This window comes from Peromyscus leucopus, chromosome 19 (assembly GCF_004664715.2).
Source record: "Peromyscus leucopus breed LL Stock chromosome 19, UCI_PerLeu_2.1, whole genome shotgun sequence".
Lineage (NCBI taxonomy): Eukaryota > Metazoa > Chordata > Mammalia > Rodentia > Cricetidae > Peromyscus > Peromyscus leucopus.
Genome location: NC_051079.1, coordinates 61783724 through 61844671, shown reverse-complemented (window position 1 = coordinate 61844671; position 60948 = coordinate 61783724). Strand labels below are relative to the sequence as shown.

The window sequence follows — 60948 nt, the reverse complement described above, 5'->3', positions numbered from 1 at the left end:
CCATACACATACACACACACACACACACACACACACACACACACACACACACACACACACACACACACGATCACAGTTAATGCTGACAGGATACCACTGTACCAAGACAAGGGCCTGAGTACAGATCATTGGAATCTCCTCAAATAGGTCACACTCTCACAGCATAAGGGAACACAAGAGGAGTCAGCTGGAAATCCCGGCCTGCACACTTACCACAGCCCCTCCTGAGGACAGATATGCCACCTCTATCTTGTCAGGGGTTGGGACCACAACTGAAAATGGAAGGATGAAGACTCTCAAGAGATACCCTTATTGGTTGTTGAAAATTTTATTAACAAAACCCATTTGTTTACGGAGAGGGTACAGGCAAGGGTGAGTAAACCCCACGGTCTCACCCCAGCCCTGAGTATGGAGAGGAACAATGGAGAGGGACAGACCGTGACAACGGGAAATCAGAGGCCCTTTAATAAGGGCAAATGGAAGCCGAAAAGTAGATGGGCAGAGGGATAAAACTAAGGAGCGGTGGAAGAAACGGATGAATGGAGGAACAGAAAGCGGGCGATGCAGGGCCGCTCCCCTGACTGGAATGCAGGGCTGAGGGGCTCTGGGCCGGCGGAGCTCAGCGGTCGGCACTGGATCGAAGATCGGTGGTGAGTGGGTCGTGCTGGATGGTCTGGTGCAGCATCAGGGCGAGTAAGCCTGCTCGGTTGGTCATGGCTGTGCGAACATTTCGTTCCTGCTCAAACAGCTCGTCCAGCTTGTACCACTGCCAAGGAGGTGGAAGGAGGCATGAGAAGCGGCCCCCGGAGCCCGGGCTGCCCGGTCACACCCGGGATTCAAACCTACCACCCGAACACGCTCCAAGTCCACTTCTGCACGCCGGAGCTTCTCCCAGCAATAATGGCGATTGCACTGGCGCTTGGGCAGGCGGCAGAAGTCACCTGTGAGCTCAAAGACATCCCGCACAAGTGGACACCCGCAGACCTCATCAGCTGGTACCTGCAGGGACACCAAGGGCAGAGGCCCATGAGCTAAGAGGAGGAACGGAGAACTGAAGGAGTGTGAAAAGGAGGAGGCAAAAGGGGAGAAACCGGAGATGATTAATAGGGAAGAGAGGAAGTGGAAGCTGATGGGAAAAAAGAAGGGAGGGAGAGAGAAAGGAACAAATGGATGTGAGACATGAGGCGGGGCAGGATGCAGGGGATTGAAGGAAAGCCTTACTTTGGGGTCCCGTGAGTGCTCAGGACATAACACCTGGAGCCGCTTACAGTACGTTTTGCTCTGGGGATTGTAGACATCGCAGAAGAGCCGGGTAGCCCTGGTAGAGGTGAGCAGGAGAGCGGCCTTGAGTAGCTCCTTGACCACTTCAGAGGCCCATACCCACATACCCATTTCCAGCCCCACTTCTTCCACACATAACCCCAGTTCTAACCCCAGCCTTAACTACCCTTCTCGTAACGCCACGCGGCACCCTTACTCACCCTTCAATGCGTGTGGGGTACATGGACCCAAAGGATGTCTGGCTCTCATACTGGAAGGATGAGCACAAATAAAAGGACTTTGGGTGCCCTCTCAAGATACCACCCACACAACAGATCTGGGGGCCCCGTGGGCCCACTGACATCCCCACCCCCTCCCCTCCCTTAGAACGGCCCCTGACCTTGGCATAGCAACGCTCCATGTGGCGCAAGGCAACGCGTGGGTTGATGGGATGCCCACAGGAGACGCAGAAGATCTGCAGATCTGTATCATCGCTGTCGTTCTCGTTGTTCTGGAGAGGGTGAAAAGAAAGGTGAGACCAGGCAGGACAAGGGACGGGCTCCTGCCCGGCCATACTGTTTCTTTACCTCCTCGTCCTCACGCACAGCCTGCTGCTTAGCTCGCAGAATGATGGCCTCGAGCTCGTGGAATCTGCGCTCCATTTCCTGGAGACGGGTGCGGGCACTCTGCTGCTCACGGCGGATGCGTTCCAGAAGCTTCTTGCCGTGCTCTTCGGCAATGCAGGGGCTCTGCTGCCACTGCTGGATGCGCTGGGGGAGGATCTCATAGATTCGGCTGCCGGGGGACAGTGAAGCGCAGGCAGAGGAACACCAAAAGCAGTGAGTGGGGTGATCAAGGGACAGTGAAGGGACAGACGTGACTGAAGGGGAGGGGGAGGTGGTGACCGAACAGTGGGTTCCTGCGGCCAGGTGGGGGTTTGACTGACAGTACACAGACAACTAACTGTAGATGTCTGGAGGGGAAGCTCTGGTCATGCCTACTCTTGACTTTCTGACTCCCTTCGGTGCCCCAGGAAAGACTCACTTGGCTGCCAGCTTCATGCCACAGTCATCTGAACAGTACTTGGAGGCAGGCTGGGCGGCCCGCACACAGCCAGGCCCCAGGCACTGCGGCAGGGAGGCGGGGTCCTTGGGGTCAGCCCTCTCTGGGTGTTTCCATTTGTCTTTGTGTTTCTGCTTCTGTCGATGCCGTTTGTACCGCTCCTCCTTCTACTGGGCAAGACACGCCATGTCAAGGTGCAGCAGAGGTCAGCCTGGGACCTCCTCTGCCTCTGCACGCCAGCTCTCTGGCCCTTTCCCCATCGGGCCCTTGCCTTCTCCCTCCCGGCCCCAGCCTCTCCCTGTAACGCCCATTTTACCCTCTCCATCACCTTCTTCTCAGACTTCTTCTCTCGACGCTTCACATGTTTCACTTTCACTGCCCGTTTCCTCAGGGCCGGATCCAGGAACGGGGACTCTTCTGCGTCGCTCATCCAGGGCTGCAAGCAGGGCATGCATGCGCTGACCACCTGACCGACTCGCGACACCACCACCTACCTCCTCCTTTCCCAAAGCAGCCTCGTGTGCCCTCTGCCTCCTCTTCCCCATCCTGTAACTTCACCCTCTCCCCTTGCTCCCCCGACCGCAGGACGCCCCTGCTACTCACTAGGCCGTGATCATCGAAGGCTCCAGCACAGAAGTCCTGGTACAGATCCGGGTCCAGCGCTAGGTCCTCATCTGAAAGCGGTTCAGGTGTTGCTGTAGCCTCCGGTAGCTCCTTAGCCACGGATGACAACACTGTCCCCTCATCTTCACGGATACGCCCCAGCTTCTGGGATGGCTGTGGCTGCTGTTGAGTGGGTGGTGGCCGGCGGGGCCTTGGCAGGGCCTCTGAGGGCGTCACCGGCGACAGCTGCGGGGCAGAATCTCAGGACTGGCCCTGACCGCCCTGCCCGCATGCCCTGCCCCGCCCTGGGGGGCTGGACTCACCGAGGAAGGGAAGTACTTGTACGATTCCTGTGCGCAGGAGGAAGGCCTAGGTCAGCCCCAGGAAAATGGGAGGGTCACCCTGTCCTAGCCCCGACTACTTACTCATCCTTGCCTGGTCTCACCAAAAGTAGTTCTATCCCTCCCCCCTCACCACAAAGATATGCTTGGTTCCACCTGTTGTGACCTGGCATGCCTGACCACTTAAAAACATACAGTCCCTGCCAGCTGGTGACGGCATGTGGCATTCACCTGCACATGCTGGGCCCCCTCCCGCTCGCTCGCTCGTCTGTCCGGACATAGTCAGCCCCCCCCACCCGCGCCCCTGTACTCTCTCATTTGCAGCTCCGGCAGCCCTACTTGGGCCTCCCAGGCATGCTCTCCCTCCCACCCGACCCTGCCCAGCCCCGGCCATGCTCACCCGTGCCCGCAGCTGGCACTGGCGAAGCCGGCACTTCTGCCGGATCTTGTTGGGGCCCCCGAACTTCTTCATGTCGCGGCAGAAGTCACAGTGGCCACAGTCTTCGGTGCGCCGGCATGCCTCGCACTCGCCGCACATTCGGGCCGACCGTTTGATCTGTTGTTGCTGCTGCTGTTGCTGCTGCTGCTGCTGTTGCTGCTGCTGCTGCTGTTGCTGGTGATGCTAGGGGGACGATGCCCAGGGTAGAGATCAGGCACCCAAAGGGGGCCCAAAGCGGAACTTCACCCTCCCCAGCCACCGCAGTCACTCACCTGGCTGGGTGTAGCCACCAGAGGCTGTGGAGAAGATTTGTGGGGCGAAGCGGAGCCCCGAGCAAGCACGGTCCCAACCCCTGTCCCTGACCCTGCCCGGCGCTGCAGTTCTGGATCTGAAGCAGGCCTCTTGCGCCCTCCTCCCTCATCCCGGGGCTCACTGCCGTCCCGCTCACTGCCATCCCGCTCCCGGGACTTTTTGTGCCGGTAACGAATCTCCAGCTTCGGGTCCTTCTCTGTGAGGCAAAGAGTGGGACCAAAGTGGGTTTGCAGGAAGGATCTGAAGGATCCCAGAAGCTCTTTCTCTGTTCCCACCCCACCTACTTGTCTGGCTCATGCTATAGGAGAAAGTTCCCCCTTCCTTTAGGATCCTCCATTACTGCTCACAGCGGGGCTGGCATTCCAATCCACCAGAGACCCAACAATCACTCTGTCCACAGAGGACACCAAGATTACCCAGGATCCCTCCCATTATGGCTCCTCTTCAACTCGTGGAGCCCACCTGCCTTCCCTGCCCGTGCACAGGCCTCACCTCGGCACTCCCGACAGTACCATTCCCGGATGGCCTTGGCCATCTTCTCCGTGATCCGATGCAGTCCCCATGGAACCACTCATTGCAGTTGTCACATCCACTGCATGTAATGGAGCAAGCGGTAGAGCCATGAGGGGTCTGCTCCCTCAGCGTTCCCCACCCCCGCCAGGCGGCAGCCCACCTGCCTCTCCCTAGCGCTCACATCATGAAGCAATTGATGTCCGGCTTGCGGCAGATGCAGTAGATGGGAGCGTTCTCCCCATTCTCAGACTTGCTGTCCTCCCCGGCATCTGGAGGTTCCAGGTCTGAACCGTCTCCTTCCTGCGAGACCCACCCCCCCAAAATGAGGACTCCTTAATTCCCCCTTACGCTCACCACGTCACACAGATTCCTCCTGGGTCTTTGGACTTCCTTCACCCTCACAGCTTCCAATTCGCCTCTCCATCATAGTTCCCCCCCTCCCAGACCCTCATCACTCAACCCGGGGCCTCACGACTTACACTTCTCTCCATCCCTCTGCCCCAGACCTCGCTCGCTCCCATCACACCCCCCCCCCACTGACAAGCATCCTGTCACTCTAACTGCTCGTCACACGCACTTGCCACACTGTCTCCTTCGAGAGTTCGGCCCGGATAGCACTTCATTTATTCCGCTGTCGTCCCATCCCGGCTTCCCACAAGTCTCCATAACTTCTTAGCTCACAGTCCCCACCCACCCACCCACCCACCCCCGCGATGACGGCTCTACTCCTGGCCAAGTCCTTCCTATCTCCCTGACCAAGGGACCTCAGGTGAAGCTTTCCTACAAAACTGCCGCCCCGGGGTCTCGACTCCAGTGCCCTTACGAACGGTCCATCAAAGAACTCACAGATGGCTCCCCCTCCACCCCATCTCACCCCTTTCCCCGTCCGCTCCCCCAGCCCCGGCACCCCAGCCCGCCTGCCAACAGGCAGCCGCCGCCAACCCCGCCGCCCGCCCTGGGCCTCGGAGCCCCCCGCTCCGAGCCGGGTACTCACCATGTCTCCGCTCACCGCGCACCCGCTCCGGATCCCTGGCAGCGACCCCGCCAAGCTGAACCAGCCCCTCGGTGGCGGCGGCGGCGTCCGCAAAGGCGCCCACAGCCACTTCCGCTCCTGGCCCCGCCTCCGCGGCCCCGCACTCTCACTCCGCACGCCCCGCCGGACGGGCGCTTAGCAGCCAACAAATAGGTCGCCCACCTAGAGCCGCCAATGTCGCCCAGGCGCCGCCATCTTAACCATCGAGTCCGTAAGGCAGCCGCCGCCGTACGTTCCGGGGAGCTATGGCCGCGCCTACCAGGGCCGCTCCTCCCAAGCGCGCCGCCACCTTGTCAGTCAAGTCCGTACGGTGGCCGCCAGAGGGCAATATGGCCGCGCTTGCTTCGCGATTGCGGCGCAGAGGTCGTCCTCTGTTGACGCCTCATCGGGGCGGACTCCGTTCGTTCCTAGGCAACACACGGTAGCTTCCGGTTCACGGCTTCCAAAGGGCGTGGCCATCTTGATTGTTGACTCCGTACACTGACTGCTGCTGCCACTGACTGGATAATCCTGTTACTGCCTGGATCATGTCTCATTCATTCCTTCGTCCAATCACGTCACCCTTCGACGTTTATCAATGAGATGCCAGAGTTCCACAGAAGAGATGAATGTGTCGTACCTGCCCAGTTGTTTATCTGCTTTTTACCCGCCTCGCCCCTCACGTTTTTCAGCCAGATCTGGCTCCGTTTTCCTTTTGTTTTGTTTTGTTTTGTTTTGTGTTTTGTTTTGTATACAAGATCTCTCCAGCCCTGGCAATCCTTCAACTCACTAGGTAGACCAGGCTCGCCTCGAACTCACTCAGGTGCTGGGATTAGAGTCATCACACCTGGCTATGTATTTTGGTTTTAAAACTTCACAGGTGTGGTGGCACATGCTGGAAATCTCAGCGGGACGGGGAAAGGGAGCAGGGGTTAGAGGGTGCAAATCCACACTAAAGCTATTGCTGGTGTGTGCCTGTGCCTGTGTGTGACACACACATGTTGTGCCCAAGTCGAGAGACACCCCCCCCCAAGAGACCAACAGAGACACGAACTCACTGAAATGCAAAAGCAAGGTTTATTGGAGCAATGCAGGGACGTTGTCGTCGTCGTCGTCCTCAAGCACACCTATGCAGCAGAGGCTAGAGGAGGTGCCCTTCCCTGAGCATGCATGGTTTTTAAAGGCAAAAACCACAAGGTTACCACATTAGGGGGGTTTCAGTATGAAAGACCATAACTCTTCAGGCTTATACACACTCCCCCAAGCCCCAGGAGAATGAGGAACTAAAAAGCTAGTTCCAAGGGCAAACTGACTCAGCCATTACTCAACCACTCCTGCCACAATGTAACAATGTAAAGAGATTCCTATTAAGAGATGCACTCAACTGTGACTGGGATAATTCCAAGTGTTCCAGGAAAGATTGTAGCATGAATCTGACCCCAGATAAGTTTATTAGCATGCACAATATTTGGGGGAATACAATACCACATTTCCTCTCTTTTTGTCTAAAATTTTAAAAAAGCTTATAACTAATACAAGAAAAATTATATCCAATAAGTATATACAATATACACAGTCAAGATTATATTAACGATGTCTAGTTCATTAACATTTGACAGATTCAGATAAAAGCTCCATTATGTATATTAACAATGTCCAGTCCAGTAACATCTGATAAACTCAGACCAAAAAAATTTCATTACTTATCTTATTTAAAACAAGTAGTTCCTTTTTAAAAGTAGATTCCATAATCTCCCTTTTTATCATATCCATATTATCTCTTTTTTTCATAATACATTCAGTAGTCTACCTTTTGTCATTTTTATATCTTCCCCCTTTTCTCTTCAGTGTAGATTCAGTGATCTAACTATTTATCCTATTATTTCTTTATCTTTTTTCTCAGAGTAGATTCAATGATCTATCTCATATCTTATTCTCTTTTTCTTTTTGCTTTCTAGGAGCGAAGATATATTTAGTGAATCTTGAAAAGAAAATTTTTGGGTTAATTGTCAAGTCCTGTATCATTTGTTCAGTCTCTGCATAAAAAGAAAGTTCAGGGCTTGTCATCAGTCCTTGCTCGAGCAGTCTGTCAGGCTGGATCATCTCAGCTAGTCATCTCAAAATTGTCCTGACCAGTTTGTAGTCCAAAGTTGATTTTTCCATGGTGTTAATTGGCTTAATGGCTTTATCATAGTCCATGTGGAACCATCGTTGTAGGATCCTGTCATCTTTTTGACGATTTCAAAGTCACTGTTAGGCATGGTCATGGTCATGGTTCCCTGCAGACTTTGTGTGTGTGTGTGTGTGTGTGTGTGTGTGTGTGTGTGTGTGTGTGGTTTGGAGCAATCACAGTCTGATAAATGTCTGTCTCTCAGAACCATGAACATTCTTCCCTAGAACAGAAAATCTTCACAGCAATTTCTCCCCACCATTTGTCTTGCCAAACTTTTCCAAACTGACCTTTGCCGATGCTTTCTTGTAACACGATGGTCCTGGCAATTCTTCTCTGAACCAGCAGCAGTAAACCCTTCGTCCCAGGTAGCAGCATCACCGCAGTCACCAACACGATGAGAAGGAGCCGGCAACATGGAGCAGTAGCCACTGCTTCCATGGTCCCACCACTGTTTGTGGCTCAGTCCAGGCCGAAGCTTCTCCCAAGCCTCCTAGGCCAGCCTCAAACTTGGGATCCTCCTACTGGCCGTTGGGCACCAGATGTAGCATGAATCTTAAAAGTTCTTATTAATAAAATCAAACCCGGGGCCAGTTATTGGGGTGAATACTGGAAGACCAGAGAGACAGAACGAACGAGCCACAGCTAACCTCACCTGGCCAACTTCTCAGCTGGTCTTGTTTCCTTAGACTGGATGCTTCTGTGTCCTCATCCCAATGGCTCTCAGATGAAATGCTGCTCAAAAGCCTGAAAGCTTAACCAGCCCAATGCTTCTAGTTTCTGGTCCTCACGCCTTATATACCTTTCTGCTTTCTACCACCACTCCCTGGGGATTAAAGGCTCGCTTTCTGGGATTAAAGGCGTGAGTCACCATGCTTGGCTGTATCCTTGAACACATGGATTTCTGCCTCTGGAATGCTAGGATTAAAGGTGTGTGCTACCACTGCCTATCCTTTATGGTTAATATTGTGGCTGCTCTGTCTCTGACCCCAGATAAGTTGATTAGCATGCACAATATTTGGGGGAATACAATACCACAAAAGACCACTGTAACCTTTGTGTAACCTTCACTCCCACCCTGATACTCCCCTTGAGGTTTCGGGAAGAATGTGCATGTGGACATGACTGTACCCACCCTGTGATCAGGCCATGATCTTGTGAAATTAGCCTCTAGACATAAATCAATCGAAACAAAATTGTTTGGGAATTGTAATCTTATGGATTTTGTGGGGTTTTCCTTTAAAAGTACCCATGTCGCTGCAGTAGGTGCAACTCTTGCTCTTGGGAGGAGAGTAGCCCGACTGTACAGCGCATCAATAAACCTCTTGCTGTTTGCATCAACTGGACCGGAGTCTGGGTTCTTGGGGCGCCCACCCGAGAAGGTAGTACCCTGGGCCTGGGGTCTATCAAGTACGGGTACAATCCTGATTGGCTCCTGCTTAGGGACTTTCCAGAATTCGGCTGATAGCTCATGTTCAGTTTAGCCTTGGTTATTTGTTAAACCCTTTTCCCGAGCTGTCTCCAGGTTGGGACATTCTGTGGTCAATCAGTTGCTACCAGATGGCCAGGTGGCCGTTCCTGACATCCTGATTTTGTACTTTCTGGTTCCCGGATCTATGTCAGCAATACCAAGAGCTCGAAACCTAAGGCTTGTTGCAAAATGGAGAAGCTTTACAAGATGCAGGGGCGTTGGTTCTTCATTTCCCTCTTATGTGCCTTGTGGAAAACCAATCATGGGTTCCTGATGGCCAGCTCATAGGTAACCCTTGTCTCTGCGGGCATATACTCTTGTGTTTTCTGTACCATGAGCTGGATTGTACCCAGCCTCTGTCTCATGTATTGGAGCAACCGGTTGAGGACACAGGGCCCAAGGGTTAGTACCAGAAGCAGCACTATCAATGGGCCTATTAAGGTGGAAATTAAAGTAGTTAAGTGGGGTAAGCTGTTGAACCAGGACTCAACCACCCTGGCTGGTTTCTTCGGTCACGCTTTCCTTTCTCAAGTCCCTCTCTAATAATAGCTGAGTTATCTTTTACTTCTCCTGAATGATCCCTGAAGAAGCAACATTCTTCCTTGAGTGCCATACAAAACCCCCCTTGCTGCAAGAACAGGAGGTCCAGGCCACTTCTGTTCTGCGGCACTAATTCTGCTGAAGAGCTAGGAGAATCCTGCATGTGAGTGATGGGTTTTTCTATCTGTTGTAAATCCTGATCTGTATTTTTTTTCTAAGGGCTGAATACTGTGGTGTTAGGAGATGAGTGCCGCTGAGCCTGTTTCCACACCCGCAGCTATACCGACTCCAATTAAGACACTGAGCATAAGGGAGATGGGTTCTCTTTGGAACCTAAGGGGAGGATGCACCGGCCTCCAGTAAACCTAAAAAAAAAAAAACTCATTAGCATGGTACATTATTCTCGGACAAGTTGCATATGCGATACCCCTGTACCTGACTAAGCACTTGGAAGTGTATGCAAGGAGTGAGTCCTGTAGAACAAGCCCACCAAGTGTTCCCATGTGGGACTAAGTAGCTAACAGGAGAAATGCCCCTCCAGTTCCGTGGAATTACAAAGAAACTGCTTTTCTTTTGGGACCTTCCCCACACTTATACCTGGGCAAGACCTGTTCCAGGGTAAGCCCTACTCCTTAGGATTACCTACTCTGCCATCTGCAGTATGCTGGGTCGCCAGAGTGACCTCGGCTGAACCACAATCCCCTCATAGAATCAGGGAGTGGATTTGTAGCAGAGCCAGCAGGCAGAAGCCTTTATGTAGTCTGTCTCATTCAAGACCTGATAAGTTTGGTCAAGCAGTTGCTGCAAAAAGTAATCAGATGTTCTTTGGGGCAACCTGGGTGCCTGTGTTACTGTATCATTCAGGGGAGTCTGAGCCTCTGTGAGAGGGGTGGCCTTCTTTGAGGCTGGGGCTGTCCTAGTTGGGGTTTTAGGGCCAGAGTGGGGGTTGTCTCTTGCAGCCGGATGGTGAATGTCAGCTGGGGGTATGCCCTGGACACGTATAATCTCAAACCCCAGGTTTTGCCCCTAGTCCAGTCCTGTTCTGTTCTCTTTCCCTCTTCAGTAAACCTAATAACCAGTTGAGATAGATCATCGAATCTACTCTGAGAAAAAAGATAAAGAAATAATAGGATAAATAGGTAGATCATTGAATCTACACTGAAGAAAAAGGGGAAGATATAAAAATGACAAAAGGTAGACTACTGAATCTATTATGAAAAGAAAAAAGAGAGAATATGGATATGATAAGATAAAAAGGGAGATTATGGAATCTACTTTTAAAAAGGAACTACTTGTTTTAAATAAGATAAGTAATGAAAATTTTTTGGTCTGAGTTTATCAGATGTTACTGGACTGGACATTGTTAATATATATAATGGAGTTTTTTGTCTGGATCTGTCAAATGTTAATGGACTAGACATTGTTAATGTAATCTTGACTGTATATTGCATATACTTATTGAAGATAGTTTTTCTTGTATTAGTTATAAGCTTTTTTAATTTTAGACAAAAAGAGAGGAAATGTGGTGGTATTGTGTTCCCCAAAATATTGTGTACTCTAATAAATTTATCTGGGGTCAGAGAACAGACAGCCACTAGATATAAAGGCTAGAAAATGGTGGCACTCACACCTTTAACCCTAGCATTCCAGAGATAGAAATCCCTCTGGATCTCTGTGAGTTCAAGGCCACATTGGAAATAGCCAGCATGGTGACTCACGCCTTTAATCCAGAAAGCCAGCCTTAATCCAGGATGGTGGTAGAAAGCAAAAAGATATATAAGCGTGAGGACCAGAAACTAGAAGCATTTGCTGGTTAGCATTTGCTGGTTAAGCATTTGGCCTGGTTAGCATTTGGCTGGTTAAGCTTTCAGGCTATGGAGCAATACAGTTCAGCTGAGATTCATTCGGATGAGACTCAGAGCCTCCAGTCTGAGGAGACAAGACCAGATGAGGATCGCGAGGTGAGATAGCTGTGGCTTGTTCTGTCTCTCTGATCTACCAACATGGACCCCAGTAACTCTCCTAAGGTTTGATTTTATTAATAAGAACTTTTAAGATTCCTGCTACAACCAGTGGCTTGCACTGCCCTCCAGGAGTAGCCAGGGGATGGTATGGGAAGCATTCCCTGTCATAACATGACTCACATGGTTGGGCAGAGGCCGGGGGGGGGCCCACAGAATCTTTTTCCCCTAATCCGTATATCCCCTGCCCACTGTACTGTGATTAGGTCTCCTTTCACCGCAGGTGTCCAGTCTGTCCACCGGGTGGACTCACATCCCCAGTTACCACAATATGCTACATCCGAACCCCAACATTTGTCGCTCTGTGTCTTTGTCCAGGAGTGGCTCCGGGGAAACATAGAATCCCTTGCTCCTTGTCTTGGTTCGCCCTCCACCCCCACCCGGGGTACTGCAGCCTCAGCCGAGACTTTTTCCACCTCAATCAGCCCCTCCCAAGTCACAGAGGTCCACATACAGATCGGGGAACTGAGTGTCCCTGAGTGCCACGGACAAGGTGCTATTAATTAGGTTACCCGTTTCGGTGTTGATGATGAGCCAGGTGAGGTGCATGGGTCGATGGGAGTTCCAAGGTAGATGGACACCAGCTGTCTCAACTCCCAGTATCATAGAAATCAGGGGCAGCAACAGCACCAGAAATACGGGATTCATGGGCTGGGTCGTTCTTTTCCGCGTAGCTTGAGCTTCAGTGGGTTGGAAGGATGCTTGGAGGCTTCCCAGGCTTTTCCCCAGTACTAGTCTGGAAGGGTGAATGGGTCCGCCAGTCGAGCATGGGAGTAGTGAACCCAGGTTGCGATGCTGTCCACTCTGAGGGCGGTGGGTGTTGTTAGTGTTAGTTATTTAGTGGCACTCTTACCCTGTGAGGAAATGTCACGAAACACGACAGAATCCACTAACAAGAGTTTTATTAAGATAAAGGAGAGGGACAGATGTGCTCAGGCCTATGAAAAGACATGTGAATAAAGATGGAGTTGGAAACATGGAGCCGGCTTATAAAGGCTGGTCTGCGCCTGCGCACACAGACCCATGTGGCTATTCCACACATGCGCGTAGATCACATGGTTGCGCTGCGCACTTTACGCAACCACGCAAAGCCACGGGGTCCTGGTCATGCGAGACCTTTTGACCCGGAAATGGCCAGGCGGAAGTGTCTAGGTCTGCTGGGCATGCGCAATCATGCCCAACCATGGGGGCGTATTGTGAATCCCTATCAGTTAGGATGACAATGTAAGGCCCCTTCCGTCGTGGCTCCAGGAATTTGCAGTGATGCCTCCAGATCAGGACTTAGTCTCCGGGTCTAAACCTATGGGGAGGGGGGTAGGGTGGAAGCAGCCTCTTAAATGGCCCGAAGCTTGGGCCAGATATCCAGGTGAGTAAGCTAGAGTCTGTGGATGGCAACCAGAGGTCCTTGTCACCCATTGAGGCAATTCATTCAGTCTGTAGACTTGGTATCATAGGTGGGGGATTGCCATACATGATCTCAAAGGGGGTAAGTCCCATCTGATAGGGCGAGTTTCTCACCCTAAACAGGGCAAAGGGAAGGAGAGTCACCTAGTCTGTGCCGTCTCCAGGACTAATTTGGCTAGGGTCTCTTTTAGTGTTTTATTCATTTTTTTTCTACCTGTCCTGAGCTCTGGGGTCTCTGTTGCACAATGAAGCTTCTAATCTGTCCCCAGTGAAGTGGCTGTTCCCTGGCTTACCTGGGAGATGAAGGCTGGGCTGTTGTCTGACCGTATTACTGCTGGAAATCCATACCCGGGTAGAATTTTCTCTATCAGTTTCTTTGCCACCACATTTGCCCTCTCATGTTTGGTAGGATATGCTTCAGTCCACTCAGAGAAGGTCTTTGTAAACACTAATAGATATTTATATTTAATTTTTTTGACTTTATTTTAGTGAAGTCTACCCCCCATTACACACCTGGTTCCTCTCTATCTGGCGCCAGGGTTGGAGACAGCTGAGATGGCATTAGCCATTTTATAGGCTTGGCACTTGGAAACTATTTCTTCAATCGCCTGACTACCGTTCTGTATTTTCACATTGACCTGTCTCAGTAGGTCATGCATCCTCCAGATTCCCAGGTGGGGGATCAATGGATTTTCCTGAGCATTGTCCGTCCCATTCCTCATGGCAGAATATCCATCCATCTGCCGTCCTCCACCAGTCCTCTTTATTTGTTCCATGGGCAAGCCATGAATCCAAGCAAGATCTGCGGGGGAGTACTGGTGGACCTGTAACAGACTTCTCGCTCTGGGGTCTACCAGGACTGATGCTATTTTGGGGGCTGATGCTACTTCCCTAGCTGTTTGGTCAGCTAGGTTATTTCCTCTTTGGATCAACCTGATCCCTTTTTGATACCTCGGGCAGTGTATGATTGCCAGCTTTGTGGGTCCCCAAATGGCTTGCAGGAGGTCCAGGATTTATTGTTTGTTTTTGATTTCCCTCTGCTGTGAGCAAGCCCCTTTCTCTGGAGATTGCCCCATGAACATGTACTGTGGCAAAGGCATATCTATTGTCCATGTACATTTTAATTTTTTTTCCTTTTCCCAGTCTCAAGGCTTTTATCAGGGCAAATTAATTCCACTCTCTGTGTGGAAGTTGCAACTGGTAACGGTTCTGCCCATACAATGTCTGAGGATATGGTCACCACCACCCCAGCATACCTCTGACCATCTCGAATGTAACTGCGCCTGTCTGTAAACCAGGTGCCTCAGCATTTGGTAGGGGTGTATCTCATAGATCTGGATGGATACAGTGTACCTGGGCCAGGATTCCAGTACAGTCATGTAGTGGTGCTTTGAGATTTGGGTTGGGCAGCAAGGTGGCTGGGTTAAGGGCAGTTGGTGGGGTTGAGGAGCAAAGCTTGGTAATGGGTTAGTCTGGCATTGCTCAGTCATTGGTTGGGTGGCTGTTTGAGAACCCCTTCCAGGGCGTGTGGGGTGGTGATCACCAAGTTCTGCCCCAAGGTATATTTATCGGCATCTCTGACCAGTAGTGCCATCGCTGAGTGGATGTATCTGGTGGCCATCCTGCTGCCACCGGATCTAGTTTGTTTGAAAAATGGGCTCCTGGCCCCTTCCACGGTCCTGTTGTTTGGGTCAGCGCTCCTTCTGCCACCCCCTTATTTTCATCTATGAGCAGACAAAAGGACTTATTTATATCTGGCAGGCCAAGAGCTGGAGCCTCTAGGAGTTTTTGTTTCAAGGCATTGAATGCCTTCTGCCTGTCCTCTGTCCAAACAAAGTCCAAGGTGTTCTTAGTTGCTTCATACAAAGGTTTGGCCAGCTCTGCAAATCCAGGGATCCACAGGCAGCAGCATCCTGTTGTACCCAGGAACTCCCTCACTTGTTCTGTAGTTTTGGGAGTGAGTATTTTTAGCACTGTCTCTTTATGGGAGTCTGACAGCCATCTCTGACCCCCTTCAAGGATGTACCCCAGATACATTACCCGGGGTTGACAGATCTGGGCCTTCTTTGCAGAGATCCAGTACCCCAGATCTCCTAAGGCAGATCTTCAATTCCCTTTAGACAGGTCTCTCTGTCAACATCCACAATCAGCAAGTCATCTACATACTGCAACAGGCTTATATCAGAGTTCTGGGCTCTATACTCACTCAGATCCTCATGTAGAGCTTTGTCAAAGATGTTTGGAGAATTCTTGAATCCTTGGGGTAATCTAGTCCAGGTTAGCTGACTGCTGATTCTGATCTCTGGGTCGTGCCACTTGAAGGTGAAGTACTGCTGACTCCTGGGGCCAGGGGCAGGCTGAAGAAGGCATCTTTCAAGTCCAAGACTGAGTACCATTGCTGGGTATAGGGATTGGGCGCCATGGTTGTATATCCATTACCCTTTTATTTACTTTTCTTGGGTCCCGTACTGGCCTATAGTCATTGGTGTGGGGCTTTCTAACTGGTAGCAGTGGGGTGTTCCATGCAGACTGGACTGGCCTTAGGACCCTTAAACATCAACAATCTTCTTATGCTTCCAGGGGCATGGGATATTTGTAGACTTTAATTGAGTCTTTGCCTGCCTGAATTTCCACATATATAGGGGATCTGTGTTTTGCTAGCCCCATGCCCCAAGTTTCTGCCCATGTTCGTGGATCATGCACACCATCACAGCGGAGGCTAGAGAAGGTGCCCCTCCCTGAGCATGCATGTTTGGTTTTTTTTTTTTTTTTTTTTTTTTTTTTTGAGACAGGGTTTCTCTGTGTAGCTTTGTGCCTTTCCTGGAACCAGCACTCGGGAGGCAGAGGCAGGTGGATCTCTGTGAGTTTGAGGCCAGCCTGGTCTACAAAGCATGCATGATTTTTTTTGTTTGTTTTTTTGTTTTTCAAGAAAGGGTTTCTCTGTGTAGCTTTGTGCCTTTCCTGGAACTCGCTTTGGAGACCAGGCTGGCCTCGAACTCACAGAGATCCGCCTGCCTCTGCCTCCCGAGTGCTGGGAATAAAGGCGTGTGCAACCACTGCCCGGCTCATGCATGATTTTTAAAGGCAAAAAACACAAGGTAAACAAGGTTACCACATTAGGGGGTTTCAGTACAAGTACAATCCTGATTGGCTCGTGCTTAGGGACTTTCCAGAATTCTGCTGATAGCTCATGTTCAGTTTAACCTCGGTTATTTGTTAAACCCTTTTCCTGAGCTGTCTCCAGGTTGGGACCTTCTGTGGTCAATCAGCTGCTACCAGAAGGCCAGGTGGCCGTTCCTGACATCCTGACTTTGTACTTTCTGGTTCCTGGATCTATGTCAGCAATACTGAGGCTTACAAGATGGAGGGTCCTTGGTTGTTCAACACACACACACACACACACACACACACACACATGGGGGGGGAGGGGTGGCAGCAAATAAGAAGCTCTAGAGATAGCTCAGTGTCTGAGCACTCTTGCAGAGCCCATGAGTTCAAGTCTCAGCACCCACATCAGGCAGCTCACAACATTCTAACTCCAGCTCCAGGGGAGTCCCACACCCTCTTCTGGCCTCCAAGGACACTGCACACACATGAACATGCCTATATATACACTTAGTGAAAGAGATAAATTAAAAAATAATAATTCTTAAGCTAACTTCAAATTTTACTTCAGTTCTACAAGTTGCACAATAGCTTAACAGTATGCCACCCTTTATCCATTTCTTTGTCTGTTTCATTAGGCTTTTTGAGATAAGAGTATTTAGCCCAGGCTGACATTAAACTTCCACCTCTGTTGTGTAGTAACTCCACCAGAGAACATACACAGACATTCTTAAAGAATAGAAAGTCTTTATTTACTGCTGGTAGCTGCATGAGGAACTTGCCCAGATCATGTAGCCCCAAACCTTACTGTTCTTAATCTTTTAAGCACAAAAACTACATCCTGGGTTGATACACTTTAGTTAGCAAGAATAGTTAGCATGAAGCAGATCTACAGAGGCCAAAAAGCAAGTTATCACGTTTTGGGACTGGAGGTCTGTACAAACAGACAGGAAGTGATATGGCTGGGCAGAGAAAGGAATAGAAGGTGTGCGGGGACAGGAATTCATCCCCTTTTTTTTGGTCTGAGGATTCGGTAGAAGCAAGAAGTCTCTCTAGTGGCTGCTCCTTTACTTCTCTGATCTTTCAGCATTTACCCCAATATCTGACTCTGGGTTTTTATTATTAAGACTAATTGGAATTTACACTACAGTCTCCCTGACATCTCTTGCTCACCTAGATTCCTTCTCCTCTTCCTCTCTCTCCCCAGAAATCCCATCTATCCTCTCCTGCCTAGCTATTGGCAATTCAGCTCTTTATTACACCAATCACAGCAATACATCTTTACACAGTGTATCAAATATCCCACAACAGATAGATAGATAGATAGATAGATAGATAGATAGATAGATAGATATAGATGGATGGATGGATGGATGGATGGATGGATGGATGGATAGATAGATAGATAGATAGATAGATAGATAGATAGATAGATAGATAGATGTCTTTCTACATAGCTCTGGCTGCCCTGGAACTTACTATGTAGACCAAGCTGGTTTCAAGCTCACAAACTCTACTTCCTGAGTGCTGAGATTAAAGATGTGCACTCCAATGCCTGGCCTAAGCAATGCATTTTGGTGTAGATAATCTCCAATGTGTGGATTACAATGACAATGGTTGCTCAGTTGTTTTTCCAGTCTATGGAGGGCAGCATCATCCATCGTAAACCAGAAGAGGCTTCAAAGAGATGACTCAGACAATAAAAGCAGTTACTGCACAAGCTTGATGACTGTAGCAAATCCATCCCCAAATCCAGGTAAAATTTAAGCCCAAGTAACACACTCTTATGAAGAGTCAACTAGAGATGACTGCTCAAACACAGACTACAGAGAAATAATAATTTTTATTCCAGCTGGCTGTTATTGCACTCCAGTATTCCAGACCCAAGTGTATCACCAAGTGTTTAGAGTAAGAGGCTTTTCAGAGCAAAACCACTTCTTGTTATTTCACTTGGCAGCTGTAGGGGGAAGATTTTGTGCAAGCAAGCAGTCTAACAGAAGCTAAGCTAAGCAGTTAGCAGGAGGGGGAGGTTTGCACAAGCAGGCAGTTTAACAGAAATCAAGATAAGTTTGCTAGGGCATCTTTACCTCAGGTCCTAGAAATAGAGTGGGGTAATTTCCATGGGGTTTCCATCAAGGATATCAAATTCTAGTCAAATATAAATGGCCTCAGAAAGAATACAAGATGGAGAAACTCGCACTGGTCTTGCCCTATCTATCACAACACATTGTTTTTTAATTTAAAACATTTTGCATATGATGTATTTTGATCATATTTCCCTTCCCCCAACTCCAAGCAGAACCTCCCTACCCAACTTTATGATCTCCCTCCATCCCTTGCTCTCTCTGTATATCTCAAACCCCACTTCTCTCAAAAAAAGTAAGATACTCTCTGGTCTAAAGAAGGCCCTTAATGCGAGTGCTGGTGACAATGTCCTAAACAGAAGGATTCCAGTGGGTAAATGGATTGTTACTGGGCAAAGAAAAAAATCTAAACTCAGCATTCCTCAGGAATCTTGAAAGGCAGGTATTCTATGTATCAGAAAAGCCACTACTTCCCCTATCCACTCTCAGAGTCACCCACCACCATCAAGGACATCTAGTTCCTGATTAATCCAAATAGCTTGCTTCAACTCAATGACCTTATCTTAATTAAGGTTTCTATTTGCTGTGAAGAGACACCATGACCATGGCAACTCTTATAAAAGAAAAACATTTAATTGGGGCGGCTTACATTTTCAGAAGTTTAGTCCATTATCATCATGGTAGGGAGCATAGTGGCATTCAGGCAGACCTGGTGCTGGAGAAGGAGCTGCTACATGTTGATATGCAGGCAACAGGAAGTAGACTGAGACACTGGGCATGGATTGAACATATGTGAGACCTCAAAGCCCACCTCCATGGTGACACACTTCCTACAAAAAGACCACACATACTCCAACAGAGCCAAAACTCCTAATAGTGCCACTCCTTTTTGGGGACATTTTTTCAAACTGCCACATTCCCTTCTCTGGCCCCCAAAGGCCTGTACCCATATCATAATGCAAGAATGCATTCAATCCAACTTCAAAAGTCCCCATAGTCTATTTCATTCTCAAACTTATTTAAAAGTCCAACATTCAAAGTCTCTTCTGAGATTCATGCAATCTCTTAACTGAAATCCCCTAGAAAATCAAAATTAAAAAAAAAAAAACAGATCACAGACTACTTTCAACATATAATGGCAAAGGATATACATCGCTATTCCAAGCATAGGGAAGGGAGCATAGTGAGGTGCAACAGGTATTTCTTTGGACCTCCAGCTCCTGAAAAATGACAGAGTTTAGGTGGTCTTTTTGGTCTAGACTGCAGATCAGATCTGTCCTGCCAGCTGCCCCCCAAATAACTGACATGAAGACTTATTATTGTTGGCATTCAGACTCACTTCTTGGAATCCTGGCCAATAAGCAGATAATACTCTGGCCTTTCCAGTGTCCTGATGCCATCTTACATAAAGCCTATTTTAAGAGAAAACTTCTCCTCCCCCTTCTTTTTCTCTCTATTCCATGAGGTGTGCACCCCCTCTCTCCTTTTTCCTTTCTTCCATTCCCTCTCCCTCCCCAAAAATAAACTTTCCACATGATTATTAACTATAAATGTTTGGCCAATAGCTCAGGCTTATTATTAACTAGCGCTTACAACTTAAACTAACCCAGTTCTATTCATCTATGGCATTACTTCTCTTTCATCTTGCATCTTCTGTTTCCTCTCCCTGTCTCCCTGGCAACTCTTCTTTCTCTGCCCTTCTTCTTCCCAGTGTCCTTAGTCTGGTTCTCCCACCTAACTTTATTCTGTCCAGCTATTGACCAGTCAGCTTCTTTATTAAACAAATCACAGTGACATATATTCACACAGGGTAAAGGAATATTCCACAGTGGAGACTTTTTATTAATTATGAAAGCTTGGCCTTACCATAGCCTTGTTCCCAACCAGCTCTTAAAACTTCAATTAACCCATGTATATTAATTTATGTTCTGCCACATGGCTCAATACATCTTTTCAGTACTATATATCCAACTTCCTCTGTGTCTAGTCATGAATACCCTGCCTGTCTGATTCTCTCCCTGAATTCCTCTTTCTACCTGGAAGTCTCCTGCCTCAGTCTTGGCCATTCAGCTCTTTATTAAACCAATCAGAAGGTGCCTTAAACAGGTGAGGAAGAACAGACACATCTTCACATAATGTGATTAAATATCCCACAACAGTGAGGAAATACTGAACCAAAGGAATATCAAAAATCAGCTGGGCAAACCAAACACTTTATTTTTTAATTCCTTTTCACAAGTTGGAAACGTAGCTGGGTTTTTAGCTAGCTCTTATGACTTAAATTAACCCATTTCTATTAATCTATGTGCTGCCCTAAGGCTCATTTACCTCATGTATGTACTTCCCATTCTGCTCGATCTGAGTCTCATGGTGTCTCCAGAGACTCCAGCCTTCTCCCCAGCATTCTCTTAGTCTGGTTCTCCTGCCTAACCTTATCCCGCCTAGCCTTTGGCCAGTCAGCTTTCTATTAACAATGAGAGCAACATATCTTCACAGTTTACAGAAGGATTATTGCACAGCATAACATCTTCACACAGTGTACAAATACCCCACAACAGGTGACTTCAGTGAAAAATTGCTATCATTACCTCAAGATGAAGTATGACAAGCAGAAAGCAAGGTAATTTTCTAAAAGGAAAGATAATCTTTGACAGAAATATAAAAAGAAAAGTGCTCCTTTTTTTCTGTGAAAAGGATATGAAACATTTATTTGAAACACTTAACGGGCTAGATAATCCAACTCCACTGCAATGGTTTTGTTGTTATTGTTGTTTTGTTTTAAATGCCCCTTCAGCACAGTATGTGGTTTCGATGTGCAGCCTATTACCCCACATAAGGCCTAGTAAGATTTCAGCTGCTCTGCTAAATACTTTCAGTCTCTCTCTAGGTCAGTCAAAATAGTAGTAGCCCCAATAATTTTATTGAAATCATTTTGAAACAAAACATTTAAAAAGGGCAAATTAAAATGCTTCAGTGACCATATGTCTGATTCAAATGCAATCAATTTAAGTGAGTTCTATCTAATAAACATTTATTTCAATCTTGAGAACTGTTAAGTTGTCTAGACCTATCATCCTTGTCCAGTAATTCAAAGGCAAATTTCAAAAGGATAAGTAAAGAAAAATGTAAAAATTAACACCCTTTAAATTAGTTTTAAATATGTTGAAAGTTGAAAAGCTATTTAAAATTTTAATGTAAGTAGACATTTCCTGTCCCAACTGCCTGTTTCCAAATACCTTTGGAAGCTGCTTCCCAAATTACCACACAGAAGCTTTTATTAATTATAAATGCTTGGCCAATAGCTCAGGCTTGCTACTAGCTAATTCTTACACTTACATTAACCAATATCTATTAATCTATGTATTTCCACATGGCTTGTGGCTTTAAGTGTCCTCTAGAATGTCTTGCTTCCTGGGTGACTTACTGGAGTCTCTCCTGACTCTGCCTTCCTTCTTCCTATCATTTTCAGTTTGGCTTTCCCACCTAACTTCCTGCCCAGCTACCAGCCTGTCAGCTTTTTATTAACCAATGAGAGTAATGCATATTCATAGTGCAGAACAGGACTGTTTCACAGCAGTTCAATTCCAAGTAAGAAAACTTCTAAATGACTATTGTAATGGCAAGTAAAATGCTGGATTACCTGTGAGGCATCCCAGCTCTTCTGCTTAGAAGGTAACTTTTGTTTGTTTGTTTGTTTCTTTCTTTCTTGATTCTCTTTTACACATTTAATTGTGGGAGAGGTGGCTCAGCAGTTATGAGTACTTCTTGTTCTTGCAGAGGACTCCAGTCATATTTCTAGCACCTGTTAGGTCACAAAACCAGCCCCTAAGATGGCACCTTAGAATGGCTACCAATGCTTAGCCAAGGCTGATGGCCATGAGGAAACAGAAACCTAGCACCCAGCATTTCTCAGAGCCCCTATGTCTTAACTAGTTGGGGTTTCTATTGCTGCAACAAAACACTAAGGCCAAACGGCAAGTTGAGGAGGATAGGGTTTATTGGGCTTTCACTTCAATATTGTAGTCCGTCACTGAAGGAATTCAAGGCAGGAGCTGATGCAGAGGCCATGGAGGGATGTTGCTTAGTAGCATGGTCCTCATGACTTGCTCAGCAAGACGGCCAGCCCAGGGAAAGCACTGGCTACCACGGAATGGGCCCTCCCCCATCAATAATTAATTAAGAAAATGCCTTGTTTTGTCTTCAGCACAGTGGCTGTACCTTAATCTATTGCTATTTCAGCCAGCAATGGCAACTCTGCAGTTATCAGCCTGCTTCTTTGTCAGCAGCCTGGCCACACAGGCCACAGTCTGGTGGGAATTCTGTTCCCACAGGCACCAGCTCTGCTACTGCCACTAAAGGTAGCTTTAACTAAATCTTAATCCTTCTGTTTATTGATAAGACTTGATATTCAATGGCTGGTGTGAAAACCTACTAGCTAGAGAGGTTGAGCAGCAGCTAGCTAACCTTTACTCTGAAAGGATGATAAATGGCACTGGTTGCAGCACTGATTACCACGTGGAAAGGTCACAGTCATGACAGAACCCAATGTTAGTTTCTAGAGCTTTATTAGGAGGGAAAGGCGGGGAGGAGAAAAAAGAGATCCAGGTCTGGAGAAAGAGAAAGATGGTGGGGAGGGGGAGGGAACAGAGCAAGGACTAGAGAGAGAGCAGAGAGAGAGCATGGGGCCTGCATCCGGCTTTTTAAGGTGTGTATGTGGTCGCCAGCACCCCTGGTGATGTAAGATGTAAGACCCCAAGCTGTGTCTGTGCAGGAGTGAGGATAGGATCCTAACATTCCAGACTTTTTGCTTATTATAAAAAAGGGAGTGATTAGGAATAGGGACATCGTTTCTCCTGGAAGAACTGCTTCCAGCTGAGTTGGTGGGCATCAGTTGGCTCTTGGGGGGGGGGTAGGGAAGGGGGCCTTCCAAGGTAGACAGGTGTCCTGGGATGGTGGGCTGTCCTGCTGCTCTGGAGCCGTCCATCTCCCTTGGCTTGGCACTCTGGCCACTTTTGTGTCTGACAGGATGTTGGTGAGACAGAAAAAGCCTGAAGTACATGCGACCTGTCCAGATGGATTTAAGCTGGTTTCTGGAGCTTGGGGAAAATTATGAACATGTTAAAAAGCAGCCATGAGAAAATTAGTGACTATTGTAGTGTTTAGTACTCTGCTTGTATTGGTTAGTGTTAATGAGAGAGACAGAGAGATTGGAACATGTTTTTAATTTTTATAACCTGAGATAAGCTTTATCAGTGACAGATTATTTTAAGGCACCTGTATCCTTTACTAGTTTAGCATCCAAGAGACACAGGTAATCAATTGTTGAAAACATTTAGCAATAATAGATGGTTATATTAAAGTCTGTTTTTGTAGAACCCAGATGCTTTTGGGTCTGGGAGTGTAAATACCTTTTAGCTGTTACAGTTTCTTACTTGATGATCTCTGGACTCCAGTTCTGTGGTGATCCAAAGCAGACATTAGCTGACCAGTTAATTAGAGGAGGGAACTGGGAAGACAAAAGCTTGTGGTGCATGAGAATTTATTTCTGTGGAATTAGGGACAGGGCAGAGATCAGGGCCCTGTCTGTGTGCATGAGGAGGAGAGGTACTGCTGACAGGTCTGGAGTGAGGCACATGGAGGGAGCAATGAAATGAAAGCTCCCACCTTAGCTGGAAAATCTTTTCCCATTAGGTAACCCTGAAAGTACAAATAAGTCTGGTGAGGGTGGTAAGATTGTCTTCTCTACCCTGACAATAGAATAGGGAAATGAGGAGAGGTGAGACCCCAAACTCCCAGGACTGGGTTAGTGGCTCTGGTGTCCAGAAGAAAAGAAATGGATCACTTCCATGCTGTGTTCTGGGTTCCCTGAGAACGAGCCTGTGGCCAAGCCTAGAGGTCTGCTGGAGGTCTTTGTCTGTCCCCTTGCCCCTTGGTGCTTGGGTGTAGTCAACTGACCAGTTGTCTTTCTAGAGCATGAGACTCTTAATTTCAGGGTCGTGGGTTTGTGCCCCATGTTGGGCGCCAGATATTGGTGAAATTATTAAGGCCATTCCACGTAGTTAAAAGGATATTTATTTAAAGGCATAACTTACAAATTAAGGGATAGGTAGGCCGTGGGGTCTGGGGAAGATGTATCGCAGCCCAGCGGTGTTCTCTGGAGCTCTGCTCGGTCCACCTCCACCGTTTAGGGTCCTGGAACAGAGAGAGTGCTGGCCCATCCAGATCTCAGGTCTCCAGGTGCCTCCCCTGGCCCCACCTCGTAGGCGTGACAGTTGCCAAAGTCTCAATGGGGGTTGGAACGTCCAGATCAAAGCTGGAATGGCTACCCACTACAAACTCTCCTTGCTAGTACATCAAGAGAAAGCTTCCTTCTGATCTGCCAAACAAAAAAAGCCACACCACTACAAATCCCTCCCTACTATTTCTGGTGCATCTCTCTATCTCTTTCAGATGCCCTCTAATGCTCTACAATTACTTTCTGTGAACTAGTTGCTAACTCAGCCACCTGACCCAAGGTTAATTTTTATTTAATTAACACAAATGCAAACTCAGGGCTCACAGTGTGATTGAATATCCCCAACAGTGCTTTTGTTGTACCTGTTTCATGAAACCCCCAGGGACCACCAAGGAGCCGGTTTCTGATGCAAGCACATAAGGGTCCTTTTATTGTCAGGTTTGAACACGGGCCACTGTTCGGCAGATGGAGGGAAATGCAGCAGTGGCGGCAGGCCCAGGGGTAGAGAGTTTTATAGGGAAAACCACAAGCCAGGAATTACATGCTTTGGTATCTCAGGATTGGGTAGAAGGAATATGAGGTGAGGTGATTTTTTGAAACTATTGGTCTAGACTTTGGGCATGAAAACACATTTAAAACTTTTGGGTTGGACTTTTGGCTGAGAACCACAACTCGCTGAGCAGAATTATCTGAGCTGCTCAGCAGGATTATCTGGATATCTTCAAGGGCCATAAACCACAGACAGAATGTCTGCAGGAGCATACTGCCCTGTATCTGTTCCAGTTGTCATGGAATATTCCTGAGGTCCTTCCTGGAACTGAGTACATCAGGAGTCTGTATTGCCTTCACATCTTAAAGCTGGATCTTATGGAGGCATTTTCACAATTGAGGTTCCCTGCTTTCAGATGACTCTACCTTGTGTCAAGTTGTCATAAAACATTCCAGGACACCCTGTGTCTCAGGGATCTTGTCTATCAGATAACTGACGTTTCCTCATTCCTCCCTAAAGGGCCATCTGCTACAGGCAAAAGGATATCTACTACCTGTAACTGTGGGAGGCCCCAAACAGCTTGACCACACAGCTGCCATGACAGGCTTAGGGGCTCAGACACAGTTTCTGTGACAGGCTTACTGGCAGGCAACACCTGGACCCAGGAAATGCCATAAGCTGACCCCACCCAGAGGGGACCTACATCTAAGGGGAAGTACCTGGCATCCCAAACATTCCAACCATTAGATAGGGTTAGATAAGATGGCCAGATGTCCCTGAGTCTAATACCCACCTGTTTCTGTTTTACAGATACCACTAGATAAATGTTCAGTCAATCAGGGTCCTGAACCCTAGAAATCCCCTCATCCTAACCTCTGCTATGATAAAAACCCTACCCCACCTAGGCTCAGGGCTCCCTGCTCACACCGCTATATTGAACAGACAGAGAGACCAAGCTCAGAGCTTGAAATAAAGGCTCTTTGCTTTTACATATGGGATTCAGTCTCCGTGGTGGTCTTTTGGGGGTCCCTGTGATCTGGAAATAACAATAACCTGGTTTGATTGGGTCAGGCAGAGATGATCTCCCAGCAGGCTCTGCACATGGACTCTGATCTACCCAAGACAGGGAAAAAAAATCTCCTAAGAGGTGGGAGATGCACCAAGCATTTAGAGACCATATAAAACCCACTGCTTTCCCCTGCTGGGCTGCTCTTCTCCACTCTCGTGAGATAGCCCAGCAGTGTGTTCCCCAACAAACTTTTTTTCTACCCAAGGAGTGGTCTTGTTCGGCAAATTCACCGCACTCCCTACAACAACCTGCAAATTCAGCTCCATGGGGTCTGTGGTGGTTTGAATGAGAATGGCTTCCATAGGTTCATATATTTGAACACTTGGTCACCAGGGAGTGGCACTATCAGTATTAGGAAGCGTGGCCTTGTTGGAAGAAGCATGTCACTAGGGGTGGGCTTTAAGGTTTCAAAAAGCCCATTCCAAGCCCAGTCTCTGTCTTCCTGCTACTTGCAGATCTAGATATAGAATTCTCAGCTACCATGTCTGCCTGTGTGTTGCCATGTTTCCTGCTGGTTTTAAACGTGGGGTTTGTTACTGTGTGAGAAAGGTCATGAGGCATGACAAAACCCAGGATCAGAGATTTATTGTGTATGTGTTGGGAGGGGGCGCAGAAGAGAGTGACCAGGCCTGTGAAAGATACATACAAGGAGAGAGGGGGGGAGAGAGGAGAGAGCAGAAGAGAGGGGAGGAGTCTGTGACCAGCTTTTTAAGGATTTCCCTGCACAGGCACATGTAGACTTAAGGAGCTACGCCACACATGCTCAGATTGCGTGACCATGCTGTGCACAGATGACATAAGATGTAAGGTCCCTTACTTGGCTATTGAACTGTGCATGTGTGGTCATGCAGCTGGGGGAGTGACCAGGAATCTAACACTCCAAACGTTTTGCTTATTATAAAAAAGGTAGGTGAACAGGAATAGGGGTGTTGTTTCTCCCAAAAAACTGCTTCCAGCTGACTTGCTGGGTGTCAGTTGACTCTTGGTAGGGAAGAAGGCTTTTGGGGTAGCAGCTGTTCTGGGGTCATCTGCTACTTTGGGAATCATCTGACAAGGTGCTGTGCAGGTGGATTCAAGCTGTTTCCAGAGCTCGCTGACCCATCCAGGTGGATTCTCTGGAGCTTAGAAAAAATTTAAACATATTCAGAAGCAGCCATGGGAAATTTAAAATCTTGAGCTGGTGACTATATTATTGTAATGTTTTAGTACTCTGCTGTATTGGTTAGTGTTGGGGGGGAGGGGGAGGGAGAGGGAGAGGAGGAGAGAGAAAAACAGGGGGGATATTTAGAATATGCTTTTGATTTTCACCCAAGATAAGCCTTATCAGAGACAGATTATTTTAAGGCACCTGTTTCCTTTATTAGTTTAGCATCCAGGAGACACAGGTAATCAATTGCTGAGAGCATTTAACAGTAATAGATTATTATATTAAAGTCTGTTTTTGCAGAGCCCAGACACTTGTGGGTCTGAGGGTGTAAATACCTTTGGACTGTTACTGTTCCTTACCACCTGGGTATATACTTGATGGTCCTTGGACTCCAGCTCTATGGTGATCCTGTAACAATTAGCTGAGTAGTTAATTAGAAGAGGGAACCAGGAAGAGAAAGCTTGTGGGGTGAGACCTCATTCTTCTGGAATTGGTGACAAGGCAGTGGATCCTGATATCCTCTGGAACTTGAGAGAGCAGGGCCCTATCTGTGTCACTGTGCATGAGGAGGAGCAGCACTGCTGACAGATCTGGAGTGAGGCACATGGAGGAGCAAATGAAACAAAAGCTCCTACCTTAGCTGGAAAATCTCTTTCCATTAGGTACTCCTGAAAGTACAATTAAGTGGTGGGTCTGATGAGGTGGGTAAGGCTGTCCCCCTATCCCGACAATAGGTAAACGAGGAGAGATGGGACCCCAAAACTCACTCAGGACTGAGTAAGTGGCTCAGTGTCTAACAGGAAGGAAGTGAATCACCCCATACTGCATCCTGGTTTCCATGTGAACCCACAGCCATGCCTAGGAGGTCTGCTGGAGGTCTTTGTTTGATGTCTCCATGCCACGAGGTGCATGAGGACAGTCAGCTGACCAGTCATCTCTCTAGGTGGCACTTTGAACAAGGCTCAATTGATGGTCTGAGGGGCAGGACACGTACTAGCCCATGTGGCCATCTCTACCACACATTTAAAACAGGGACCTGGAAGCCCTTATGCAGCTGCTTAGACAGCATGTGCCAGCATTTGGCAATTCTGTTCATGGGCTTTCTCATCTCTCCCATGGTACCTTAAATGCCACAGCTGAAACTTCTGCCTGTGGGGTTAGGGGCCCTCTCTCCAGATGCTTAAGTTAGTCCTGATGTCAGGAAGCTCTGGGAAACATGAGACGGATTTTATTTTGTCTTGAATTCATATATATATATATAGTTTGCTGGTATGAGGACAGCTTTACAAAGACCCACCAAGAGGCATGCTGAAAACTGATCTCTGGCTAAAGAGCCATCCAGATTATTATGATCCCAATGTGGATCCTGATTGTAAACTCATTTGCATGCATCCTAGCCTGCTTCCAGACCTGTCCATGCTTCTCAGGGCAGCTGAGAATAGATGACAGTAAGAGTGAAAGTGGGAGCCAGATTTGGGCAGGAGCAGCCCTCCCAATACAGTAGAGCAGAGCGGAGGTCAGATAAGTGGAGATTCTTTGGAGTCAGAGATTCCTCAGGTTCAGGAATGCATGTGGGCAGGAGAGAAAGACTCAGAAAGGGAGGATTCAGAGCTTAGGTAAAAGTGTGGGGACCAGGGATCTCTTTTCATTTGCCCATTTGCTGGCAGAAGTTAGATAATTCCTGTGAAATATCAGGGTTCAAGCAGCCGTTTCGCAGTTATATTTACATAAAGTAGGGATATTTAAGGCATTTGTCAGATGAGGGGTGGGAGCAAGAGAAGGAAGCCTTTATGTCCCATGACTGCAGCTGAGAGAAAAAATAAATAAAAAATTAAAATAACAAATGGGATCCAAGACTTCCATCTGGGCGTCCCTGAGAGTAGGTAATCTGTGGACCAGCACAAATTAACAGCACAAGTTAGGCACCAATGTTGGTTTTAAATACAGCACTTGTTACTGTGCAAGAAAGGTCATGAGGCATGACAAAACCCAGTATCAGAGTTTTGCTAGGAGAAAGCAGAGCAGAAGAGGGTGACCAGGCCTGTGAAAGACACATGGGGAGGGTAGGAGAGAGCAGAAGAGAGGGGAGGAGTCTGTGACCGGCTTTTTAAGGATTTCACTGCACATGTGCATGTCGGCTTACAGAGCTCTGCCACGCATGCTCAGATGGCGTGACCATGCTGTGCACGGATGATGTAAGGTGTAAGGCCCCTTACTTGGCTACTGATCTGTGCATGTGCGGTCATGCAGCTGGGGGAGTGACCAGGAATTCTAACACTCCCTGTTGTGGTCATGGTATCTTTTCACAGCAATAGAGCACCGACTAAGACAGGCACTGACATCCTCTGCTGGTCTTCCCAGGCACCTGGAGTCTCATGCACATACCCCACACAGAAACACACACAGGCACAGAAACATACTTAAAAATTAATAAATGTAAAATGGTTTAATTGGGTTTTGGTATAGATATCTCTGACTTTGTATAACTTAGTCCATTAGGTTTGTGGTGGCTATTCTTGGTTGTCAACTTAACTATGTCTGGAACCAACTAAAACCCAAACTGGGTACACCTGTAGAGGATTTTTCTTAATTAAATCATCTGACATGGGAAGACCCACCTTTAATCTGGGCCACACTTTCTGGTTGCTGGCTATTTAAAGGACATGCAAGAAGAAAGCTTTTTATTTATTTATTTTGCTTGATTATCTTTCGATGGGGTTTCCACTGGCATCAGAGACTACTTCTTTTGGATTCCAGCATATACCGAAGACCAGCTGAGACACCCAGCCTCATGGACTGAACACCTACTGGATTCTTAGACTTTCCATTGGTAGACAGCCATTGTTGGAATAGCTAGATCACATCTGTAAGCTAGTCTAATAAATCTCCTTTTAATATGTATATATGGATTCATGGTAGTTTGTATAAGAATAGTCCCCACAGGGTCATATATTTAAATGCTTAGTCATAAAGGAGTGGTACTATTTGAGAAGGATTTGGAGGTGTGGCCTTGTTGGAGGAAGTGTGTCACTGTCGGTGGTTTTTGAGGTTTCAAAAGCCCATGCCAGGATTGTGTGCCACCATGCTCTCTTTCATGATGATAGTGAACTAAACATCTGAAACTATAAGCAAGCCCCTAATTAAATGCCTTCTCTCACAAGATGCCTTGGTGTAGCACAAATCCTAATTGGTCTTAATAAAAACCCAGGGCCAGATATCGGGGTAAATGCTGAAAGATCAGAGAGACAAAGGAACAAACCACAGCCACTTCTCACGTCACCAGCTTAGTCAAAAAGACTGAGTTCCTGTCTCCTCCAGTCTTATATTTCTCTCTCTCCATCCAGCCATATTAATTCCTGTCTCAACCTCCCTAGTGCTGGGATTAAAGGCATGAGATCCCAAGTGCTGGGATGAAACGTTTGTGCCACCACTGCCTGGCTCTCCTTCTGTTTTAGACTAGATCAATCTTGTGTAGCCCAGGGTGGCCTTGAACGCACAGCATTACATATGCTTCTGTCTTCAGAGTGCTGGGATTAAAGGTATGTGCTACCACCACCTGGCCTCTATGACTAACTAGTGGCTTACTTAGCTCCACATTCTGATCTTCAGGCAAGCGTTATTTGTTAGATCACAAACAAAATATCACCACGTCTTGGTCATGATATCTTTTATTTTATATGCATTGGTGTGTTTGCCTGCCTGCATGTCTGTGTGAGGGTGTTGGATCTCCTGGAAGTAGAACTATAGACAGTTGTGAGCTTCGATGTGGGTGCTGGGAATTGAATCCAGGGCCTCTGGAAGAGCAGCCAGTGCTCCTAACCACTGAGCTATCTCCCCAGCCCCCTTGGTCATGATTTCTATTCACAGCAATAGAATAGTCACAAAGCCAGAAGTTGATGCCAGGGAGCAGGCCTGACCATGCTGCTTGTTGGCAGATTGTAGACTTTGGAACTTTGAATTAGGAAATAAGTTGAACCCTTTAAGCTGGGTTTACTGAGCCATCCTAGTCCGAGCATGGAAGAGAGTGATGCTGCAAGCGATTTAGATTATGATGGCCTGGCTCACAAAGTTTCAGAGAGGGAGAATATTAGCAAATGGCCTAGAGACCATTCTTGTGATATTTTGGCAAAGAATGGGGCTGCTTTTTGTCCTTGTCAAAAAAAAAAAAATTTTGCCTGAGGCAAAACTGAAGAATTTTGGATTAATGGTATTGACAGAGGAGATTTCAAGACAGTCTAGTATTGACTCTGTCGCATGGTTATTAGCAATCACTCTTATGCAGTACTATAATGAAAAGGAGCAAGAGGGACAAAGAGAAATAAAAAATGTCCAGTTCGAGGAGAAAAGGAGCACCAGGAAGTATAATGGAGCTAAGTCCAGTGCTCTAGGAGATCCAAAAATTAAAGAAAAACCTGATGCTAAATGGAATAAAGGTACTGGTGATCTCACAGCCATGCCCTACCCAGCTAAGCTTCCAACTTATGAAGAAAGTTAAAGAAAAATTTAAGCAGTGAAGGAAACCATAGAAAGCAGAAAGCTGAGGAAAGTGCATTTGAATGAGGGGGCCAAATTCTAGCCCCAGCAAACAAAAACTTGGAAGCTTGGTCCACATGTTTCTGCCTGTAGAGTCAAGGATACAAGAAAGGGGTTGTGGAATCCCCCTCTGTGACTAAGGCAAGCTGCTGAGGCCAGATGTGTGTCAGGGGTTCCCTGCAGGGAGGCCCATTGTGCAAAGCTGTGAAGGTGAAGCCTGGGTTGTGTGGGAGACCCCACAGTGTTGGAGATGCCTAAGTCACGGAATACCTACCAAGGAAAAGCTGCAGAGCAGGTGTTGAACCAGCCCAAGAGAGAGAAGTATGTTGTAGTCAACAAAGCTGAAAGGAGTTGGAGATTTGAAGAGTGCTTTGACATTAGATGTATAAATTTTTTTTAAAGATGGATTTATTTATTATGTATACAAAAGAGGGCATCAAATCTCATTACAGATGGTTGTGAGCCACCATGTGGTTGCTGGGAATTGAACTCAGGACCTCTGGAAGAACAGTCGGTGCTCTTAACCTCTGAGTCATCTCTCCAGCCCCGTCAGATGTATAAATTGTCACTTGCTCTGGTGATTTTAGGGATTGCTTTGGTCTAGTATTTCCTCACATGCACCTCTTCCTTCCTTTTGGAATGGTGATCCATATTCTATGACATTGTATGTTAGAAGTATATGACCTGTTTTTTATTTTTTATTTCACATGGGGGGGTTACAGTTAAGAGATTGTTCATGTGTCTCAGACGCTTTGAACTTTGGACTTTTTAAACAGTGTCAAGGCTGTTATAGACTATGGGGACTTTTGAAGTTGGACTAAATGCATTTGCATTAAGATATGGCCACAAGCCTATGGAGGCCAGTGTTGTGGGACATTTGTACTCTGTGTGAAGGTGTATTGCTGTGATTGGTGTAATAAAAAACTGAACAACCAATAGCTAAGCAGAAGGTGTAGGTGGAATTTCCAGGGAGAGGAAGGAAGGGGAGGAGGAATCTAGGCACATGGGAGACACCAGGAGAAAGAAGAGGAAATAGGAGGCGCAAGATGGAAAAAAGGAGCCGGGCAGTGGTGGCACATGCCTTTAATCCCCGTGCTCGGGAGGCAGAGCCAGGCAGATCTCTGTGTGAGTTCAAGGCCAGCCTGGTCTACAAAGCGAGTTGCAAGAAAGGCACCAAAATAAAAAAATAAAAAGATGGAAGAAAGGTAAAGCCACTGTGAGACCAAAATGAGACCAAAATGCCTTAATCTTAAAAATAAGGCCTAAGCTTTCTCCATTTTAGTTATAGGCCTTGAGTTACTGGAACCAGTCAACCCAGATTCCAGGAATTAGAAAAAGTACAGAGTCACAAGGTATTCTTTTCACAAGGTATTCATTAGGTAATGACTGTTTAACCACAGAATGTTCCAATCCTGGTTTCCAGGGTAACTGTTCGACCACAGAGTGTCCCAACCCTAGTCTCCATGGTGATTGCTTGACCACAGAAATGTCCCCAACCAAGGGCAGCCAGTGAGGAACAGTGACAGGCATCCACCCCCTTTAGATGTAAGATTAAGCCATGGTTTCCAAGAAGTTCTCAGACATGAGCCAATCAGAGATGTACATGTATGGAAATCTTCTGCTATTGTAATTTTGAGGGTTTTGCCTTTAAAAGCGGTGCACAATTCAGGCTGGGCACTTCCTCCAGCCTCCACTGCGTTGGATGTGTTGGATGAAGTCCCTGCCTAGGCTTGTATTGCTCTTGGATATCCCGAATTAAAACCTTACTTTTGCATTCCAGCATACTCATCTTCGGTGGTCTCTCTGGGGTTCGCAATCTGGGCACAACACCACGTGATAAATTAATATAAATGGGTTCATTTAAGTTTTAAGAGCTAGTGAGGAACAAGCCTAAACTATAGGCCGAGCATTCATAATTGATAATATGTCTCTGTGTCGTTATTTGTGAGCTAGTGGCCTAAAGGAAAGTCTGACTATAGGCCAGCGATTGGAATGTGGTAGTTTGGATGAGAATGACCCCTAGCCAGGCTCATGTATTTGAATGCTTAGTCATAGGGAAGTGATACTATTTGAGAAGGATTAGGAGGTGTGGCCTTGTTGGAGTAAGTGTGTCACTGGGGGTGGGCTACATTTGAGACTTCAAAAGCCCAGGCCAGACAAGATTCACTGTATCAACTCTGTTCCTGTAGAGAACCCTGACTAACACAGGCCTCTTGGGTCTTACAAGTTGTCTTGTTAGGATTTTTTATTGCTGTGAAGTGGCACCATGACTAGGGCAACTCTTATAAAGGAAAAACATTTGTGATGGTTCACTTTCAGTTCAGAGGTTTAGCCTATTGTCATCACGGTGGGAAGCAAGGTAGCATGCAGGCAGACAGGGTGCTGGAAAAGTAGCTGAGTTTCCTACATCTTAACCGGCGGGCAACAGGAAGTGGTCTGACTCACCGAGAACGGCTTGAGCATATATGCGACCTTAAAGCCCACTTCCACAGGGACACACTTCCTTCAACAAGACCACACCTACTCCAACAAGGCCACACCTCCTAATAGTGCCACTCCTTTTGGGGCCATTTTCTTTCAAACCACCACACAAGTTTTGAGAAGTTTTCTGCCATTATTTCTTCACATTTTCTGGGTTCCTTTCTCTCCATTTTTGTCCCTGTGACTAAAGATCAGAGGAAACTGTTTGGGTGGGAGCTCCACCTCAACCCCTGGCACCCTGGCATCCCTATACCCAAAGAGTCTGGAATGTTCTGGTGCAAGATCCACCTCAACTCCCCTCCCCCATCTCTTTCCCTAGACCCGCCCCAGAGCCCACCAAACACAGCTCCTCCCTGAGAGAGGCTCAAGACCACTCCCACAGGGTATATAAGCTGCATCCCAGAAAACAGACACGTGGTCCTTCTGATCTCTCATCCCTGTCTCTCTCTCCTCTGAGGGGCCAGGTAATCACCCGGGAGCACTTTACCCATTAAAACGGGCCTTTTTCTAATTTGGTCTGATTTGGATTGCTGCGTCGGTGGAGAGGCTTTATCGGGATACAAAAAAAGTATCAAAAACAACATAAATCAGAGAAGATATTTGGGCTCAGTTTCCAAGACTTCGGTAGTCACAGGGCATCAGGGTGGCAGAGGCTGCTTCCTTGGTGATAGCTTGGAAGGAGAGAAAGAAGGGAGGGAGAGAGAGCAAGAGCACATGCGCTAATAGGCTCCTCCCCACACTGCTGTCCCACCACACCATCCCCTGCCACCCACCCCTCCACCACCATTTATTGGATGGTTGTTTTCCATCCTTTTCTGGTTACCGTAACAAGAATAATACCCAACAGAAGCCACTCAAAGGAGAAAGGAATAGCAGGAGTGAGTGGCTGGGACTCCTCACACCTCCACAGACCAGAAAGCCGAAATCATAAAACCTCAATGCCTGCCCCGAGTCACCCACTTCCTCTAGTGATGCTAAAGATGGGTTCCATACTTCCCCAAACAGTGCCGCCAGCAGTTGACCCAGCTGCAGTCGTTTAAGTGTTTAAACACGCGAGAACATGGGGGACATTTTTCATCCACACCACAGTGATGTTGCTCGTCCTCATCTCGCCCTTTCCATTGCCTGGGACAGGCTTGATGACAGACAAGTGGTTGTCTTGCAAGCATGGCAGGAACTTGGGCGTTTGATGGCTGTGGAGCTAGTATCCCGGCCCTGGGACGCTTTCCCCCTTTTCTCAGCAGGGGAGATTAAACTTTTAGAAGGTGAAGTAGCACATTTCCTTATGTCATTTCATATATACTTACTTGGTTTCCATTGAACCTTGTCACTCTCTCCCCATCCCCACTTCCATCCTTGCCTCCGCAGTATTCCCTTTTCACTTTCCTATCACAGATGTTCGCAGTTTTTAATATGGTGCTTGTATTTCCCTTTATGGAGTATTTAATCCCCATAACGGCAGACTCTTTAAACTCACCAACCTGGCTGCTGTGTGGAATCATATGGGAGTATTTTAAAAACACGCCCTGAGTGCCTGAGCTCAGAATTTCGGCACAGTCACTGGTGTTTGTAAAAGCTGCCCCTGATGAACTCTGCAGCAGATTCCGAGAACCACTGTTTTAATATCAAGCTCTGGGCAGCTGGCTGGGCTGTGGCCCCAAAGGGCTGATCAGTGAATTCACCTGTGAACCCCAGGGCTCAAAAAAGCGGCCTTTCCACGCTGGAAGCCAGCCAATCCTGCCCCAGCGCCGCCTCCGGGCCCCGCCTTCAGGCCCCGCCTCCAGGCTGCCTTCAGGCCCCGCCTCCAGGCTGCCTTCAGGCCCCGCCTCCAGGCTGCCTTCAGGCCCCGCCTCCAGGCTGCCTTCAGGCCCCGCCTCCAGGCTGCCTTCAGGCCCTCCGGGCCCCGCCTCCGGGCCCCTTCTTCAGGCCCCGCCTTCAGGCCCTCCAGGCCCCGCCTCCGGGCACCGCCTTCAGGCCCCGCCCAGACGCTGCGGAGTTGAGCGGAAACAGATTCGCTAACAGAGTCTGCGCAGTTGGGGGAACGCGCTTGTGCGCTTGCGCGCTTGTGCGGCGCCAGGTCTTGCACACAGTTTGAATTTTAGTTCTGGAAGCAGATCAGCTTTCCCGGATCAGCGTTTGGAAGCTTCACTCACGCCCCAGCCGCAGCGGAGGATCTTTGCTCCCAGACTCCGCGAGGTCCCAGGCCCGGAAGCCGCTGGAGTCATCGCTTAGCAGGTGGGGTTACCGGGCGACGCGGAGGGTCGGCTTCCCCCCTTTTCAGACTTCGCTGTCCAGCCCGGCACGGCCATCCTGGATCTGGGCAGATTTTGTACTCGGTAACTGCATTGCGCGGTTCTCCGGCATGAACTTGACGATGGCGTGGCGCAGTGTCAAAAGATTGGACACGCCTGCTCAGATCGGCATCTCTTCACTCACCCCTGCGAGGATGTTTCGCCATGGACCTTTCGCCCCATCTTACACCCAAAATGTGAGGCCTCGACTCCTACCCAGGCCAGAGGAAGATGGTAGCTCTGGTTTAAGGTGTCTGGATATCCGGCAGAAGCCTCCAAGACATGTTGCCGTGGTGTTTGTTAGACACTGAATTTTGTAGAATTGAGAGAGGGGGGAAATGCCCTCGAATTGTGTTTTTTTTTTTTTTCCTTTCAAAGCATGTTGTTTACTATGTTTAGATTTTGAAAGTGAACAGAAATTTGGCTTTACATAACTTTCTTTTTAAAGCGTTTCTATGTGTTTTATTCAGACGCTTGAAGGATGGCCTCAGATCTAGAACAGTTATGCTCTTATGTTAATGAGAAGATTGGCAATATCAAGAAATTCTGTCGATAAGAAGTCTTGGTAAGCAAAACTGACTCACTGCTTTGGGGTGCACACAGTGCATCTTGATTATTGTTCTGCCATGAATTTCTCTTAGTAAGGTCATTTTAGATTTTCAATGGTGATTTCTCAAAACACTCTGGTGTCACTGGTTTAAATAATGCAGAGGCGATGTTAAGTAATGGGTGAATATTTAACCTTATTTACTTACATTATTCTTAGCCAGAGAGCCAATAATAAGATTTGAAGGGGATGTAACATCCATGGTTCTAGAGCTAAAGGATTTACTACTCCGAAAGAGAAAAAGCAAACAAACAAAACCAAAAACAGCCAACCAAATAAACAAATAAAACTTCAAATGAAAAAAGATCTACTAAGGGTGAAGTATCCCATAACCAGTTTTCATCTTGTGGAGGAAGCTTATCCCTATGTATCAGGGTGAAATAGCTCATTGAAAATGAAGTTGTTAAGGCATGAAGGTCAAAGAAACAGAGAAGCTTTATCAAGTCTAAGATATTTTAAAAAGCGAGTTTCCTGACTTTGTCCCAGAGAGTTCAAAGCTTTCTTAAGAGACAGAATTCTGTCTTCTGGAAAGATTGTGTTGATTTTGCTATAGTTTGTGAGGTGGATTGGCAGTTTAAAGTTTTAATTTTCTTTGAAATATGAAATTCTGTTAAATATCCCTCCTCGAAATTTGGTATTTTCAGTCCTTATTTGAGAACTCCTGATAAAGGAACCGGTTTATTTTGTGGTTCATGGTTCACATGCTATAGCAAGTTAACAAAAATGTCTGTGAACTCAACATAGCAAGTCCTCTCATTTTATACTCAAGGAGACCAAGATCAAAGAGGCTTGCCCGAGTCATCCAGCTCTTGAGCACTCAGATGGGATGATGGTACTCAGTTTAAACTTCTCCTGCATTATCTTTCCACCCATATACCATTTTTATTGAAAAAAAAAAATCTGGTCACACATAGCAGCACACACTTTTGATCCTAACAGTCGGGAGGCAGAGGCAGGTGCAAGTGAATCTCTGTGAGTTTGAGCCAGCATGGTCCACTTAATGAGCTCCAGGACAGGACTACATAGTGAAACACTGTTTTAAACAAAACAAAAATGCAAGAAAGAAATTGGATTTTAATGATTAGCTTTCTTTAGGATCTCTTTATAAAGAGTTCTAGATTATAGTTGGATAAACATAATTTGGGGGCATCTATAAAGTTGGATTCAAACAACCCCACCAAAGTCTGGCTGGAGTAGTGAGATCTACTAGACAGATGTCATTCTGTAGTTGAGAATAATACTTTGTTTCCACAACCTGTTGAATAAAGTCTGGTGATTTCTCCCACCAGATACCAAACATCAAGTATGAACTTGCTAAGGTGATTGTATTATTATAGATCAGTAAAGAAGATTCTAAAGTCTAGATGACTAATTTTTTTTTTTTTTTTTTTGAGATACCAGTGTTCAGAAAAGATATTGTATCCAGCTGGTTAACTCACCTTCCTGAAATTATTCTTAGTACAAACATCAGTACCCTTTTAACATTAACTTATCAGAGCCAGGTGGCTAAACCCAGCACTTGGAAGGCAGAGGCAGGCAGATCTCTGAGTTCAAGGCCAGCCCAGTCTATGTAGTGAATTCCAGAGCAGCCAGGGCTATGTGATGAGGCCCTGTCTCAAAAACACAAAAACAGAGCCCTGGAATTAACTTAGCAGTTCATTTAGTCGTAATGAATTGTCAGGTAGCGTCAGCGTTGCACAGCTGGAGTACCACATGATCCTCACGGAGATGTCGTTGGTGGCATTGAACACGGGGTTTGCTAATTCCCAGAGCACCTTAAGTCATCCTTGTCCTCCCATGTAGGAACCTTTGCAGCAACCCCCGTAACAGGTACTGCTATCTGACTTCAGGCCAAGAGCTTCTAGCTATTTCCTTTGTCTCTACACAGTCCATAAATATGGTCAAAATGTTCTTCACTTATTTGTATTTCATTGTTTGGTTGTTTGAAGCATATATAAAAATTCTTTTTTTTTGAGATAGGGTCTCTCTGTAGTCCTGGAACTCTGTAGGCCAGGCTGGGCTCGAAATTCACAGAGATCCTCCTGCCTCTGCCTCCTGAGTGCTGGGATTAAAGGAGTGTGCACCCCACCCGACTGGCCTTAAAACTTTTAAAGTTACTCTTAAAACACCATTTTGTTTTATTTCCTTGGTGTGTGTGTTTGCAGGAGTGGCTTTTCTGCTTCCACTGTGATCAAAACCAGGTTGTTAGTTAGGCTCGGCAGGAACGTCCTTGACCCGCTGAGGCGTCTTGCTTGTTCTCAATCACTTCTGTTTGTAGGGAAGAAGGAACTCCAGGTTATCCGGTCCCTCTCCACTCTGAGTCTAGAGAGGTGCTAGGTGGTACAAGAACTATATACACCCTGTCTTGTCTTTGTTTCTTCCAGGTACCCAGTCTGTATTTGTGTTGTTGGTTCTGTCGCTAGTTAAGTTTTTGAGTAATGGGGATGGTGTAAATATGAATTCCAAGCTTACATTACAAACTCCCAAAGAGACCTCCCCTGTCTTCAGCCCCACCCCTGTATACAAATGCACTTGAAGAGCAGTCTAAACATGACTTTATCTCCCTAGCACTTGAAGTTTTTCAGGTTACACTTTAACAATGTGTCCTCTGAAGTATGGTAACAGCCTCACTTGAGATTTTTCATTTCTAGCATCCTGTGGTTTGAGGGCTCTAAGTCATTGGCTCTTTGCCACAGTGAAAGTCAAGGGTAGGCGGTCATTGAGACCGAAAACCTCCTCTCTGGCATTTTTTCACATGAAATTGGATTGTTCTCACTTCTGCTCATACACTCCACTTGGTGTCTGTGTGTCCCACCTCATGTCAGCCCAGGAAGAATGACCTCTTCCTCATGGATGCTTATATACAGGTGTCTATCATTTCCAGATGTTTTGTTACATTGAGAAGATTTGCCAGAAATCAAAGCAGCAGGAAGCACTTTGTATTTGTCTGTCTCCTCCTTCTCTTCCTTACTACTTTGAAATGAAAGTTAGGCCAGGCCTGGTGGCATACACCTATAGCCCTGCACTGGAGAAGCTGAGGGGGCAGGATTTAAGTTTGAGGTCAGCCTGGGCTACTGCATAGCAAGACCCTGTCATACATTAATAACAAACAGGACAGATGAAGTTTAAAGTTAACTATGGAGACAGGTCTCAGAGCGAAGAACTCTCAGAGCGAAGAACTCGTCCTTTCCCACCCCAGTGGTTTTCTACGGCATAGCTGTTGGTCCAAGTTTACATGGGACTTGTATGTTTTAGTTTGATGCATACTTTGTTTTCCATTTTCTCTTTCTTTATAACAGGCCAAGCACCTGCCTTGAAGACCACCTTAAGTAAAATAGGAGATGAGATCATTACAGTAAATGAACTCCTAAATAAGTTTGAATTGGAAATTCTGTATCAAGAACAAACCAACAAATCACTTAAGGTAGTGCTTCCCTAACTTTTAAACAGAAGGCAGTAAACACAGACTCCCTAATCACCAGGTCATTTCTAAGGATCCTTTATGTTTGTGATGTTCTTGGCTTTGTAAATTAGTCTATAATATTTTTGTTCTCAGTAGAAAGGAGGTCAGAATGCCAGCTGTTTCTTTATGCTACTGGTTTCTAAGGAATTTTTGTAGGCAGGTTTAATATAAACAAATGGTGTCCTGGGGGAATGCTGAGTGAGAACACCTGCCTTGAGTGGATGAAGGGCCTGCCCTTGGTCGCCCCTGGTCCGCTCTGCCACGCTGGGAAAGCCATTTCACCTCTCCAGGGCTCAGGATCCTCATTTAAAGAATAATGGACAGCTGTTTCTCAGCTGCTTTCTGTTTCTTCATTTCTATAAAACATCAGGACGACTCATTAGAGAAAAGCTTGAACTTCACTCACGTGCGCTTTTTGTTCTAAATAAAACTTCTGATTAACGTCAGCTAATAAGAGTGTCGTGTACTCTCCTAATGAGGAAAACATAACTGTGCCATGTTCAGTGAGGTTGAAAAGGTAGCCTCACCTCCAAGCTCCCCATCAGCCTGCACTCTTCATGGTCTGAGAAGACTTTTCAGCTCTAGACATGGGCATACTTAGGCTTAATCTAATCCCTAGTCAAAAGTTAAACATGGTCGTGAGCATAATTGAGTTCTTGAAAAGAAAGATGTCATAGATTCAAAATGGAAAACAGTATTGGTCTATCAGTTTCCACCTGTCCAGGAACATGCAGACTTACATGAGAGCCCAGACTGTTCATCCGAGACATGAAGTCTATTCACATTATGATTGACAGCAGGTGTCAAGACTCCAAAAGTATAGATAGACACACACTGTACACACACACTCCCCCACCCCCCACGCTATATATATATATATAAATAATACACTATACATATATATAATATATATATGCGCACGCACACACATATACACACACTCACATATTGTATGAACACCACACACATACACGCCGAAACACTCAACCAAACAAAACCCCTAAACTTAAAACCAGAAACATATGACTGCCTCCCTGGATTGACCTTGATGGCTCTGGTGCTCTTTCATAGGCCGCACTGGGAACACTGCTAACTCAATAAGAGCAATTTGCTAGATTGAAAAACTCATCAATATTTCATCTGTTTCTTAGTTGCTTCCCAAGGTTAAAGTGTCTGGGAAAGACTTAAACTTCAACCGAATCTCATGATTATAAAGTGATTGATTATCGTGCTTATTCTCTGAAAAAGAAAAAGAAAATCCAATAGAGGAAAGTATCATCTAGAAACAGCTCTAGAAGTCCTGCCCCCCACTTTTTGTGCGTGTTGATGATCAAACCCAGGGCCTTGGACTTGGTAGGCAAGTGTTCCACCACGGAGCTACACCCCAGCCTTAGGTTCTCCGTATTATTTTGTTGTTCATTTGAGCTCGCCTTTGGTGCTTTCCCTGTACATTCTGTGTTCTCGGCACTTACAGTCTATCCTGACTGTGTACACACATCCCCCGTGCAGAGGAGGAAGTCCTGCTCACAAGCATTTTTGACACTTAGGAGCTCTGTGCATCTCTGGAAGACGATTTTAAAGATGTGGAGCATCTCAAAGAACACATTCCTTCCTATTTGCCTCAAGTGACAGCGACCCAGAGCTTGTAAGTATATTTCTGAGTCTTGCTTCTGGAGTTATTTGTGGAAACAAATACCTCAGTCATTTTCCGTCCTATGCTTGTATTTTTTTTGTCAGTGTTCATTCAGTTTCTTGTCTCTTGCAATAGAACCATACTTCGCCTGTCTCCTCCAGTTTCCTCATTCTGCACCTCTGAGGAAAATGGCCCCTTCCTCAGGCAAGGCTCCCCTGTACACTCTTTCTCCTGTTCTTAGACTTTCAAGCTTTGGCCAGAACATTCTTTGCTGTGAGAATAGGGTGTTTAGTAGCATCATTGTCTCCTTCCACTATATATCAGTCTCATGCCTCCTGGCCAGATTGACAGTGAAGTTCTCTGGACATCAGCAAGATTTTAACTCTGTGTGGTGTCTCCATCGACCCTTGGGAAGCCAGGGAACCCTCTGCCTTTAGGGTAAGCTAAGCTCAGTGAACCCTGAAAAACAATTGGAGAAGCCATCAGCTTTCCACTTGCCATTCTCCCAGAGGCCCTCATGCTGGCCTTCAGCTACCATTGCCCCTACTTTTATGAAAACGATGGGTTGAAGGTTGCAAGGAGTCGAGTTCTTCTTCAGCTCTGTGTCTGTGTTCCTCGCTCGCTCGCCCACTTTGTTTCCAGGTGCTGAGTCCATGCTGTACTGCGTTTCCTTGGCTGCTGCCCTCCATTCCTCAGATGTGGCTGCTTCTGTCCATTCCTCAGATGTGGCTGCTCCTGTCCCGCTCGCTCCATAAACGATAGTTCTTGTGTGCTTACCTGACTCCAGTTGTCAATGCTCTGAAATGTGCAGTTCTTGTTTTGACGTCTAGTTATGGTGTTCTTGGGACCTGCTGGAAATCTGGGAGGAGCTGTTTTCTCTCCAACTTCGCAGGTCCAAGGCTGAACTCAGTGATTCCTTTGTTAGCCATGGATTCACCTCTTGCTTTTTTTGCCTAGGCAAGACCGTCCCTGTCTTCACCATTTCTTGTTCTTTCTTAGCTACCAGCTGCCCAATATGTCTCTCAGGTTTTGTGTTTTTTCTTCTTCCTTGTTCCCATTGCCTGGCTCTGAGTAAGATCTATCATTTTTTTGTCTTTATAATATGAGTTTCTGTGTCGTCGTCCCCCCCCCTCCCCGCCCCCAATCTCTCCAATCCTGACATCAAAATTGTGTTTCTAAGAGATGCTTTCAGTAGGTACAAACATTCCATGGCTGACTTAATTTTTGAAGTGTATCATATGTATAGAAGAGTGATTATTTTTAGTAGTGTATGTAAAAAATCAAAGAATAGTCAGTATCCGTATATGTATGAGCTAAACTTAGAACATATTACCAGTACCGTAAAACACTTCTGATACAGATGATTCCTTCACTGTACAGGTAATGGCTATTCTGGTCTTGAGAATGCTTAGGATTTCCCTACAAGAAGAGAAGACTGCCAGGGAAAGTCACACATGGATATTTGGGGAAAAGCGCCTCATGGTTATTATTCAGGAATATAGAGTGGGCTGGACATTGGATATCTGAGGAATGTGGCCAGCAGAACAGAACTGCTGTAGCCCAGCTTCCATTATCCAGGTCAGGTCAAAGCGGTTTTGAATAGGTTGAAGATATTTTCAGTGGATACAGTGAGCTGGGCATGTAGGAGTGGGTTATCAGTTATCACATTCTTAGCACATGATCAGGAAGACAAAGTTAAGAATCAGGTACGGGGAGAGTCAGCCAGTTTAGTGATGGAGGCCATGTTAGTATTCACGAAAGGATGGCAACATCGCTGTTCATTGTATTGTAATTCCTACCGTAACTCAACTTCACAGCCAAGATAGTATCTCAGATTTTATTGACAGCCCACAGCAACCAGTCATGTTTGCTACACTCTGGGTCTGGCTGCCTGTTGTTGTCTTTCTGGGGAATTCCTTCGCTTGTTTCTGTGTTGGGTCTACAGATTTCTGATCTGGTGTCTTTCTTGGAACATTTCAGCCATTGTGGGTGCAGATGTCTCTTCCATCTTGGCAGTTAACCTCAAAGCCACAACCCGTTTCTAGACTCTGTTTGCCAGAGTGAGTCTGCAATAGATCGCGACTAACAGTAACAACTAACAGAATGCGCTGGGACAGATGGACATGGCTGATGTTTCCAGGTTCAGAACTAGGGAATGAAGAAGAGAGCTATTTGGAGTTGAGTTCAGCTCTACACATGTTGACTTTGAGAAGCAAATAGGAATTACTGGTGAAGGCATGTAGTGTATATTCTGTGCATGACATGTTTGGGGTATATAAATGAAAATAGTCATACTCTAAAGATTTAGTAACTTAAATTTTCAAAATTTCTCTCACAATTTAGATCTTCATAACCAAGGGGTAGGGCTAGAAAGAAAAAGTTGACTATAAAATAATTAAACTAGGATATGTCACTCATTTATAGTCCCCCCTCCCCTAGCTTGAAAAAAAAATACCTGGTATGCTGCTTAATTCTAACAATTACCTGTATATATATATTCATCTCTACTCTGTAGGGTTAACCAGTCAGATCCGGATCCTAAAGAACCAGTTGAAGCTGAGGAACCTGTACTGGCAAAGAAGCCTCCCAAAGAACAGAAAGTTATTAAGGAAATGCACTTTATAACTACTGATGAATTCAATGGTGTTCCTGCGTAAGTACTGAGCATAAATTCTAATGATCAACACTACTAACCAACATACATAATTGTTTAAGTCATGACACTTGATTGCATGAATTGTAACATGCGATGTTGAAGTAAAAAGGCCAGAAAGTGTTTGTGACAGAGTCTCACTATGTAGCCCTGGCTGATCTGGAACTCGTATATAGACCAGGCTGGCCTTGAACTCATAGAGATCCACCCATCTCTCCTCATAAGCACTGAGATTGTACTGTGTCACTTTGTGGTTTGGTGCCTGCCACTTTTCTTGCAGAAAGTCCAGCATTTTAGATACATTCACTATGTGCAGGAATTCTATCACCAAGGGAAGGGAGAGATGTAATTACATTATAATCTCAAAGGAAAAGTTTGTGTGATTATTTTAAAGAATACACACATTGGAACACTCAGCCCTCAACAGGTTGTCTCAATCAAATCCCTCTCCTCAGGGCTCAGGGAGCCCTACAGAAGAGGAGGTAGAAAGAGTGTGAGAGTCAGAGGGGATGGAGGACACCAAGGAATCGAGGCCCTGTAAATCAACATGATCAAAGCACATTTGAACTCACAGACTGAGGCAGCATGCACAGGGCCTGCATGGGCTTGCACCAGGTCCTCTGTGTATATATTATCCAGTTTAGTGTTTTTATGGGATTCCTGAGTGTGTGAACGAGTAGGTCTTTGATTCTTGTGCCTTCTCTTGGGCTCTTTTCCTTCTGTTTATCTAATTCCAATGTGCTAAGTTTTTGTTTTTACCTTATTTTATTTTATTATTTAAAAAGTAGAAGTAAATATTTAAATATATAATAAAATATAAAAAGATTATAAAATATAAAAAATAAAATGTAAAAAAGAATAACTCTATACTTTTTTTTTAAAAAACAGGTACATGAAATCCCGCTTAACATATTGTCAAATTAATGATGTTATTAAAGAAATTAATAAGGCAGTAGTTAGTAAATACAAGATTATGCATCATCCAAAAGCATCTATGAATTCTGCGAAGAGAAATCTCTACCAAAGGTTTATTAATGAAGAAACAAAGGATACAAAAGGTAACGTGATGTAATCTATATGGACCTGTCAGCTGTTCGGAGGCTAGCAAACCACGCACCCTAGGAAATGATGCATGTGGAGAGCTAATTATCTGCAGTTGTGCTAACACTTCACTGTGTGCTCGGCCACTCTTGTCCTCAAAGCACCCTTGTCCCATTTTGCAGACTGGATAAAGAGCTCTCAGCTCATCCAAGGTCTTCTAGTTAGGAGCTGCTGTGGGTCCCTCTCTGTTTACCATTTCCACAGAATGTCTCTGGAGAAGTGAGCTGTCAAGGCGGCATACCAACACTGCTCATGACAGCAGAGCTACCCTGAGGAAGTGCAGCAGTGATGTCGTGTAGCCTCGGTCAATGGAACATTACTTTAGCAGGAATACCACATCCCACTGTGTTTCGTATTTGGATAGGGACAGTAAGAAGGACTCAGCCATTCACAAGGTGATGCCATAAAAACTTCTGTGAGAATTGGGCTCATGAAAGTTAGAACCTGGTGTTTCTCTTTTCAGGTCGTTACTTCATCGTGGAAGCTGACATAAAGGAATTCACGGCTTTGAAAGCTGACAAGAGGTTGTATGTGATCTTGAACATCCTGCGGCATTGCCAGAGACTGTCAGAGGTTCGAGGGGGAGGACTCACCCGATATGTCCTAACCTGAGGCTTTTGCAGGCTTGGGACTGACTGGCAGGACATAGGGTGTAGAGGATAGTCTTGAAATTTCATATGTAACATTTTTAGCTTCTGCATTTCCTGGTCTTGTTCCCTACAGAAATAAAACTTTGTTTGGATAAAGCATGTGTATCTTCAAAATATACTGCCTTTAGGAACATCCCGTGGATGAAGCCGGAGCTCAGAGTAAGCACATAAGCCAGAGTCAGAACAACAAATGATCTCATATGTGGAACCTAGATTGAAATGAGATATGTGTATAAGTGCAGATCATGAGACTGGAAAGGGAAGGGAGAAACAGAAGATAATGAGATGTTGTGATAGGCAAGCAGAAAGGAGGGCTGTCTGGAAACCAGCCCAGGGTGGACATTAGCGAGCACAGGGAAGGACAGGGCATAATGACGCACGATGTATGAGAATGTAGTAATGGGACTCATTCCTTTATATGCTAACTTAAAAATTAATTTTAAAAAATCACTGCCTCGTAGTCAACACTGCCATGTCCAGCCTCTGTATGAGGTGTGCAGTGAAAAGCACATTAGTTTGGTTAGTAAACAGTTCTGCAGATACCATGAGCATAGATTTGATGTTGGGAAAGATGAGGGTACCCAAGCCCTCTGAGTTCCCATGTACCCTGAGGGAACAGCTTGCCTAAAATGCATTTAGTATAAGCCAGCCTGTCTGCTTCAACCTGTAATGAAGTATGTTGAGATGCTGTAATATTGTCGTATAATAAATAAGTATTATATCTTCACTTCCAGTTCTTTGTTCAGAGTTTCTAAAACCCTTGTAGTGTCCTAAGTGATAGGATGCATCTGTGTTGACCCCAGCTCCTGACTGTAGTTCTCAAGTGCCTTTGAATTCCCTCTGATCAGAGCATCTCTTGTTCTGATTACAGAGAGCTGATTCTTGGATGGTTTCTAGGTGGGACCTGGTTACCGAAAACACAAAGCTGGGACTAGAAAGTTGCAATTTTGAGCTGATCTCCACTCCTGGGGCAGGGGAGGGGAATTGGGGTTAGAGATTAACTATTGATCATGACAATGGACTGTGTCTGTGCTGCATCCTTTGCCTGTAAAGTTTGGAGAGCTTCCTCGTTGGAAAACACATTGATGTGCCAGGAAGTGATGCACCCCAACTCTATGTGGACCAAAGTTCCGGTGTCTGAGACCTTTGAGGCCACCTCTTCATTCAGCTGCTAGTTTTCTTAAAGTCAAATCCAGTGCTTTCCTGCATTTCTTAAGTTGTCCTAGAGAACTACCAAACCCCTAACAGTGGGGATTATTAGAGTTCTCTAGAAGAACAGATTCAGTGTGATGAAAATACATATATATGAATTTATTAAGTTAGTTTTAGAATAGCAAGAACGGCTAAACCACACAGAAGCTGTGAACCCAGTAGTTACTTAGTTCTTGAGACTAGATGCCTCAATAATCCAAATGGAGGGCAGCAAAGGGTAGTTACTTAGTCCACAAGGTCGAGGGCCTCAGTAGTTCGATCTTGCTGAGAACCACTGGTCCCTGGTCCATGATGATAGCTTGGAAATGCTGGCAAAGAATCAGCAGCAGCAACAGGACAAATAGGCTTGGTAGCAAGAGGAAGGCCAGCCGAGCAGGAGGCAAGATGGTCTTCCTGCTGACATCCCCTTTGTATCTGGGCTGCCAGCAGAAGGTGCAGTGTACAGTCAGGGTGGGCCTTCCCACATCAGTCAGGGCGATGGGACAGTTCTAAAGGGGAGTCTAATCTGTGACAAGTTGCTATTAAAGGTAACCATGATAGGTCATAGGAATTTTGATTTGTAGCCAAATAGGATGCAAGGGTGCGTAGTCTGGGGACCCAGTAGTTGTGATGCCATCTGAAGCCGGGGGTAGTCTTGTGGGACTTAGACCTTAACCAGGGGCCTACACTAACTCTAGGTAGTGTTAGCATTGAATTGTGGGGTGCCTAGCTGCTATCCATATTCTTGGAGAGTTGATACCTGTGGGAGGAAAAGCCCTGCACATTTGGGATCAATATGTGGATGGATAATAGAAGGAAACAGCTTTTCCTAGTGAGGTGGAAATGATAATGTGTGAACAAGTTGAAAAGGGTCAGGAGAAAATGGTAATTGGATTCTAAGAACTTGTCGTGTTCCTCTTCTGCACCTGGGGAGGCTGTCTGGTCTATTAATAGCTGTGCCATCTGCTTGCCAGGCTCATCCCTGCAGTAGAGAAAAAATGTGTACCATTACTGTGATGGCCACAGAGTGAATTATAGGCCCTGCATATTCATTATTAGCCATCTTTATTCAAATGCAGGCATGTTTTTAATTTTCGTTTTTGTGGTTCTAGAGGTCAAGCCCAGGGCCTTACACATGAGAAGTAAGCTCTCTGCCAGCTGCAAGAAACCCTTGAGCCATTTGTTTATTTTTTATATTTATTTGACCAAGTATGTTCATGCAGTTGATAAAGTATATAGAGAATAATGAAGGCCTTGATTTTAGAACCACTAATCTTGACTGTTGTGGGATATTTTGATCGTACTCTGGTACTCCTGAGACTGCCACTAAAGCTGAACCTTGAATCGGGGCAGAGTCAGTGACTAGCTGACCGGAATTGCCCATAGAGAAGCCAACAATTTGGATAGAAAAGATGCCCAGGATGGAAAGGGTGGGGACTTGAGTTTTAGTGTTTCCTTTTGGTTCTGGGACTAGTTCATGGAGAGATGTGTCTCTTGCAGAGTCTTCTGCCAAAAAGCAAGGTCAGCTAGTTGCTACTCAGCCTCTCTGAGCTAGCAGTTTTTCAACCCAGCCTTTGACTCCTGAGTCTTACTGGTTAAATAGAATGATAGAGACTTCACTTAAACCTACGTATTCTGGCTGTGGCAGAGCCAGGACTGCAGGCCACAGACAGCAATTAAGATATCAGTAGATTCATGTGCAGCTGCTAAGACGACCGAAAAACATCACTTGACCTTCATTTTCAAGCCAAGCAACAGACTACTTACTCATTTTTTTGTAAATGGCATCTTCAGTTTTAAGAGACATTTTCATCCTGGCTCTGCCCTCAGGTCCATCTCTCACCCTTTTTGCTGTCTGTCTGCTCATGGCATTCTGTAAACTTGTCTTGAGGAGCCGTGCATGGTCTCTGCACCCCATAGGGCACCAACAACAGACCAGAGGAACCATTCCATCCGAGTCCAGCTTGGTGAACCAATGGCTTTATCGGGCTGTGTCTTGGGGGCCTGGGTGAATGCAGAAGAGCTGAACCACTTACAAGGTCCAGCGTAGCCTGAGTGCCAGCCTCCTGGAGGATGCAGTCCCTCCTTCAGTGACCTTCCATCTCCTGTGTGCCCTAGCACCTCCCAATACCATGTGCAACTGGGGCCAGGGCCAGGAAGGGTAAGTGGCTGTAATCTTAGGTGAGGGTCTGGTGACCCTGCCCCCATGCCTATGAGGGAATGGCAGCTGCCCTGATCTTGTGAGAGCCTTGTGCAGTAATCACAGCTGTGCTGATTAAGATGATAACAGCTGTATCACGGCTGGAGAGGCGAGTTCTACAACACAAAGGAATGCATCCCTGTGTGCCTGTTCTGGCGGCAGCCTGCAGAGTCTGGGGCCTGATTTACTCACCTTACCCCCACTGCCAGCAAGATGGGTGGTGGGCATCTGGAACTTCCCAGTTATGAGATATTAATATTTGTGTGGCGTTAATATAAAAGGTAAGTGGGGAGGCACCCAGAATTTGAGTGGAGGGGCTGACAGGATGGCTCAGTGGGTAAAGGTGCTTTCTGACAAGCTTGAACTGGAAGCATTCACAAAGTGGAAAGAGGGAACTGACTCTCACAAGTTGTCCTCTGGCTCCACACACATGCTCAACCACACTTGTGTACACACACAGTAATGAGTGTGTTTTTAAAATTCTCTTAAATTAATTTGAGCCAACGTAAGAATGACCTCCTGAGGAGATATGTATTCTATTTCCCCAAAACAAGTGCTGTGAGATGGCATCCAGAGGGCCTGTTTTTATTGATAAAAAACAAAACAAAACAAACAAACAAACAAACAAAAACCAGGAAGGGGCTGCTGTAACGTGGTTATCACAGCTCTGTTAGTGCACATGGTGAGCACAGGTCATTGATAGGTCACCGCTCTTGTGATAATCAAGTAAGGGCTTTTCCCAGGGTTATCTTCAGGAAGTCAGAGTCGGCATACTAGAACAGGATAATGGAAGTAGCTGCTATCATGCCTGGACTGGCTGGTTTGTGTGTCAACTTGACACAAGCTAGAGTCATCAGAGGAAGGAACCTCGGTTGACGAAAGGCCTCCATGAGATCCAGCTATAAGACATTTTCTCATTTAGTGATTGATGGGGGAGGGCCCAGCTCATGGTGGGTGGTGCCGTCCCTGGGCTGGTGGTCCTGGGTTCTATAAGAAGGTGGACTGAGCAAGCCATGGGAAGTAAGCCAGTAATCAGCATCGTTCTATGGCCTCTGCATCAGCTCCTGCCTCTGAGATTCAGCCCTGTTGGAGTTCCTGTCCTGACTTCCTTCAATGATGAACAGAACTACTGAAGTGTAAGCCAGATAAACCCTTTCCTCCCCAACTTGCTCTTTGGTCATGGTACCTGTGGCAAGGCTCATCAGGGCTCGGCATGAACAAGCAGCCCAGGTTCTGAGACAGATGAGGCCAAAGCAGCCTGAAGGGACACCCATCTCCTCAGGAATTGTAAAGGGGGCCTTTACATTGACTCCTGGAGAGGTACCAGCTCAGCTGTCTGCTCTCCTGAGTGAGAATCAGGCTTATCTCCCTCTCACCTCTCAGGGCCAGGTCCCTGGCCTGACTCAGCTGGACCTGTAGCAGTCTGGCTCATTTCCAAACTTAACAGAAGCAGCTGGTCACTGGGCATATGGGCTTGGTCTTTCGGAGTAGGTGGGAGGCTTTGGCCCCTGGGTGTACCTTTCCCAGTGAGAGAGCAGATGGAGCTGGCAGATAAACTCCTGTGTCTACTTGAGAGTTTGTTTTCTAATTTCCCTGGGACCAGGCTCCGTGGCTGCGTGTTGGTTATCTCTTTGCTGTGTGGAGCCCCGGCCAGCTTACATGTTTATCGCTTTGTGTTTTCTTCCCTTTCCCAGAGCAAGTGTCTGCCTTATGTCTGCACACGGTACACTAAGATAAAGCTTTAGGCCCTGGCTCTGTATCTCTCGTGAGCATTAGTAATTCTCAAGTAGGTTTTTACTTACTTTCTTTAACTTTCTCCCTCCTACAAAATATAAGAAGTGGTTTTGTGCTTTTTGTTTCAGTCTCTAACCATGCTCCACAGTAGAGGGCGCTGGATAGTATTCATTGAATGCACAGTAACTAAACCAGTTGATAGACTTTGAGGCAAATGATGTCACCTTTTGTGCCTCTGTTTCCTCTTCTATATATTGAAATGGTTGCACAAAATTTTCTTAAGGACCCTCTACTTTTAATATTCCTAGTTTCTTTTACTTGATGCATTTATTATAAAATTAAGGAATATTCCAATTAGATCATGAAAAATGTCTTAAAAATCTCATTATTACATTGTAAATTCATCTTTTAAGCAAAGAATCTAAGTTATTGTTTCAAGAAATACTGATATTCCAAGTTATTAATTATACAAGGTTTCATTGACTGAGGACCCTTTTGGGATGACTTTAGTTCTCTAATTTATTTTGCTTACTACATATGGTCTTAGGATTGTAGCAGGCTTTCTTTTGGGCCACCAACCAGCTCTCAAATCATGACACGGAGACTGCTTATTACTTATGAATGCTTGGCCTTATCTTAGCTCTTAATTTAATCTGTGTCTTTTTACATTTTTCCTCAGAGTTTCTCTTCTTCTCTCTCTCTCTCTCTCTCTCTCTCTCTCTCTCTCTCTCTCTCTCTCTCTCTCTCTCTCTCTCTCTCTCTCTCTCCTGCTGTCTTCATGTCTGGCTGCCTGGCCTCTGGCCCTGAGTGTGTCCTTCTCTTTCTCCCTCATTCTCTTCTCCTTCTTCATTCTCAAGCCTGGATTTCTCCTCCTATTTATTCTCTCTGCCCACCAGCCCACCTATCCTTTCACTGCCTGGCTATTGGCCGTTCAGCTCTTTATTAGACCAAATAGGTGCCTTAGGCAGGCAAGGTGAAACAGCAACACATCTTTACATACTTAAACAAATGCAGCGTAAACAAATGTAACACATCTTTACACAGTTAAAGTAATTTCCACAACATAGAATTTTACAGTTTATTGATAAAGTACACTCAGCCATGGTTGAAATGACTATAGCACACGACATAGAACTTTTACAGCACAGAGTTTCATCTGTGCTGTTAAATGACTACTTTTCTGAAGCATCCCATCTCTTGGTAACCATTATTTATGGCCATTGATCAACAACTATATTTACTAATGCAGATATCGAAAAGGAAGAGTTACTCAAGACACTAGGCTTCTTTCTGATGTTTCAAAGCATGTTGCTGCATTTGATTTGACAGTAGATAAGCAGTATAATGCACTTGCAACTGTGCCCTGTTAGAGTTACACACAAAAATATGTATAAGAAATTACAGGTTAAGTATGGTGGTGTACACCTTTAAGCCCAGTACCTGGGAAGAAGATGCAGCTAGATCTCTCTGCTTTCAAGGCCATCCTGGTTTGTACAGTGAGTTCAAGGCTGGTTCAAGGCTACATCATGAAACTGTCTTTAAAAACAACACCACAAAGCAGAAAAGGACTCACAATACCGCTGCTAAGCTATACCTCACATTATTTACTGTGAATGGTCTTTCGCCCCTGTGTATTGAAAAGTAGTAAGTTGGGCAGCTAAGTGGCACACATTTTTAAAGGTGAGAAAGGAACTGGGCGGTGGTGGCACACAACTTTAATCCCAGCACTCAAGAGGCAGAGATAAGCAGATCTCTGAGTTCAAGGCCAGTCTAGTCTACAAAGTGAATTCCAGGACAGCCAGGGTTACACAGAGAAACCCTGTATTAAAAAACAAAAAATAACAGCAGCAAAAAAAGTGAGATAGCATCTTACAGAGAAAGACAGACTAAGGATACATACTGGTGAATATTGACTACATATACAAGAAACAATACAAGGAGATCTTTGTAGTCTTTATTCAGTTTCTTGCAATGGTAACATTTACAATTACAGTATCATGGGCTGGAGAGAGGACCTGAGTTCAGTTCCCAGCACCCATATCAGGTGGCTCACAAAACACTAACTCCAGCTCAAACATTCTTCTAGCTTCCTGGGGCACCTGATCGATGTGGTCTATTAGTCAAGGTTCTCTAGAGTAACAGAACTAATAGAATGAATCTGTCTCTATCTCTGTCTCTGTCTCTCTGTCATACACACATATGTGTGAGTTTATAAATATATATTTATACACAGTATATTTATAGTATATATAAACACACATATAGATATATATGGGATTTATTAGAATGACTTGCAGGTTGTGGTCCAGCTAATCCAACAATGGTTGTCCCAAGTCATCAATCATTCCTCCTATTGAAATCTTGATTCCAGTTTGTATCTATTATGAATTAAGCTCCATTCAAGTTCAGGCTTTTCATGGACATAATCCTTCACTTATCTGGTCATGCAATTCTCAAGAGAGCTGTTCTTGAGCCTTGTCATAATTGCATGTGTTTGTTTGGTGTTTGTTTTTGCATTGCCAAATTACTTCCCAGAGCTGTGCTATTTTAAATTTCCTATTGAGTACTATCTACATGTTTGGTTAAGTTAAATTTTTATTTTTCTTTTCTTGAAATACTTTTAATTTTCTTTTTTAATTTAAACTTTATTTGTGTGTGTGTGTGTGAGAGAGAGAGAGAGACAGAGAGACAGAGAGAGAGAGAGGTAAGTGTGGGTATGTGCATGTCCTACTCTGTGTGTGGATGTAGATATAGGGGACAACTTTGGGAGTCAGTTCTCCCCTTTTACTTTCTAGGGGTCAGATTCAGATCTTTAGGCCTGCTCGGAAGCAGTTCAATGGCTGAGCCATCTCTCTGGCCCTCTTTGGTACTTTTACACATTTGTTATTTAGAAGCATGTTGTTTAATCTCCAAATATTTTGAGATTTTTCTAGCTATTCTCCTGTTGACTTTCAGTTTAATTCCATGTTGATCTAAGAGTATACTTTGTCTGGTTTCTGCTTTATATTTATCAACATATGATCTATGACTCTGGGTATGGTCTCTTGGTTAGCACTATGGGTATGCTTGAGAAGAATTTGTATCCTGCTGTTGTGGGATGATGTATTCTCTAAATGCCACTTAAATCCAATTGATTGATGGTGTTGTTCAGCCCAACTTTGTTCACACTGATTTTTCTCAGTCTGTTGATTACTAATTGAGTGGTATTGGTGATTGTAAGAGCAAGTTTGTCTGTTTCTGGAGATCACTTTTTGCCTCATGTGTTTAGATCTTCTGCTACAAGGCACATACATCTTAAAGATTTTTGCCTCTTCTTGGAGAATTGGAACCTTTATTGCTAGTGCCTCCTTTGTCTTTGATAATTTTCCTTGCTCTGAAGTTTACTTTAAGTGTTATTTAATTATTTCAGCTTACTTAGTCTTAATGAGAAATACCAATGATGTTGGCAGACTGCAAAAGCAATTCACTCTTTCAGAATACAAAGGCATGTTTTTCAAGCCTGCTCATACTCAAGGTTAGCAGTTTTATAAATCAAATTTGAGAACTTGACTAAGTATTTTTCAGCTTTGTTCTTTAGGGAGCCTCACAGCACTTAAAGCAGAAGGTGAGGCAAGGCAGGAATAAAGGGACAGATGCTCCTGGGACTGTGCTCTAGTCAGCAGCAGCATGTTTCCCGACTTTGGTGTGGGAACCTAAAATCCTGTATAGTACTGATCCCTCCAGCTCTCCTTTTTGATTAGTGTTAGCAGGGTCTATGTGAGACTTTTGCTCCTTCCTCTTAGCCTATTTGTCCTCATTTTAAAAATGGGTTTTTATGGCCTATACACTCGACCAAGCAAAAGAAAGACCAGAAGGTATGAAGATCAAGGCTGATAAAATACTGCAACAAACTATCAATACATTCACTGATATAGGTAGCAACTTCAACAGCCCTCAGTCAGTAATTAACAATACACAAGTGGAAGAATCAATGAGGACAGAGATGCACTGAAGAACACTGCCAATCAATCAGATTAACTGTTCCTTGCAGAATTCCTCATTCAACAGCAGCAGCATACAAATTCTTCTCACACTTACATGGAATACTAACCAAGAGACCATAGCTAGGTCCATAAATCATACCTTAACAAATAAAAAAACAAAAAAATAATGAGGCTATTATTATCCAATAATATTGAACATCTCAATATCTAAGAAACTCCAGGACATAAACCCTAGAATATAAAGAGAACAAGACTAAGAATCCATGGTGTAGAAGAAGGGATTTAATAAATGCTAAGACCAGAAAGAATTTACTCATGAAATTACAGCAGAGAAATCTTCAAATATCAGAATGAATACATATTCAAATACAAGCGGTAGTAAAACCCCAAATAGATGCAACCAGAGAAGAAGTTCTTCACAAAATAGTCAAAATACCAAGAGCACATATATAGGGATGTTAGATATATATATATATTTAAGTGTGTATACAACAACAGTTAATGAAAAAGGGAGCATCAACTCACCCCCGACAGTGAGGCTAAGTCTCTACAGACCAAAGAAAATGCTGGAAGTCCTGGATGGGGTAATTGGGGCTGGAGGAATTTGAACACAAGAGCAGTGCAAACAGCACTTCTCATTTTCATGACTAAAGCAAGTGATACATGCAGTGATGTTTATGGTTAACTTAAGTAACTACTGTACAGTGAAAGAATATACCTAGTGTTATGTTTTATGAATATTATCTTTGGTCATGTGAAAGAGCCAAGGATATTCCAGGCCTTTGTCTTTCCCACAAAGATAATATGGACATGGCAGGGCATTCCCTTCATGTCCTTGTTTTCAAGTGCATATACTTATCATAGTTTATGCAATTCTTTCTAGAAGGACACCTTGTGGGAAGAACATTTTGCACTCTGTCTCATTCACAGTTTGCAATAAGTTCTCAACTTTCTTACATGGGCTCCCACAAAAGAGGCCATGAATTTGAAAGAGAGCAAGGAGGGGCTATATGGGAGTGCTTGGAAGGAGGAAAAGGAAAGAAAAATGATGTAATTAAATTATAATATGGAAAGAAAGTGATAAAAAGTTTTAACACTGAAAAAAAAAAACCTGTAAGACAACCACATCAGAATAACGTCGGAGCTCTTATTAGCCAGGACCAAGCCCCTCCCTGCCCCCCATCAATATTTTTTTTTTACATTTTTTTAAATTGAAAACTTATACAATATATTCTGATCATGGTTTTCCCTCTGCCATCTCCTGATTTCATGACTTCTTTCTCTTTCTTTAGAAAACAGGCAAAAACAAACAAACCAAAATAAAAATAAATTATTAATTTAAAAATCATGAGAAACACACAAATACAAACAAAATGTATGAAAACACAAAATCCCAGTGAGACTCCATTTTGGAAAACTGACTTTTTTTCCTTTGTCAGTGGTTGTCAGTTAGAGATAGCTTCCTGGTTAGGAAAGGGGGTACATGGCTACTCCTTTCAGCTGGGATCCTATCTGACTTTAACCTATGCAGACCCTGAGCATGCTGCCACAGTCTCTGTGAGTTCTTATGTGCATAAGTCCTACTGTGTCTGGAAGACATTGTTTCATTGGTATCATCCATCTCCTCTGGCTTTTCAGTCCTCTTTTGGAGAGTTCCCTGAGCCCTGAGGGAAGGGATTTGATGAAGATGTCCCATTTTGAACTGAATGTTCCAAGGTGTCTCAGTCTCTACATTGTTCAGTTTGGGATGCTGTATTAGTTCCCATTTCCTGCAAGAGAAAGCTTCTGTGATAATGGCTGAGTGAGACACTGATCTATGGTGTACTAGCTAGTTTTACGTCAACTTGACACTAGCTAGAGTCATCAGAAAGAAGGGAGCGGCAATTGAAAAAATATTTCTATTAGATCTGGCTATAGGCAAGCCTGTAGAGCATTTTCTTAATTAGTGACTGATGTAGGAGAGTTTAGCCCACTATGAGTGGGACCACCCCTGGACAGATGGTTCTGGGTCCTATAAGAAATCGGGCTGAACAAACCATGAGGAGCAAGCCAGTAAGCAGCACCCTTCCATGGCTTCTGAATTAGTTCTTCCCTACAGGTTCCTGCCCTATTTGAGTTCTGGTCCTGTGGGAGTCTGCTGGAGTCCAGCTCCAACCTGTTTCCACCTTTCTAAGAGTTCTTGGGTGGAGAAGAGGGGAATGGGGAAATAATAGAAAGATAGACATAGATGACCAGAAAAAAGACAGAGACACAGGGTAGCTTTGGGAGGGCCCTGGGTCAATAACCAGCTGCCCAGAGCTTTATTCAAAAGGGTTTTATAAAATATGCCAAGGGGAGAGGCAAAAGACCTCCCCCTTTCAAGATCAAAACACACCATACAGCCAAGTGTAGACCCTTCCAAACACCTGGTAAATGTGCCCCTGCCCAAATCATCCTATTATGCAGCCCTGCTGGGTAAAGCAAGCTCAGATTCTCTGACCTTGAGTAAAGTCTCACTGGAGAGCCTCTGTGGGACACCACATGGTCCTGACTTCCTTTGATAATGAGCAATGCTATGGAAGTGTAAGCTGAATAAACCCTTTCCTCCCCAAGTTGTCTTGATCATGGTGTTTCATTGCAGCCATAGAAACCCTAACTAAGACATACAGGTATAGCAGAATGTCATTAGGAGTCATTTTATTGGCTGTGTTCCTTTAACAAAAGAATGGTATTTGATTTTCCTCTAGGCCAGCAGTTGTCAACCCCTTTGGTGGTCACATACCAGATATTCACATTATAATTTATAACAATAGCAAAATTACAGTTATGAAGTAGCAACTAAAATAATTTTATGGTTGGGAGTCACCACAACATGAGGAAATGTATTAAAGTGTTGTAGCATTAGGAAGGTTGGAAACCACTGCTCTAGGCCCATGGCCTATCTAGTCTCAGGTTCTTGGCCACCTGAGCAGTGTCAAGCATGGGTTCCATCTTGGGGAGTGGGCCTTAACTCCAATCAGATGGTGGTTGGTTACTCCCACCACATGTGTGCCACTACTACATAAACTGTAAGCAAGCAGGTCACTGTTGTAGATCACAGAGTTTGTAACTGAGTTGGTGGTTACCTTTCTCCTATGGTAGCACTGTGAATACTAGTGAAGGCTCTAACTAGGGACAAGCTTGACTTCCACGTTCAATGAGATATGTAAGTGATGTCTTCAGAAATAGGGCCTTACCATCAATTTGCGGAGAGCAATCAATAGCCTTGACAACAGCCTGGGGGTCCTGGGGGGTGTTTCCATGGGCTCTCTTTGGCCAACAATTCATTTATATGTAACCCATTCCTGGCACTGAAAGTTTGGTGGCAAAAGACATCTAGTTGTGGCATTACCTCTCCTGTTATTTGGTGACTCCATATTGATTTTATATATGTATATATTTTAAGAAGCTTCTATAGCAGTTGGCTTCCACATGACCCCTCAAATGGAGCTCAGTGTTAGTTTTCCTTTCCCATAGAAAAATATATTTTATGTGTACATATGGCGATATTTTATTTGTCCTGAAATGTGATTTTATTTGTGTGTTAATAAATAAAGTTGCCTGGAGATCAGAGGTCAAAGCGAGCCATAAGCAGAGTCTGGCAGTGGTAGCACACGCCCTTAATCCTATCACATGGCAGGCAGAGTCTCTGTGTGGTCAAGGACACAGTCAAGCATGGTGACCCAAACCTTTAATCCCAGTACCAACCATAGAGACCTGGAGGTCTGTATAGACAGGCAGTGATGAAGAAGTCATGTGGTTGGGTTTAGAGCCAATGAGAAGGCAATAAAAAGACAAGTCGGACAAGAAGAAGCTCTCTCTCTGGGGAAGCTACTTCTGGTGGTAAGCTAAAGTTAATTATGGCTATTGCTCTGATCTCTTTGGCTATTTCCTCTCTATTTGGCTCTGTGTTTCTTATTTACTAAGACTGTTTAGAAATTTGTCTACATGTACTCATGTTTGTGGGTGGGTGGGCGCGCGCGCGAGCGCCAGAGGACAACACCAGGAGTTGTACACTTTTTTTTTAGAGAAAGAGAGAGAATTTCCCATTGCTTGGAACTTACCATGTTGGCTAGGCTGAGGGGCCAGCAAGCCCCAAGGATCTGCCTGTCTTCATTTCCTTGGCATTGGGATTACAAGCACATCACCACACACAGCTTCTGTTTACATTTATTATCACTGTTGTTGTGGTGGTGGCATGTTTGTGCAAGCACATGGAGGTCGGAGGACAATTTTGTGAAGTTGGTCTCTCCTTTCGCTTTTATATGGGCTCAGCGAATTGAATTCAGGTTGTCAGGCTTTTGTGGCAAGTCACAGAACCATTCGGCCATGCCCGACTTCTTAATGTGAATTCTGGTGAAACAACTTAGGCCCGCATGCTTGCAAGGCAAGCCCTTTTGAATGGCCAGTGGGTCTTTGAAGAAATCAAGGAGGAAATTAAAATACTTATAGAGTTAAATGAAAATAAAAATACAACCAAGCAGAACCTCTGGACTATAGTTAAGGCAGTTCTCAAAAGAGAGCTGTGAATGTGTACGTTTTTAAGTTAGCAAGATTTCAAATAACCTAATGTACCTCAAGGTCCCAGGGAAAAAAATCAAACAAACAAAAAACCAAGAACAAACCAAACCTCAAAATATTAGATGGTAAAAAAACAATAGACATCCAGGACAGAAATTGATGAGATGGAAATTGGAAGAATCATTCATAGAAAATTAAAGAGCTGGTTTTTCAAATGTGTAATATTGACAATGCCTTAATCAAACAAAGAAAAATAGAAAGAAAGAAAAAGAGAAAGAAAGAAAGACAGACAGACCTGGATTAATAAAATTAAAGGTGAAAAGTGGAAGGTCACTACAGATTTCAATGAAATAGAATGATTAGGGATTAATTTGGAAACTCATGTTCCCAAAACTAGAAAATCTGGGGGGGAAAATCAATAATTAATTAATTATTACTTTCTTTCTTTCTTTCTTTCTTTCTTTCTTTCTTTCTTTCTTTCTTTCTTTCTTTCTTTCTTTCTTTCTTTCTTTCTTTCTTCCTTCCTTCCTTCCTTTCTCTTTCTTTCCTCCTTCCTTCCTTCCTTCCTTCCTTCCTTCCTTCCTTTCTTTCTTTCTTTCTTTCTTTCTTTC

At 45.3% G+C, this 60948-nt stretch overlaps 2 protein-coding genes across 2 annotated transcripts; one reads left to right on the top strand and one right to left on the bottom strand.

Annotated features, from left to right (window-relative positions):
- Positions 1–309: 309 nt before the first annotated feature.
- Cxxc1 (CXXC finger protein 1) lies at positions 310–5809 on the bottom strand. Its single transcript, XM_028864744.2, is given in 16 exon segments — positions 310–766; positions 847–999; positions 1222–1318; positions 1482–1531; positions 1661–1771; positions 1848–2055; positions 2305–2489; positions 2639–2758; positions 2926–3171; positions 3249–3275; positions 3667–3888; positions 3978–4213; positions 4510–4569; positions 4572–4609; positions 4712–4830; positions 5525–5809. Coding segments are annotated over 16 exon segments (2022 nt in total). The 5' UTR covers positions 5528–5809; the 3' UTR covers positions 310–619.
- Positions 5810–11680: 5871 nt separating this feature from the next.
- On the top strand, positions 11681–46789 carry Ska1 (spindle and kinetochore associated complex subunit 1). Its single transcript, XM_028864743.2, is given in 8 exon segments — positions 11681–11750; positions 37054–37125; positions 37128–37148; positions 40490–40614; positions 42201–42298; positions 44802–44939; positions 45828–45997; positions 46504–46789. Coding segments are annotated over 7 exon segments (762 nt in total). The 5' UTR covers positions 11681–11750; positions 37054–37064; the 3' UTR covers positions 46653–46789.
- The last annotated feature ends 14159 nt before the right edge of the window (positions 46790–60948 follow it).